Source organism: Miscanthus floridulus, chromosome 3 (genome assembly GCF_019320115.1).
Source record: "Miscanthus floridulus cultivar M001 chromosome 3, ASM1932011v1, whole genome shotgun sequence".
Lineage (NCBI taxonomy): Eukaryota > Viridiplantae > Streptophyta > Magnoliopsida > Poales > Poaceae > Miscanthus > Miscanthus floridulus.
Genome location: NC_089582.1, coordinates 58,119,602 through 58,191,690, shown reverse-complemented (window position 1 = coordinate 58,191,690; position 72,089 = coordinate 58,119,602). Strand labels below are relative to the sequence as shown.

The 72,089-nt window shown below is 42.6% G+C and overlaps 1 protein-coding gene and 1 pseudogene across 1 annotated transcript; one reads left to right on the top strand and one right to left on the bottom strand.

The window, feature by feature from the left end:
- Positions 1-13,449: 13,449 nt before the first annotated feature.
- Positions 13,450-28,026, top strand: LOC136543776 (mitogen-activated protein kinase kinase 9-like; annotated as a pseudogene).
- Positions 28,027-28,936: 910 nt separating this feature from the next.
- On the bottom strand, positions 28,937-34,124 carry LOC136541698 (serine carboxypeptidase-like 7). The gene is made up of 14 exons (XM_066533718.1): positions 33,813-34,124; positions 33,507-33,655; positions 33,328-33,404; positions 31,446-31,568; positions 31,018-31,120; positions 30,844-30,881; positions 30,583-30,684; positions 30,367-30,450; positions 30,023-30,196; positions 29,825-29,896; positions 29,602-29,723; positions 29,398-29,511; positions 29,216-29,261; positions 28,937-29,117 (listed from the first exon to the last, which is right to left on the bottom strand). The coding sequence occupies exons 1-14, from the start codon at positions 34,028-34,030 to the stop codon at positions 29,034-29,036; spliced, it is 1,506 nt and encodes a 501-aa protein (XP_066389815.1). The 5' UTR covers positions 34,031-34,124; the 3' UTR covers positions 28,937-29,033.
- Positions 34,125-72,089: the final 37,965 nt, after the last annotated feature.

Here is a 72,089-nt window from a genome sequence, read left to right as displayed (position 1 = left end):
TTTGTTGCTTCATCATTGTTATGAATGGCCAGCCTCAACTGCAAAAATGTGAATGCAAATGAAATCCATTACTAAGTCGCTCAAGGCAGAGTTGAATGTCAACAGAGGATATACATACTTATAGATAGCTTGACCATAAATCCATTGAGATATTCGATCCATTGCTTGTAATGTTTCCAGTGTAGGAAAATTAGTACTTGAGACCTAACTACTACACCTGCCTCTGAGGCAAACTTGGTAGCTTGCAATGGATCATGTGGCCTTCTATCCTCCTTGACAATCGAGATGGGCATCCTTGTTCCCATTGATTGGGTGGTTTTGTGAAGCCCACCCCCTTAGTTGCTTGCCTCGACTTCCTCACTCTTCTCTGCAATGGTAGTACACAGTTTTCATACATTCAAATTGTTAGAAAAGTAACATGGATATCAAATAGTGTGAATTGATTTATAGACATGTCTAAGGTAGTACCAACCTTCACAAGTTTGGTCATTCTACTGGTGGGGAGGTGGAGTCTCCTCTTTGGCATGGCTAAGGTCATCTTCATGTGATCAGTCCCTCATAGGGCTTTGCTCACCTTGTGCATGCTGACTTTTGGACCTAGTTGGAACTACAAGATGCCTGCAACTCTTCTAGACTAGTTGGCTTCACTCTCTTGGATTGCCATCCCCCAGGACCCATATCGGTGCTGCCTTTTGCCCTGCTGGTAGGGACTTCTCTATGGCTTGTTCAACCCATAGCCTGAAATTGGAGAAACAAACTTAAGCGACAAGCATGTAAAAATTATATTGCTATCCACACAACAAAGAATTGAATTGCACTACTACCTAAACCAACCCCCTCCCATCCTAACATCACAAGATAGAACAAGCACCTCAATTGCAAGGGGTACTCACTCTTCTAAATCTATATCTGTATCACCATATCCCTAAACACGCTCCCCTGCTTCAAGGAGATATTCTGGATGTCAACATGTAGATCACAAAGGCATTTATTGAGTTAACCTTGTACCAAATGTCAACAAAACAGAGCAGGAGCATGCAAATTAGGCGCCTAAACTACAACATATACGAAAGCTATTATACTTGAATAAGCACATGTGAACTACAATCAACTATGAAACATGTAACCCCGTCACTATATATCTATATGTCCTAGGTTCAACCACTAGAGTACAGCATGCATCATAAAAGGAATTTGGGTACCTCTTCCTATTCCTGGCTACGCTGCTTCATCGGCACCGCCCTCTTGTCATCCTAGTCATGGAAGTGGTGCAGCTGGCATTGACAAAGGGGGAGCAGATCTAGTGTCACGGTCATCAATGATGACGCTGGGGCTGGATCGTGACTAGTGCCAATGTAGGGGGTCTAGATCCTACGTGTATCGCTTCTAACGGTGGTCCTTCCGCCGTCAATGGTCCTACTGTCAATGAACGGGATCAGATCCGAATCAGGCTCCGGGTCTAGCTAGGGTTCGGAAAGGTATGAGAGAGGGTGATGCTAGAGAGTGGAGAGGGAGTCAAGATGCTATGCTGATGCGCCTAGCTAGGGTTCGGATCAGGGTGGCAGAGGGGGCTAGGCTTTGGAGCGAGAGGAGAGACGATGCGGCTGGTTCGGCTAGAGAATGGAGATAGAGGCGGAGATGATGACTCCTTGCGCTTTTATGTGGCCATCACAATACCGTAAATACCCTTGTCTGAAATCGATGGCGTGGTAAACCAACTTTCTACGAGGAGGGAAAAAGACAGAGATCTAATTTTTGGTTCATGTTGGCAGCACTGCTGGGTACACAGATTTCATTTTCGGCCAAAATCAAATTTTCCCGTGGGTAGATTGCTGCCCCATTTGGCGTCTTGTGAGCAGAGACCGAATTTTATATGATGAATGGTGATGATATATATGGAGTAATACGCTAATGTGTATTAACCATCGGATCACCAATGTTAATCCCCCAAGTTTCGGTGGACCCCCAAGTTTTGGTGGACGGCGACCCTTGATAGCGTTTATGTGTCGGTGATGCAATTACGCGGCACATGGGACAGTCCGCTATTAAAGGTATTTTCTGATTGGTACCCAACTTTTCCTCTTTTGCGCGCTGCTTCTGTCGTCGTTCGCCCCCTCCGGCGTCACCCACCCTGCGCCGCCTCCCCCCTCCCCCGTCCACCCACCCCGCTCCCCCCCGCACACCGAAACCTCTTGCCCAGATCATTCTATGCCGCGGGGATCTACTGCGTCATGGTGATCTACCATGCCGCCGTCTGTCAGTGCGCCACTCCTCCAGTGAGCAAGGCAGTCGAGATCGCCTTCTGTAACACCCAAAAATTTCAACTACAAACTAGCAATTAATTTTGAGCATTTATTTAATTTCTATGTATTTTTAACCTAGGCTAAATAATAAATTTTTGGATAAATAAAATAAACTATAAGGTTTAGAAACATGTTTGTTGCATTCATGCCGAAGCATATTATTTTGATTGAGTGTAAGGCTAGATGGTTTGAAGTTGAATTCAAATTCCATTTGAATTTGGCTTAGGTTAAAAAAATAGAAATGGAAAAGGATTTATTTTTGAAAAAAAATTACCTTTCTTCATTTTCAGCCCAACCCTAGGATCTGGCCCAAACCCTTTTCTCTTCCTTTCTTCCTGGCTTGGCCTGCCCGGTGGCCCAGCCGTGCCTTCTCCTCCTTTCTCTTTCTCCCGCACAGCCTGCTCGGTTCGGCCCGCTTGGCGGCCCAGCCGCTCCTTTCCTTCCCTTCCCGCTTTCACTGCCCGCGCCATCCGCTCTTTCTCCCTTCTCCCTTCCCTCGTTGCGCTTCTAGACCCGCCTGTCAGTGCCTTTCTTCTCCCTTTCCTTTCTTCTCCCCAGCGCTTTCCTTTCTTCACCACCCGCCATTGGCACTGCCCGACATGGGAAGCCACCACCATCCTGCATGCAAGGCAGGTGGCCAATCCCGCCCGGTCGCCCCACTTCCCTTCCTTCTACCGCGCATTGCCCCACCTATAAAGCTCCGCGCCGCACCCTATTCTTCTCCCATCCTCCACTCACACTCTAGATTCTGCCGCCGCTACAATCCTCCCTCACCCACACCTCGGACCTCGACACCGACGACTCTCCGAGCTTCGCCATGATCTCCCACAAGCGTAGGTGTCTCCAATTCGCCGTTTTGTCCTTGTTTTGCCTAGATTTTTCCCTCACCATGCCACTGATTCTTCTCCAGCTACCACCGCCATCGACGACCTGCCTCTAGAGCCCATCCTGGACACCACGCTTGCTTCCTACCAACTCGCGGTGAGATCCCCATTCTTCCCATGCCATTTGTTCATCTTTTTGTGCTCAGGAATGCTGTACTGGCAACCTCCCGACACCGCTGGCCATGGTGCCACCGTGAAACCGACACTTCGGCACCTTCCTCGCCTCGGTAGTGCTTACATTGGGTTCGCAAGGTTCTGTAGAGCACTTGCGTGCTTTTGTTTTGTCTCAGGATGGCTGGAACCACCGTACCGGGGTTCATCGCCGTTCTCGCCTCGTTGCCGACCATGGCATGCTCGCCGGTGTCACTGCATAGTGGCGGCACAGAACCTCCCGTGCAACTAGAGCCGTCAGATCTGGATGGACGACCATGATCCGCACGTACCGGTTCGGTACAAAATGGGTCCATAGTGGACCCATGGACCGGCGCCCGGTGCCGCATCAGCGTGTCCACCACGCACACGTGGTGCACCGCACCAATCCCCATGCACCATGTGTTATCCAGTCAGCGCTGAGGTCAACATCCAGTCAAGCCACATCCTTTTTGCATAAAAGCCCTTCTGTTTTCGTAGAATAAACCTGTAGTCCAGATTAATTCAAAACAAATGCATATCAGTCCTATTTTTATTTGTTTAGGTCCCTATATTTTCTAGAATTAGTACCCACGGTCCTATAACCGTGTATATTCATATTTTTAATTGCTTTAAATAAAAATAAGTTTAGTTTATTATAGGAATGCCATTACACCTTATTTCGTGCATAACTTTCGCATTTTAAGTCCGATTTGAGTGATTCTTTCGCTCACATGTTCGTAGCAATACATAGAATAGATTTATAAGATTTTCAACTTATGTTTCTACTATTTGGTGTACTGTTCTAATAGAAGTCTATCTTGTATGCATGTAATGATTGGAATGATGCTTGATTGATGATTTGGAACACGATTAGAGGGTGAGCCATTTGAGGTGATCGAGGACCCACAGCAGGATCAGCAGTACTTCCAGGACAACTTTGAAGAAGGCTAGTGTATCAAAGGCCCCTTGTACCAATGAATTATTACACTTCATATTCATGCATGTGTCTAATTTTATATACCCTTAAGGACTTTACCTTAGATGAATACTTGTACCACATATCCTTGTTTCCTAGGGTTTGGGTAGATGTTGCAGCGCTGAACATAGAATAATAGTTAAACATGACTAAAGACATTATGCAATATGATAACATGAATCTTTTTAGCAATAGATAGGGGGCTAGAGTATCGGATTGAGGACTCTAGTGCCTCTCCATAAGGACTTAATCCTAAAGCAGCAACCCAGGAGGTTCCGTACAACCCTGAGTGTCATATGGCTCTGACTTTAACCTATTAACTAGATTGTACTAGCTTGTCTGTAGCTTCCAGTAAGGGCAAGAGGGTATCTTTCCTTTTTCTGCTAGGATGTGTGTACCATACTACGTGCCCACGCGTGCCACTCCTTAGTAGCTACAACTTGTTAGTGAGACTAGCTAAGGGTTACATAGTGAAACCCTACCACACTTCCTAGGTAGAGGTGTAGTGGGCTTTGCAAACCCCGGCATTGGGAATCATGGCTCGGTGGGTAAAGTTGTACAATTTTTGCAAAAATATTTGACCTATTATAACAACCATGCTCACGGATACGAGCGGTCTAGATCCTTCAAGATTAGTGGTTACTGTGGGTGGTTGGGAATTGAGATAAACTTGACTATACTTTAATATCACTTGGGAATTGGGACTGTTCATTAAAGTAGTGATTTCAGATGCTAAAATTTGAGCAACTAAAATTGCAAATCGCAGTCAAACAGTGTCAAGCCTTTTGAGCCTCATAGATCCCTTTAATATACTTGCTAAGCACGGTGAGCTTACACTTGCTTTACATCAAATGAAAATCCTAGATGGGTAACAGATAATGGATATGGAGAGTTCCTGGAGGATGTTCAGGATTACTAGGGAGACGTTCATCAGTTGGCGTCCCTGTGGTAGATTAGGCTAGTTATTCTGCGGTGATTATAATAATGTTGCCAATGAGCAAACTATGTAATGACATTATGATGAGATATATGATGTAATAAGTACTTTACTTTGATGCTATTACAATTTGTTATATATGTGTGTGTTTGGACATCCTAGGCGCACATATATGAGTACTTGGTTTTGCTATGTAAAATTGGGTACGACACCTTCTCGCCTCGGCATGGCCGTCTGCGATCTCCTTTTTTTCTTCATGAATTTATGGTGTTTGATGAAATGCATGTGTAAATTTTTTGTAATTGTTGCAGATGGCACGAGTTAAATCAAAGTGGGTAGAACTACCACATCGTAGAAAGAGCGAGAGGCAAGCAACCATTCTCTAAGAAGCAGAGGAATAGGCACCACCACAGCTCAGGAAGAGCTAGAGGAAGGCTCATAGTGTCCTAGAAGCATAGGAATAAGCACCACCATAGCCCAGGAAGAGGCAGAGGAAGGCAGACAGTATCCAAGAAGCAGAGGAAGAAGCAACCAAAGCTATGCTAGCCCTGGAGTTCAGGAATTCTCGTAGGTGGACTCAAATGGCCTGCTGACAGCAGTAGCATGAGGAGAGTGCTGAAATGGAACTCAGGGAGGAGGAGCTCACTGAGGAACAACTATAGCAAATGGCCGAGTTCCACTCCAAAAACCAGACCAGTCGCTTTGCACCTTCTTGGATCAAATCTATAGCTACTCATGGGGAGGCACGCACTTGTACTCATGGAGGTTCGATATGTGCCACAATTGGTGGTACGAGGAGCAGTCGAGGAGGTAATTTGATGTGTGCCACAATTGGTGGTACAAGGAGCAGTCGAGGAGGTAATTTGATATGTGCTAATGGTGGTACGAGGAGCAGTCATGGAGATTTGATGTCTGGCAATGGTGCTATGTGGAGAAGTAATATTGAGAGAAATAAAGAGGTGGTTCAGTTCTATGACTTTTAGTATTATAGCTCAAAGAAGATACGGAGCCTCAGGTTCTGTGATATTGAGTTCTAGTTTTCACTACTAAAAGAGCCTGGCACAAAACCATAATTCTGGACTGTGACTCAGGAGAGTTTCTTCAGGAGCTACCATGCTAGAGGGACGGCGCTAGCAGACCAAAGGATACATAGTTGGGATGAGCTTGAGAGAGCAGCTGGTATACCCATTCGGCCCTTTTTTAGTGGTTCCCGGGCTTCGTTCACCTTTTCAATGAGGTTGATCAAATTGCCATAAGCTAGGTGTGTCAGTTCTATGCAATAGTGTGGATTCATCCAAAGCATGACTACATTGATTTTATGCTCCATGGTCAGCCAGAGTGAATGTTCTATGACTGCCTACAAGAACTCCTCGGGGTTGACACTTTAGACAGGAAGCTCCATGGGATAGTCTACAGAGATGCTTTGCCTCCATGTCGTAGCAGGGCTGGAGGTACTTTTCCTACAAACCAGGAGATTCGGTCGCTCTTCATGGAGCCCTTCACTGATAGCTCCTTGCGTACACCGAACAGACAACATCTAGAGGCTTACGTGCTACACATGGCTCTAAGGAACATAGTCCTTCCTTGTGGCAGCCACAATGAGTCATTGACCAGCTTGCAGTAGTGGCTACTACTATCAATATGGAGAGGCAAGCAATTTGACTTATTACACTTTTTCCTGTCTAAGATCGATGATGTGATAGCTGATGCTATTAGTACTAGACGACAACATGTGTACCCTCACATCATTAGCTATCTGCTACACACGATTGACTCTGAAAAGAATGGGCCGTCATACAATGAGTCGACTTGCGAGGTTATGACCTACATGCCAGTAAGTCTGGACAATCGTCATCGTGGACAGTGTGCCCTTATGTTCGTTCAAGAACTATTACCCATACATGATAGAGAAAGACACGAAATGGTGGATGCAGAGCATGAGTCTAGGATTGGAGGAATCTTGAATGTACGAATGCAAGATTCAGACTCCGATGACAATGACTACCGTGACCCTACATCAGATGACCACGACGAGGGACGGTCATCCTCTGGTGGTGTGGCTGACAAAGAGATGGATGATGTTCCACCTACTATAGAGATGTTAGCCATGTAGGCACCACCTCTAGTGTCTATTCAGCAACCATCGGAGCTTGGACAGATACTTGCTAGGCTAGTTGTCGGCTAGAAAAAAAACTAGAAGCGTATGGAACGACAAGACAAGCGTATGGAATACCAAGAGAGGGGTTTGAAAGCAAGTATTGATAAGCAAGTGGAGAGTGTGGTCCTTCTCAAAGAGCAGATGAGCCAGCAATTATCTGCTTTTTGTGAGGCCATCAACTAATAAGGCCAAAAAAATCGACCTAATGTGCAATGTGTTCACCGGTTGCTTTAATCAACTATATAGTGCCACAGGGGTTAAGGCCCCTGACTTTCAGACATTTTAGTTGCAATGTGGTAGTTAGAACAACCCCATTGCTGGTTATCTAACTGGCAACCCCATTGCTGGTTATCTAACTGGTCCTAATAATACAATAGTCCACACAGAGTTACCCATTGTGATGACACTATATAAGCAGAGTTTAGCTTCAGATCCTGATCAAGTCGATGATCCACCTTCTTCACCCCCTCAGGTCAAGGTGGAAGTCGCCACGAAGGCACATACAGAGCCTATCAGGGCTTCTCCAATGCCCAAGATACCTGAGCCAGCTTCAGGTTCTGATGAGGCAGGTGCTCCACCTTCTTTGCCCCCTCAGGTCGAGGTGCAAGCTGCCACGGGGACACATATAGAGCCTCTTAGGGCTTCTTCAATGATCGAGATGCCTAAACCTGCTAATGCTAGTATTACTACAGTCGAACATAAGCAGAGTTTAACTTTAGCTCAAGGGGCAGTTGATCGACCTTCTCCACCCAATCAGGTCAAGGGGCCAGATACTGTGTGCGATGCTATAGGGGCACATACAGAGCCTCCCAAGGCTTCCCCAACAATCACAGAGCCTGATGCGACCATTGAGCCTACTAATCCTACCATTAATAGAGCTGAGTCGACCCTAGGGTCTGACACTACTACTTTAGTTCAGCAGACCGGAGAGTCCATCATTTATCTAGGTAATCACATCACTAGGCATGATGAGACATCGGATTTGGACAATGAGATTTTAGCGTACTCACCAGGCGAGATGCACTCACCAGGCGAGTTCGACCTCAATAGCACCATCATGACTTCAATGCCTGCTTCGTCGTCATCACCACATCCTTTGGATGCATAGTCACCTTGATTCCCTACTAAGGAAGGGACATAGAAGAGATTGGTGATAGTTCGACAGTCAAAGGGAGGGATGCGGTAGAAGGTGAGGGAATAGAGTCATCAAAATTTGGATTTAGAACGATTCTTGATGTAATAATTGAAGTCTTGCTTACGACACAATGTCTATTTTATGGCTCTGTAATAAGTTGTACATGTAGAACCCTTTTTAATCACTATGTTGCCACGTAGGCATCAAAATTTGGATTTAAAATGATTCTTAATGTAATAATTGAAGTCTTGCTTACTACATAATGTCTATTTTACGGTTCTATAATAAGTTGTACATGTTGAACCATTTTTATCACTATGTTGCCACTATAAATTAAACCTAACATCTAAGTGTAATATGAGTGACATCTATCTAGTCTGACTACCTCGTTACAACTCAAGTCGTTCCTCTTAAGAGAGAGCTACAGGGTCGAACAACCCCATTGCAAGTTGAGGAGTCATCCGCACACAAAATCTATTGTCCAACGCATTACAATCATAGAGTAGCGGACTTTCTTTCGTGTGCAATCAAATCTTGCATGTGCATTTAGAAAAGAGTAATAGATATTGTCCGGCGCATTACAATCGCATAGCATCGGACTTTCTCGTGTGTGCATTCCAAAAAGAGTAATACACATTGTGCTGATGATTAACATTTACAATGCCTGATGCAGGTGGAAGCATTCAGAATAGAAATATGCAAAGTTACTAAGTTACCCATGGTGTTTCATAAGAGGGAAGGAAGCTTCCCTAAAACCTAACCCCCCTATCGAGATGGGAGGCAGGATCTGGCCCATGACCTCCTAATCATCTCATCCGAGCATGTCAGCCGCACAAGCTGATCGCATCGAAGCACAAGAAGCAAACACCATGAAAGACAAAGCGACGCACCTAAGTTGCTCTTTGAATTAAAGTAACAAACTAGCCTTTCATTAAGATTGGAACGACCCTAGATACAATCTATGGCTCAAAGAAGGCAGCGAGGATGATGTCTCCCGCATGCGTGGCCGCCACAATGGCCTCCGTGATAGCGGTAAAGTCACCAATGAGCTCCTCCTTCTCCTCCTCATCGATGCCAACTGGAAAGCCAGGTTCAAGCAGGTGGAGATCGTGGCTGAAATGAAGCTGCGCCATGGCCAGGGCTAAGGCAGCCCCATGGCACACCCCGCTAAGGGCCACGATCCTAACCCGAGCTAGCATGGCCCACAGACAGTCCTCAAGCAGGACACCCCCTGTGTTCACATTGTGGATAGCGATAAGGCCGCATCTCGAAGAGCGGCCAACTCCTCCTCTAGGGCAGACACCACTAAAAACCATCAAAACAAGGCTATGGACATTTGGACAGAGCTTCTTGATGAAGGAAACCTTACCGATCGTCTTAGCCTAAGCATCGACAGCTGTCGCCCGAGCATCAGTAGTCTCCCACTTCGAGGTGGCAAGGGTAGTCTGGATGGCATTGAGGCAGAGCACAAGCCGACTAACCTTGCCCCTAGGGTCGAAGTGTGGGTCATGAGCTGCATCCCGATTATGGAGGGGCTTGTGGCCTTCTCGGTGGCCGGTGGGAGAAGACCCCTCCGGTTCAGTAGGATGCGTGTCCGGAGAGCGGGCGGCACCAGATAACCGCCCGACCTCTAGCATCGTGGCATGAGCAAATGGCCCTAAAAAGATTAAGGAGATCAGAATAGAACAACTCCGACAACTAAGAACAAGACCACCTTACCCAAGGCGCCGTAAATGGGACCAGAGATGTGACGGAGGCCCATTCCCCTCCGAAGGGTTCTCCGCCGGGTGCTTCCCATGGTCCATCACTCCAACCAAAGACGCAACTCGCTCAAGGCTAGAGAGAAGGCGAAGGAGTACTGCAGGAAGACAGAGAAGAGCGGTTGCCTCACTCTTACCTCTCTAGTAGATTTATGGCTAAACCAGGCACACTGGGCTTTTTAGGTTTCGTGCAAATTTAATACAGATTTAATTGCTTTGGATTTCCAAGCAACAAGTTGCAGCGGGTGTAGTCAGAAAAAGAGTAATAGATATTGTCCGGCATGTTACAATCACATAGTATCAGACTTTCTTGCATGTGCAATCGGAAAAGAGTAATACATTATGCCAACGATTAACATTTATACAATGCCTGACGCAGGTGAAAGCATTCAGTCATTGTCTGGCATGTTACAATCACATAGTATCGGACTTTCTCGCATGTGCATTTAGAAAAGAGTAGTACACATTGTGCCAACGATTAACATTTATACAATGCCTGACATAGGTGAAAGCATTAAGTCATTGTCCAGCGCATTACAATCACATAGTTTTGGACTTTCTCATGTGTGCATTCAGAAAAGAGTAATACACATTGTGCCAACAATTAACATTTACAATGCCTGACACAGGTGCAATCATTTAGAACAGAAATACACTAATAAGTTACTAAGTTACCTGTGGTATTTCATATGTTTCGTGGATTAGTTGGAGGCCATTGTGCATTTCACTGTCAATGGCAAGTAGATCCGACGTCAGGAGCCGCATCCACTCCTAGCACTAGGACATGGCCTCCTCCTTTGTGGGTTGCACATCGAACAACCAGCGGCATAGCCCATTGGTCCATTTCTCCAAGAAGCGCTTTAGGACCTTCTTCATCATCGACTCCGGCGACACGACCGGCTTCCACCTGGTGATGAGCATGTGGAACATGTTGTACCCTTCATTTGGTGGGACAACACTAATGACAATGAACTGGGATGCCAAGTGTGGTACAATAAGCTTGTCGATGAATGGCGTCCACCAATCGGTCCCACCAAAAGCTAGCTCATACTGCAGCACCATCTTATCGTCGCAATCTACCATGAACAACCACCTGCATAGAGCACCCTGCCAATCTTTTTTAGGGAACTCACCCTGTAGGAGGTCAAGCACTTTTTGGGGTGAAATCTTGGATGCCCACATCATCAGGTGGTCAACCCGTGCGTCTGTAGCTGCCATTCCTCTTGATGGTGGCTTGTTGTGGACATTTACAAGCTCACGCTTCAGGTAGGGATGATGACACCATTGACAAACCCGTTACAAACGTTAGGTCAAGCTGCTTGCTTCCATGGCAGCACAATGTCATAATTTTTGTATGTGTTTTCACTAGTACACTTCAACAAGAACTTCTAGACCACGGTAAGCACTTTGGTGAGCATCGACCGTAGCAAGTCCCGGTCAATGGTCAACATCCACGGCTATAGAAATACGTTAACTAGAACAATCTCCCAGGAATCATCGTACATGTCGACAACGCTGGACAGTCTGTGCAACACTACATCATGCAAGAATTCCCTAGCGTGAGGGAACTCTGGCGGTAGGTTGTGCAAGAACTATACCAGTTGTTCCTATTGTAGTGACCCGGTCAAGGCGTCGGCGCGGTTGGTGCCGAGACCCGAGTACCTGTGGCACAGTCACACTTGGATGAGGTTGGTGTCCCCTTGGTGGTGTAGTCCAAGGCCGTGGCCAGCACTATAGCCCATGCATTCTATTATCTGGTGAACCGCTAAGTTGTTCACAGTGGTCATCATCGGCGCCATCATATAGGGCGACGCTCGATGCACGTCCAGCGGAGCGAAATGGCTGGACCATGACATTGTAGCCCTCTTGTTTTCCCATCAAGCTTCGCCTTGCTTTGTGCCTCACTTTGGTGAACCAAACACATATCAGTAGTAGTAGTAGTCACGAGTTAGTCTGATCATGCTCAAAATGAGTGTCTCTGGTCCATCATGAACCCAACTCATCTTAATTGCATGTGTCTAATAAAAATTGTTGAACTTGCAATGGCCATGTAGTGAGGAGTTCATCTAAATAAGTCTCAGCTTGATCTAATGCACAATAGAGGAGGCATAAATGTTGCATTGTTACTGCACACGCTAGAAAGTCCACCGCTATCCATTTGATCTTTCATCAGATAGTAAGTGTACCCATCTCTAGCTAGCCGTTGCATGTCTCTGCAAAACCAACTAAGAGAAATTGCTTATGAAAGCAACTTGTCTTCACTCTTTAGTCTGCCCCTTGACTATTATTACTACTTGGATAGGAGTGAAAAGACCTATCACAATCACACCAAGCTTTCAAGTCTCAATCATGTCATGGTGGTCAAAATCTCTTAAATTTTCACTCCTGTCCAGCTTTCATCCTGCATTCACTTCGCTCTTGGCAACCGCGCAAGGTTTCTTTGATAGGAGCAAGCCTGACCTAATGCAGAATAGATGAGCCATAGGCGTCAAAAACTCTACTACACATGCAAGAAAGTCCTGCCGCTGTATATTTGATCACGTCGGACAGTATACGTGTCCATATCATACGTTATGAAAAACGAGTGAGTGTAGTCGATCACAAACTATGAAATTTGTGCAAATGTACTCCTGGCCCCATGTCATACATTATGAAAAATGTTACTTCTTTTAGGAATTAAATTAAAAGTCAAGCAGAACACGGTACATGTGACCACGCCCCTACTACTAGTAATAATAATATTGGATGAAATGATGAGTGAGTGTAGTCGATTAGAAAATATGAAATTTTATTGCGCATGCCACAAAGTCCGCCGGCCACACAATTGATGTCGTCGGGCCAAGACTCATGCTGTCTCATCGACGTAAATGGAGGATATGTGCTCTGTTTTTGCAGCAGCTGGTGTACTACGGTTGCAATTCCCGAGGGAGCATGATGGCACCCACCTCTAGGAAAGATAAATCTTCATGGAGTATCTTGCCTTAGAAGCCTTAGAAGCCCTATGTATAAATAAATCTTTATGGAGTATCTTGCCTTAGAAGCCTGAGCGTCCCTATGTATACATAAAGCCTGTCCTCGTTCCAATTCATATTGTTTACCATTCCACCTTCCATTGAGCAAAAGCCCTCTCCCCGCCACCCACCTCTGCCACCCCATCGGTTGCCATGAAGGCCATCGGTGGCCTGACTGCAGTCCCTGCTTCCTCCAGTGGTTCGGCAAAAGCGGGGCCAATGGCTCACCCCGGGTTGGTGTCGACGGAGGCGGCGACGACTTCAGTCCCCATAGATCGGTGTTCCCATCATTGAGACTCGCGCCATCTCCTAGGCTGCTGCCCTCCCCATCGCCCTCAGCGATGCCGCTGATGCCACTGGCACCGGTGGTTTTCTCACCACCGTCGGCCCCGGTGCGGTCCCGCTCACTGTCGCCGGGTTTGCTTGTCGTCGCCGGATCCACTCCCCGCATGGGTGGGTCACTTGCCCATCATGGTCCCCCTCACCATCCGTCGACGCTGAGGCCGAGGCCGATGATGAGGTCGACATCTTGGCCGAGGCCAATGTCGTGGCCAACATCTTGGCTAAGGCCGAGTCTGATGGCTCTTCAGGCTACATCACGATGGACTTGGAGGATGATTGTCTGCTTAGCTATGCAATGCCTGTTTTCTTGGGCCTGAATCTGTTCTTGCATGTCAGCCCATATGGTGGTCTGGTGTGCCCCGTTTGCCCCAACCATAAGGCCCATGGTTGGAGCAAGGCCGGCGCTAGGGCACATGTGCTGGGGAGGGCACATGCGCCCCTAGACAGCACCTACACCAACGACAAGAACGTTGCCCGCCATCATGCCCTAGCAAGGAACTAGGGCTGGATGGCCTAAAGGGATCGTCCGGCCATGCCGGTTCACTGTGGCAGAGAGGTTTGCTAGCTTCAACCAAGGCCGATTTACCTTGTAGGCATTGGATTTTGTTCACACCTGTTGGTGCCCTTATTGCATGACTTGCTTAGAGGTATGGGATGGCACACCTCATTAGTAGTATCATGTCATATCAACATATGTAGTTAGGACTAGTTTGTTGCGAGGTGCCGTTAGAATTAGTATGAAGTCATGTTAATCATTTGTAGTTAGAAATAGTATGTCTACTCATGGGATGGCACTGCTCTCCTCTTATTATTATGGCAGATGAAGGCATGGTTATGTAGGCTAAACTCGTATCATTGCTATAATCCATATATATATATATATGAAGTCTGGTTTGTCGTTATCTTTCTATCTAGTAGCACTGATATCCTCTTATTATGCACATAATGTGAGCATTTGTGCAAGCATTTTGGCTCACAAAGTACCAATTACCATTATCTTTGTGCGCACGTGATGGTCCAAGCATTGTAAACCTGAACAGGCCAGACATATCTCAATCCAACCGTGCAAGGGTTGCTTTATGCCTTGGTTTGGTGAACCAAACATGTATCAGTAGTGGTAGTAGTAGTCATGAGTGGCTTTGGTCTATGGTAAGCCCAACTCATCTTGTTTGCATGTATCTAATAAAATTTATTGAACTTGCAACAACCATGTCACGAGGAGTTCATCTGAACAAGTCTCGCCTAGATAGAAAGTTCGATGGCCATACATCTGTTGGGTATGCCATTGCTCCTGCATCTTCGGTCACACACGCCTTCCCTAGTGTAATACAGTTGTTATTCCTAAGGTAGTGCGATGGCACCTGAGGTGACGCATAGCGGTTTGGAAAATATAAATCTTTATCTTGCTACAATTCCAATTGTTTCATTCCACCTTGCATTGTGCAAAAGCCCTCGCCTCTCCTCACAAAGTCCCCACCTTTGCCTCCCCATTGGTTGCCATGAAGGCCATCCGCTATAGGACCGCATCAAGGAAGGGTAGACCGACTCCAGTCCTGGCTTCCTCTAGTGGTTCAGTAGAGTTGGGGCCGATGGCGCACCTCGGGTTGTTGTCGGCGGAGGCAGCGTCGATGTCTAGTCGTGGGAGATCGGTGTTCCCGTCGTGCTACTATAGGCTATCTCCTAGGCTACCATTGCTCTCCCCATCACCCTCGATGATGACATTGATGCCACCAGCACCGGTGATTCACCCACCAGCCTCGGTGCGGTCCTACTCGCCATCGCTAGGTCCGCTCACCGCTGCCGGATCTGCTCCCGGCGGGAGCGAGTCTCCTCCACCGTCGTGGTCCCCCTCATCGTCCACCGAGGTCATGGGCAAGTCTAAGGGCTCTATAGGAAACATCACAATGGACTTTGACGATGATTGTCTACATAGATACCCAACGCCTGTCCCCACGGGCCTAAATCTATTCATCCACGCTAGCCCGTTTGGTGGCCTGGTGTGCCCTGTCTGCCCCAATCATATGCCCCGTGGTTGAAACAAGGCCGACGCTAGGGCGCATGTCCTGGAAAAAGGCACATGGCCTCCAAGACGGCTACTACACCAAGGACAAGAACATTGCCTGCCATCGCGCCCTAGCAAGGAACCAGCACTGGATGGACTAAAGGGATTGTCCGGCCATGCCGGTTTGCCATAGCGGAGAGGTCTAGTATGCTGCCTCATGTGGAGTCATGTTAATCATCTATAGTTAGAACTAGTATGTCTAGGTAATAGCTGGATGCCTTTGAGTAGTGGGATGGCACTGCTGTCCTCTTATGGTCAGATGGCACTATGCATTTGTGCAAACATTTTGGTTCACAAAGTAACATTTACCATTATCTTCGTGCGCACTTGATGGTCTGAGCATCATCCATCTAACTGGGCTGGACACTTCTAACTCTTGCTAACCGTGCAAGGATACCTTTGTGCCTTGATTTGGTGAACAAGAAACATATTAGTAGTAGTAGTAGTCATGAGTGGCTTTGATCTGTGGTGGACCCAACTCATGTCTTCGATAAAATTTGTTGAATTTGCAAGAACCATGCAGCGAGGAGTTCATTTGAACAAGTGTTGCCTCGATATAATGCACAATGGAGGAGGCATAGCTATTGTATTTTTTTACTACACATGCCAGAAAGTCCGCCGTTGTCCATTTGATCTCTCATCGAATAATAAAAATTGTAGACATCTCTAGCTAGCTGCTTACATGCCTCTGCAAAACCAACCAAGAGAAATTGCTTATAAAAGCAACTCCTCTTCACTCTTTAGTCTACCCCTCGACTGTTGTGACTGCATTTTTGGAGTGAAATAATTGTAGAGGCTTTCCTCCTGCATTCAATTCACTATTGGCAACCGCACAAGGGTTGCTTTGTGTCTCGGTTTAGTAAACCAGACACGTATTAGTATACGTACTTAGCATGCTGGTCGAACTGATTAATGATCTCATCGTAGTGGTTGAAGCATGCTATGTGAAAGGAATGTTTTATATCAATGGCTTATATAGTGTATATGAACCTATAACAAGTACTAGTTGCCATTGAATGGAATAGTCATGTACACAATAGACAGTCCGCATAGTGTAGTACTAGCCTCGGCGGACAAATCCTATGTGTTCATTGAAGCACAAGTTTATAATAACTGAACATACTGAACATGTTCAAAATATAAAGCTAGAAATCCAAAGCAAAGTGCATCTTTAGAATACATGTTTTTCCAAAGATTATACATGAAATCTCCTACAAGTCATCGTCACCTCCAGACATGTGATCTCTGCCGCCACAGTTACTGTCATCACTACAATACTGGTTTCTAGTATCATCTTCATCCTCATCTTCATCCTCGCTGCCTTCAAGTATGCCAACTGCTTCCCTCTTATCTCTTAGAAGGTCTTCTAAATTGGCTTCAATGATAGTGCCTTCTCCATCATTACTAGCTTCGTGCATAACCTGATCACCATCACCCAGTAGGACTTCATGCTCATTGTTAGAACAATGATCATCTTGGTGCACTATAGGCTCTATTTCATTCACGTCATACATATACCTATGTTCAAACTTCTGCAGGACCCGCCAATCTTTGCCCAAGGAGGTGTCCTACAGATAAAAAATCTTCCTTGCCTATGTTGCGAGAATTAAAGGGTCATCCTTATACCAGAATGATTTAATGTTGATGGATCTGAAATGTCCGTCATCGTCAATGCTTGCAGACTTCATAGTGCCATCTATATTGTACCAGTCATAGTGCAGAAGAACCACCATCCTATGGCTTTGTACGCTGGAGTTATACACTAACTGAATAACTTCTCTAAGGACACCATAAAATTCCACTAATTGGCCTTCATGTGTGATGGCGGTCATGACACCACTGTTCTGTGTACGTAGGGATTAATACTGCAAGCTACATAGACCCAGACTCAGGTATCAGGACCACATGATAGTGCATACAAACCTTCACTGACCTATGTTGGTTTCTCTCTATGTAGCTCCTCGATCTGCACACAAACATGAAACCCCCGTCACCGCTAAGTTGTCGTATAATTCTATCAATGATTGGCCTAACAGAACTAAAATATGCTAATCACGTACATGAGACTTAAACCACGCTGGAAACTCTACTGCTAGCCTACTATCAACATCATCACTTGCCCCTTGTTCCTCTAAAATTTGTTTATATATTCTGTAGCACATAAGCATTATTATTGGTAATATTTCAAACATAATATAGGAAATAGTAAATCAACATATAAAAAATCATACTTACTGCACATATGGTCCATCCTCGTCATAGTTATTAAGCACATACCAAGCTAGCTTATTGATTTCGGCTTTATACTTGATGTCATTTACCCTAATCTGGCCAATGGGCTTGACACCATGCATGAAAATAGAGGTCTCACCAGGTGCTGGCCCATCATGTGACATATTGTCATCCTAGTTATATCTTGTTTTAAGATCATCCATGAACCTCTCCCAAAATACCAACATATCACTTTTTAAGTAAGCCTCCGCAATTGATCCTTCAAGCCTAGCCCTGTTCCTTAATAAATTCTTCAATGTGCCCAGTCGTTGTTCTATTGGGTACATCCATCCGTACTATATGGGGACCCTAAGAAGTACCTCGTTAGGTAGATGGATAGCCAATTGCACCATAACATCAAAAAAGGCCGGTAGAAATTTTTTCTCAAGCTTGCATAAGATGAGTGGGATGTCCCATTTTAGCTTTTCCATGACTTCTTTCCTTAGAGTTCTACTACACAGTTGCCTAAAGAAGTTCCCAAGTTCTAAAATAGCTTTGTATACATCTTTAGGAACAAAACCTCTTAAGCCTGCAGGCAAATATGCGTTTTTAGCTTGCCAACTACCTTGGTACCATCTGCACTTATGGATTTTGATAGGTTGGCTACATAACCATCTGGAAACTTGACACCTTTAAGGAACTTGCAAAATTCTGCTCTATGTTTTTCCGTCATGACATAGTGAGCTTCTGGGAATTTAAGCGAGGTGCCTTGCTGCACGCCTTGATATTGAGGCCTTATGTTCATATCATGCAAATCTAGCCTAGTGTTCATTGTGTCCTTTGTGTTGCCCTTCCACTTTTAGCAATGTCCAAAGAATGTTTTCACATATGTTCTTCTCAATGTGCATGGCATCAAGATTGTGTGGCAGCAATAGGTCCTTCCAATACGACAGCCCCCACCAAGCAGATTTTCGATTATAAATCACTAGTCTTCTCCATGCTTTTGTTTCCTTTTTCCACCGTGCTTACCTGGACAGACATCTTTCACCTTCTTGAGCTCCTCAAGGACCTCCTATAAGGTGACCTTTTCCGACGCATCTCAGTCCTTAGTTTCTCCATCAAAATCCAAGTTCTTCCTCCAAGTGTGATCCCTAGGAAGGTAACGACGGTGTCCAAGGTAACCTAGCTTCTTTCTTAGGATCCTTGACAATGGATTTTTGTCACAATAAATACATGCACAATAACCTTTTGTAGTTCGGCCTAACAAGGTGCTCAATGCTAGAAAATCATGTATGCACCAAAGCATGAGAGCACGCAGAGTGAAGCCTTTCTTATTATCACAATGTAGTACATGAAAAGTGTCAACACCCTTCCATAGTTCTTTTAGTTCTTCTATAAGAGGCTCCAAGAATACATCAAAATCCTTTCCTGGAGAGGTTGGGCCTAGGATCAGTAGAGACATAAAGCAATTCAATGGGTTCACACATTCCCATGGTGGTAGGTTTAGAGGCATTACAAGAACAAGCCACATACTATATGTCAAGCTAAAGTTGCCAAATGGATTGAAACCATCAGTGGCGATGGCAAGTCTCAAGTTCCTTGTATCATCTTCAAAAGTTGGGTGCTTTCTACCAAAGTCCTGCCATGCCTCCCTGTCTGCTGGATGGCTCATTTTACCGGTATTCTTCTCTCACTTAGTCTCGTGCCATTCGGCGTACGCTGTTGTTCCTCAAGCAGCAAAGATCCTTTGCAACCTCGGTATTAGAGGAAAATGCCTCAAAACCTTATGAGGAACCTTCCTACTACCATCTACATCCTCCCATCTAGACTCTCTGCATTTTGGGTACGCTTGCAATTCCTCACGATCAACCTAAAACAACACATAGTTATTCTTGCACACATGAATACTTTCATAACCTTGTCCCAATTCTTGAATATATTTGTGTGCCTCCTCACATGATTTTGGTATGTTGCTACTAGGGAATGCATCTGACAGCAACGCTAATAGTGCATCAAAATAGTTGTTGCTAACTCGATAGTGGGACTTGGTATAGAGCAACCTGACAAGGAAGGAGTATCTTGAGAAGGTAGATCCAAAAGAAATTGATTGCTTCAACTCATCCAACACTCTTTCAAACTTTGGGACTCTTCTAGCCTGCTCTTAAGATGTCAACTGGTTTTGAACTAAATCATCAAAATCTGGTAATATGTTATCATCATAGTCCTCCTGCTCCTCCTCCTCTGTAATCCAACTATCATGATGATATCCATGCACATATGATGGCTCTATATGTCAGTACCTCCTCCCTCTTCCCCATGATGAATCCATGTGGTGTATGTGGGTGACATTATGTGTATAAGTAAGTCATCCTTCACCTCCTGCCAAGTTTTAACCACCTAGTTAAGACAATGTGTACATGGGCAAGGGATCATTTGCTCTAGGTATTTTTGTTCAAACCATATCCATGAACTCTTCAACTCCTATGATGAATGTTAGTGAGAATGGTCTCCCATTAGGAATCCAGGATCTGCCCATTTGTTGTAGCAAAATTATGCAAAGTCTGTTAGAGTTTCGACCATTGGGTGGACAATGGCAAAACTAGCATTAGACCAAAGCATATAGTGTTCAAGAGCACTAATCTGTGCATCTGTTCATATCATACTATGGAACAGTCTGGTTTTCTAATTTTGTGTGACAAAAGCATTGATTTCAATTGAAATTTATACATAATAGTCTTTCTTTATGTGTTCTTTACTTTATCATGTACAGAAAATGTTCTATAATCATAGAAGAAGGTACCCATACCTTTGTTCTTTGAACTGGCATGACTCGGCTGTAAGCCGCCTCTACCATGGCACACACCTAATCATATGGACGCTAATGCCACCGTGCTCCACTAGGAGAGCCCCGCCCCACCACCAAAAGGACGCCTGAGCCACCACAGTAGACTGGGGATCCTCGACCTCTGCCTCCTCCGCCGCCGCCATAAGTCTAGTGAGCACAGATTTGTTTCCACTTGTAGGAGATATATCAAAATTAGGTCAACCTATAGGGCATCCACACAGCCGTCGGGTCCCATAGGTCGGATGGAGATGGGTCGTCGGGTCCCACATGTCGAATGCTGAAGGGTCCCGCAGGTACACGTTGGATGGAGAAAGGACCGAGCAGAGACTTCTACGAAGAATTGCAAGCATCATGGATGAGTAACTGCAGGTCCCATAGGTACACGTCAGATGGAGAAAGATCCCATAGGTACACATCAGATGAAGAAAGGTCCCATAGGTACACGTCGCATGGAAAAAAGATCGAGCGAAGACTTTTATGATGAATAGCAAGCATCACGGATGAGTAACTATAGGTCCCACAAGTACACGTCGGATGGAGAAAGTATTGTGTGGAGATCTATGACGAAGCCGTTCGTTATAGATCGAATATTGTTCATCACAGATGTGTAATTAGTTCAATGACAAAGCCCTATTCGTCGTAGTTTTAAAGGAGATTGTCACAGATGAGTCGCACGGGAGATCTATGATGAAACCTCGCGTTCTTCTATGATGTTTCTTGTGATGATGCCTGATTTTGTCATAGAAATGGAGGGTTGTAGGATCATCACCATTGATCTATGATGAAACAGAAATATTCATCATAAAAAGCGCTCTTTTATGACGGTTTCATATTCGTCATTAAGATTTTTGTCGTAGAAGTGGATATTTCTAGTAGTATCAGTGGCAGCGGCTATGTTAGAGAAATAGGAAGCTGTTATAAAAGATGTAGACAAATATGCTCAGTGTGTTTTTCCTTTCAATTGTCTTTAGAAGTTTAGAAGCTTGTGAAGATTGTAGACTCGAAAGGCATCTTTATAGTCTTTTAAGGCACTATGGAATGAATAGTCTTCATCTAGATAATTTTCCACTAATACCAATGAGGTTAGGAACCAAGGACACCAGGCGCTAGTTACATGGTCCCTCCAGACATACAAAGAAACGAAAGCGAGAAGAACATGAACACCAACAATATACATGAGAAGAAGAAGAAATAACGACAAACAACATACATGAGGAGGAACAACAATGCTATAAGGTCAAGGCATAAACTCTCACACCGAGGTAGGTCGTTAATCGCCCAAAAATGCACCACCAAGTGACGAAGTCCTAATGACCTCCATTCCACATATGATTGTTAGGCACTAATCGATCGAGTCGAGATTGACAAACGACAACTATGATGCACGTCATCTATTGAGCACATTTGAGATCCAATTGTCGCCCTCCAACGCCACTAGAGGGGAGGAAACCTCAAGGGAGGGAGAACCGATGGCCAAAGGATTAGGAGATACATGAGAGGGGATCATGGTCTTGATAACCAAACATATGTTGAGATAATGCAATCAAGGATCATAGGATGTGAGGGCAAAGAAAAACTGGTAGCTAGGCACCATCCAATGAGCAGCTTGTGCACTGTTGATGGTAGTTATCAACCATCATAAACCATCAATATAATGTAAGAAAATAATGATCAACATAGGTTGAGGGGTTTAAACTAATAAATTCCACGAGTTTTGGTAAATCTGTGTTTTCAATAGGGTTTATTTAGAAATCCATCAAGGTGGACTCAATTGGTAGAATTAATCATAATTATCTGTGATGAAAACAACTCCAGAAGGTTTTAGAAGACACCAGAGGGCAACCCACCGAAGAAGACCTCGAGGGGATGGTCGGCCCCACCTACAAGCCGGCTAGCCTAGGGGGCCCATAGGGCAGCCTCTCCTCGCTACGTCGGTTCTCCACCACCTTAGGGTTTGCATCTCTACCATTCTTTTAAGTCAGATTGATTCGAGGGTCCAGAATTGGCGCTACCCCCTATATATACCAGCCTCTGCCACCCTGAAAGCTCTAGTTTGGTTTTGGTTAATTGATGAAACCCCAAGTGCTAACCTAGTTTATCAAAGTGATTGTGAGATAGGTAGCACTACTCCAAGTAATGAAGCAATGGTGAAGATCATGATGATGGTGATGGCATGGTGATGATCAAATGCTTGAACTTGAAAAAGAAGAAAGAAAAATAAAAGGCTCAAGGCAAAGGTATAAATAGTAGGAGCCATTTTGTTTTAGTGATCGAGACACTTAGTGAGTGTGAGCACATTTAGGATTGATAGCCGTACTATTAAGAGGGGTGAAACTCGTATTGAAATGTGGTTATCAAAGTGCCACTAGATACTCTAACTCATTACATATGCATTTAGGATCTAGTGGAGTGCTAACACCCTTGAAAATGTTTGTGAAAATATGGTAACACATGTGCACAAGGTGATACACTTGGTGGTTGACACATTTGAGCAAGGGTTAGAAACTTCACCGATGGAGTGTCCGCCTGTAGAGTGCGGATAATTCGACGGTGCCACCGGCGCTCTATACATAAAAGACGGAGGTCACTGTAAGTGACCAGACGCTGGTCTCGGTAGGACCGGCACGTCTGGTCAGTGGAAGCATGAAAGACGCTGGCGTCGGTCTTCGACCGGACGTTGGGTCACTTAGTGACCAGACGCTGACGGGGTGCATCTGGTCCTATTGACGTGGCAGCGCACAGAGGAGACGCCAAGTGACCGGACACTAGTTGAGTCCAGTCGGGCATGACCGGATGCGTCCGGTCGTGATTCTTCGCTTCTGGATGCTTACTGGAAAACTGGAAACGACCGGACGCTGAGGTCCTGCGTCCGATCACTTCAAAGCAGCGCGTCCGGTCACAACTTAAACATACTGATGACCGTTGAGATCGGGTGATCAGTGTTTGAAGCAGGGGACAAGTGGCCCACATCGCGCGACCGGACGCTGGGGTCCAGCGAACGGTCGATCTAACCTGCGCATCCAGTCGCCCTATTTTTTTAGTGGACTAAGGAGCCAACGACTCTATTTCATGGGGGTTTCTATTTAAGCCCCATGGCTGGCTCAAGCTCACTCTCTTGGCCATTTGCATTGACATAGCAACCTTGTGAGCTTAGCCAAAGTCCTCTCACTCATCTCCATCATTGATTCATCATCTTTGTGAGATTAGGAGAGAATCCAAGTGCATTGCTTGAGTGATTGCATTTATAGGCACTTGGTATTCGTGTTTCGCTGCGGGATTCACTTGTTTCTCTTGGTGGTTGCCGCCACCTAGATGGCTTGAAGCAGCGAGGATCGTTGAGCGGAGGTTGGTGATTATCTCTGGCTCTGATCGTGGTGATTGTGAGGGGTCTTGTGCCTTCCCCAGCGGAGCGCCGAAAGGTAACTCTAGTGGATTGCTCATGTCATTGAGTTACCTCACTTGTGGGTAGGTTCTTGCGGTGTCCAATTGTGTGGATGAGGTTTGTGCAACACCTCTTAGCCGCCAAACCACCAAGTGTTGGTCGACACAACGGGGACTAGCGTGTCGGCAAGCACGTGAACCTCGAGAGAAAAATTGGTTGTCTCTTGCCCTTTGGTATTCTTCTGGTGATTGATTTAGTATTCATCTTGTGATTGGTTCACTCCCCTACATGGCGGTATAATCACTCTACTCACTCATTTATATTCTTGCAAACTAGTTGTAGCAAGCTCTTTAGTGTAGCTAGAATTGAGAGCTTACTTTGTAATTTAAGTTCATCTAGTGGAACTCTTTAGTGTAGCAAGTGTGAGAGCTCTTAGTGAGTAGTGACATAGCAAATTGTGTGTTTAGTGATCATAGCAACTAGAATTGTTGGATAGGTGGCTTGCAACCCTTGTAGAGCTAGAGCAAGTTTGCATTTCGCTATTTGTTATACTAATCAAATTGCTCTAGTTGGTTTGTAGATTTTTAAATAGGCTATTCACCCCCCTCTAGCTATATTAGGACCTTTCACCCCCCCCCCCAGGGCATAACCCTGATCTGCAATCAGAAGAATCGTCAGATCAGAAGTTAGTGTTTCCAGAAAAAGAATAGAATATATCTCCAATTCCTCAAAGTTCTAGTATAGGCTAGCTAGCAAGATTCAAGTAGAGTTGGGCTATTGCTTAGGATTCTGGATTCATCATCTGGAGGCTGGTATAGCCATTGTATCTCTCTATATTTTTCATGACTTTGTGCTATTTCAATACTATGTTTTTATTTATTATGTTCCTAGTTTGCTCTAGTAGTATGCTTGATATAGTCATGATTGATGATGAATTTATGCATAAGTTCGCAAAGCGCTTAGCTCAGTACTCGAGTGAGTTAAGTGATCGACATTATGTAAGCGTGGTGCTTAAATATTATTTATCTGCGGATGCACTCTACATTCCGGGCCATGTGGTAGATCACGAGTGTGACATTCTCGTTGAGTCCTTTGTAGTCTACTCCCCGTTTGTAGAACAAGTAGAACCCGGTTGCGAAGGGAATTAAGCTCTGTTCTTGATCTTCCTTAGTAATGTTCTTTATGCGTATATACAGAGTTAGTTATGCTATAGATGAAAGTATATATACTGGAGTGTACAAAAGACTTAGTAATTAAGAAATAATTTAGGAATCTTTTCTCTTAATTAATCTCATGCCTAGCCATACTACATTTATTTATGAGTATCTATTTTTATCTCTGGATTATTATCAATGCCTTACATTTATCATTTATTTATCATTTGGCTTACCCCTGTTATAGCATGAGAGTTGAGTTAATGATTTCATCCTAAGTATACATATTTGTCAATATCTCTAGCCACCCCACCGCTCCTCCCTGTGAAAAAATATAAATAACGATACCTAGTATACTTCCGGGTGAAATGTTACAATGATAGATTATCTATGCGCTTGTGGATTACTTCAGCATATATAATCTTTTCTAAATATACAAGTGTCATTAATAATTACCAACAAATATTTCTGACATCATTACTAGGGATGACAACCTAGTAAAAGGCGATGCTAAGAAATGTCAACAAGCACCCATATAGAAAGCGTAAACAGAGGACCCTGTAGAAAGGTTGTTGAGTTAAGCCTGAGAGGAACCTCCACAACAACGCCTACAAGTAGGCTGCAACAGTGATGATGCTACCACTAGATCAAAAGAACCAGAGGTACTCTACAGTTACAGTGTGGAGAAGGCTGCAACGACGCCTCCAAGAAGATTAGCGGCACCCGACGATGTCGTCGTGGACAACAACCGACATGTCGGGCACGACTTTCGCCTAAAGCTCCCTGCAACCGCTAAACTAGAGGGTAATGAGTTCAAGGCACAACATTACCCACGAATACGCATTGCGACGAGCGTGGGGGTGTTACCACGCCCACCATTGCATGAGCACCCACTGCTTGAAGCTTGAGCCCTTGACAACTCACAAAGAGTAGTGGGCACAGGTCACCAATGGTTGTGGACGAGTGCCCCGAGTAAAGAACAAAGGCAGACAGACACATGAGCCACTACCACTACCACTACGGTGCCGTCAAGCACCTACCCATAAAGCTTATGTTCTCCGGCACCCCGGAGCCAGCAAAGGGAGAGATTTAACTTTGTACCATTATAACAAATGGCACCTCCTCACATACCATGTTAACGGTTGCCCCTATATTTTTATCAGCGATGAGAGAAAACAGCTATAAATTTACCACTTTTCCTTATGCGGCACACCAGCTTTTCATGCCAGCGTGGATTCAAGCCAGCAGGACGTGTGAAATGTCCCTCCTGCCCTTTTCCTATCCACCCACGCAGCTGGCATTTTCGCCCCGGCGGTGCGCACGCTCGACGGCGACGACGCCGCCCGCACCTGGCTCTCCCGCACTCCTGTAGCTGAACGTCCCCTCCCGTCCCGCCGTCCAGGAGTCGTCCTTCCGGCACGCCAACCCTCCTCCGGTGGTTGCCGCGCCGCAGTCCGCCTCGACACCGCTCGCCCGGTCGAGCCAGTTCCGCCTCGCCGACTTCGACAGGCTCGCCGTCCTGGGACGCGGGAACGGTGGCACCGTGTACAAGGTGCGCCACCGCGAGACGTGCGCGCTCCTTGAGCTGGCGGACGGCGGGTCGCTCGACGCGGTTAGGACCCGGCGCGGAGGTGGCGGCGCAGTCGCTCTCCGTGCTGGCCTACCTCCACGCCCGCCGCATCGTGCACCTCGACATCAAGCCCGCGAACCTCCTCGCCACCACGGCCGGGGAGATCAAGGTCGCCGACTTCGGCATCGCCAGGGTGCTCCCCCGCGCCGGCGACCACTGCACGTCGTACGTGGGCACCGCCGCGTACATGAGCCTGGAGCGCTTTGACCCGGAGGCACACGGCGGGCACTACGACCCCTGCGCCGCCGACGTGTGGAGCCTCGGGGTCACTGTCCTGGAGCTGCTCATGGCCCGCTACCCCCTGCTCCCCGCTGGGCAGCAACCGAACATGTGCGCCATCTGCTTCGGCGAGCCGCCTGTGCTTCCCGACGGCGTGGCGTCACCGGAGCTCCGAAGCTTCATCGCTGCGTGCCTGTAGAAAGACTACTGCAGGAGGGCGTCCGTGGCGGAGCTTCTTGCCCACCCGTTCGTCGCCGGGAGGGACGTGCTGGCGTCGAGGTGCGCGCTCCAAGGGCTGGTAACCGAGGCCTAGCTGGTCCCCGGCGGCGAGGCCGTCGTCGTGCGCGAGGCATCGTCCCCGGCGGCGAGGCCGTTGTCGTGGCGTCGGCTTCCCCGACCAACGCGTGGTTCCGGCCCAGCGGGCACGCGTGCAGCCGCTCCAGCATCGCCACGCCGATCGCCTCCGTTGCGGAATGCAGCAACCGGCGTCTACGTGCGCGCGGCGCGGGAGCTCCTCGTTGTTCGTCAGCTTCGTCGTCCACGGCTTCATCGTTAGCGTCTAGCTCGCTGCAGACCTCGACGGCCTTGTCGCGGCAGCTGCTATCCGAGGCCGCCGACGGCAACCACGTCGAGCACCGCGGCCGGCGGCACCATCCAGGGCATGGACCTGCTCGGGTACGGTGCTCGTACAAAGGTGTGTTGGGTCAGCGGGTGCTTCAGCTCCGACATCCTCAAGGCCACGGAGGTCGCTCGGTGTGGACGTGCTCTCCCTCTCCCTCGGCGGCGGCAGGACGGAGTATTCGTCCAGCGGGCTGCGGGAGTGGATGAAGGGAGGGGTAGGAGTGACATTTCACGCGCGTTGCTGACTCATATCCACGCTGGAGTGAGGGGGCTGGCGTGCCACGCGAACGAATATAGTATTTTCGTATGACTTTTCTCTTTTTGCTGGTAAAATTATATTGACATTTATTAAAGTGCTATATGAGAAGGTGTCGATTTCTATAATGATAAAAAGTCAAATCTCCCTAGCAAAGGACGCGACGAGAGCGCCTATCACTTTCATGTCCCGGAGAACAGCAACAATAGCCACCGCATGATGGCTTCATGGCGCCGACAGGCCACCCCACTGCTAGAGCCGCTGGAGGGCATGGTGCACCAGATAAAGGGCATGATGGCCTTGGAAGACGAGGATCTGACTCGTCACCGAGCATCCAGAGAAGCGGAGCAAAGCTTGGAGAAGAGAGGAAGGGGGAATGAAGGGTGAAGTATGTTGTGGATGGCTGTCTTGTTGAACGCAATCGCTCACCGGCGAGCGGCGGCGGCGACCGGCTGGGTTGCGTGAAGGGACGGCTTTTGGTGGCGGTGGTCGGTCACCCCCCGAGTTGCCCCGAGAAGACGATGCAGGTCTCGCGGAGCTGACCGTGAGGTTTGATCAAGGGCATCTTTCTATTGAAAACGGGTATAGAAAAATACAAGTTTAATTTGTAAAAATGGATCATACTGTCGTCTCACAACCTTTTTCTTTACATGTAAAAATGACTCATTGGACTTTAAAATTTTGAAATACAAAAAGTTGTCTTAGTTTGTTTAATAACCAATTATCTCATTGAGATAATCAGATTTCACTGTATAATGTGCTTTGTCCTTCAATTTAGTACTTTTTTTTGGCAAAGTTGTGAAAATTTTCATCATGATTTATCCCCGTATGATCGTCTTATTACGTTGAAAAAAATTTTGGTTCCCGTGGCAGCGCACTGACACAGACCTAGTTTACACATAGGCATCTGACAATCCATTCACAGCAAACATCCATTTTATTCCGCCTATGAACAGCAATCCACAGTCCATGTCTCCATGATAGTGCGAGAATCCGGAAAATGTATGAGTGGATATTAGAGTGGATGGTTAAGTATCCAGCGGCTGAACATGGCAAAACACCTCTCCGGCTCATACTCCGGCGCCGTGTGCCCACCACCCTGCAATTCCAATGCAGATCCATTCCAGTTGGAGACAAGATACCTGATTAACATAAAGATGACATCAACAGACCAAATGTGAATGCTCGAGAAAGTACTTTGATTGTCGCGAACGTCATGTTGTTGGAGTAACTTATCGTGAACCTGCACAAAGTAAGAACAGAGATGCATGAATAATGAATCATCCGCGACGAACAGAGAGGAAAATAGAAGGTTCGGCAACAATCAGATAACACTATCTAAGAGGCTGAAGAGGGCAGGAGGAAGATTAAATACCCACCCGGCGGCTTGGCCACCGAGATGCCACGCCCTCCACTCGTCGACGATGGGGAAGTTGAGCGACCTGACCCAGGCCTGGGTGCCCAGGTGTGGCACCAGCAGGTCATGGTCGCCGCTACAACCAACCATAAAGCCATATGCCATTCAATTCAAGATGCATGTCATCAGGAGACAGATTTATCAGAAAATTGCAGGAGTGCCTTACCTGTATACCAGGGCACGGTAGCCTCTGGACGTCAGGTTCCGGTGGTACTTGATGGCACTCTTGAGGTCGATCGTGTAAGGCAGATCTCCGTCGTGGCACCTCACCCACTCGTCCACTGTTCCCTGATAGTGATCGGTTTTGAATTAGAATTGATTCTTCTCATTACTGCTGACAATAACAATGTTACTAACATTGAAATGACAAAACTAACAATGTTACTCACCTTCTTGATCCCAAGAGCTTCTCGAGTGCGTTTATCGTTTGCCCAGAAATACGACAGGTAGTAGCCATAAGTCTGCAGCACACAGAGAGAATGAACGAAAGATATATAAAGTTACAGATAAAATGAAAAGAAAAGTCCTTTTTATGTAGTATTGTATAGCACTGAGCAGAGGTGCTTTATTTATGGATGTGGACTCACGATGCAACCAAATGGAGGACGAGCTGGCGGATGATTTAGCATCCCTCTTCCCATCTCTGCCCTCAGGATCCTTCTACCATCTGAGCCATCCATTCTGCTGACAACATTTGGTGCAGGAGATGCGTAGACGCACGTGTCCAGTAAAATTTGGGCATTCTGAACTTCGTTGATGAGCTGCATCAAGGCAGTGTAACCATTAGTAAGTCAGGCAGTGTAACGCACGTGTCCAGTAAAATAGGTTGTGTGGAACGATAATCAACAACCGACAAGCGACAACCATATATAGCCAAATTGAAGCATACATATTGCAGATACTAGCTAGCATACATTTTGAAGAAGCTTACATTGTTGAAAGTATCCAGAGCCTGAGCACACAGCATATTTGCCGGATTAGTGTAGTCCTCTCCTTGGCAATGCCCCAATATCGTCTAAATGCAAATAGTAGCAGAACATAGCGTTAGAGAAAGAATATGCACTGCACAGTACAGTGGCGTGCACTTAGACTGCGATAAAATTGCATCCAGATGGGAGTGGCAGAACTAGATGATCTGATATAATACCTCATACAATTGATCTGATATAATACCAACTCCATGAGCATAGGGCACTTTAGAAGTAGAATCAATACTTTCACCCGTGGCTGCGTTACCAACCAGATAGCCCTAAGAGGATATAGAAAAACGAAAGAACATGTATATCATTAGGCTAAGTCACTGACTAGAAGAATTAATTGTATGGTGTTTTCTTTGGCTATAGACAAACTAATATCCCCTATCGATATAACATATTCCATTTTGGAGAAAATTGTATGATGGGCATACCTTCAGATTAGGAAAGGGCCGACTTCCAACCTCAATACCTGAAGAGGATCAAGTGCAACTAGCTGATCAGTACATGATTCATCTCAATGAGCCGCCACAATAGCCCGTATATGAGGGAGAATTGCCAAACTGAACTGGTTGTTACTTTTCAGTAGCAAACAGATCAATCAATACCTTCTGAAATCATCTGCCCAAGGAATGGTACAATTTTTCCAGCATAGGAGTCTCCACCAATGTAGAAAGGATTCGCAAGGTACTTGGGATGATCACCGAACCACTGGGAACCAATGAAATATACATTAACAAAAAGCATAAATAAACATTAAAAGATTCCCAACTAACTTTATGCGAGTGACTAGATTAAGGCCCTTTTTGGTTAATTTCATACTAACGGGGTTGGAGTGGATCGAAGGGGATTTAATCCCTTTTAACCTCTTCAATCCTTTGTGATCCCTACCAAACTGAACAAAGCCTAAAGACTTGTGCAGTTAATCCACAATGCAAGGGAATTGGAGATCCCCAATCCCCTTGGATTGGGTCCTTCGATTCCCTTGAATTCGAAATTAACCGAACAAATGGGAAGCGATTTATTCAGCATGCACCTTGATTAGGAAGTCACGTAGCTGCAGTGTGGACGTGATGTCTCCGACATCGTAGCCTTTAGGATCTCTGGAAAACGAAAATCCAGCTCCAACCGGTGAATCGACAAAGAGGATATGTGACACCTGCATGCAGAGTGAGTGATTTAACAATCAACTGCTGTTACTCAGTTAGACTGAAACATGAGCAAGTACCTAGCATCTGGAAGACATGTACTTGATCCACCACCAGCTACCCTGCTTAACCAGTTAAATACTTCTCAAGTTTTTGCTAACAGTTTTCATCAGTATGACCATTTGAAGAGTGCCTAGTCCTATTTCACCACTAACACAGACATGTAATCATGTATCCGATGACCGATCCCATATTTTGATTTCACTGAGTCAGAATGCAACACGTATAGTATCAAATGATACAAATGTACTCGCAAAAAAAAGATGATAGAAATGTAGATAGTCAGATGAGACCTGATCCATATAATATTGGTTGTGAATATTTCTTAGATATTGAGTCGAAATAACAAGAAAACGCGACAATTGGAATTAGCTATTTAGTCTAACAATTTGTCATTAAAATGAAGTCAGACTTTTAAAACCACATTGAAATAATCTTTTCAAGAACTATTTGGATTTGAAATTGGCTTAAATTTCAGTCAACACCTTTTAGTATTTTCCTTGAATCCAAAACTTTTAGATAAAAGTTGTGTTCATATCAAATTATATATCGTTAAGAATTTTTTTTGTAATGTTCTAGTCAATTTAAATTTTATTGTTTATATATATTTTAATTCATTAAAATATTTTTTGAAGTTATAATTGTAAATTTGATTTTTTCTTTATTTTTTTGTAATTAATAAGGGATGACATAGACTTAGTGGGAAATGATGTGGACACCTTGCATGAAAAGATAGAACATCTAGTGGAGTCACTTAGTGGGGAATGATGTGGACACCTTGCATGAAAAGAAAAATCATCTACCGGGATTTAGCTTTTAAAAGTATATAGATTAAAAACTTGTTAAGAACTACAACTTTTATGTAGACCGTGTCAATAGAAGTTTCAAAATCTAAGAGCTTAAAACAATTTTTTGGTGCTCTAAATAACTTCAAATAAAAAATTATCACTTACAAAGTTGTATACCGCTTTGATCTCTACAATACTAGTATAAAGTTTGCCTTCATTTGAATTCATATGAAAAAAGTCATAAATTTTTTAGACAACTATTCCTAGAGACAGACCCTTATTACTAGAGGCAGGCCCTAAGAACACCCTCCTCGGTTAATCGATTTAGAATGTCCTCATTCGTTAATCGATTAACAGAGACATCCGTCCTAGGATGTCCGTTTTTGTTAATAGGAGCATTATCTAAGAATGCCCACCCTTGGAAATGATTAACAGAGGTGGGCGTTTGCTTGGAGTTACCTAACCATTTACAGAGGCAGCTCCACTAAATCCCCGCCTCTGTTAATCAGGTGCCTATCTCCTAGTCACATTTTGCGATGATAACCTAGTCACAATTTTTTACCCAATCATTTAGTTGGGCATGAAAAGTTAAAAAGGTTGGACAGCGATGGATCACAAGAAAAAAACAAAAGGATAAGGTGGCATATCATCATTGCAACTTATATTGAGGTTCAGGATATGTACGTCAACTTCATCACACGTAAAGAAAACTGTCCTTTAACAAGCGTTATTTAGTATAATACTATAAATAACTGTACGGTGTGTCAAATGAAACAAAAGAAAAAACAAGTTGCGTATCGTATTGATACTTTTTTTTGGAAGGATCAGGGGCATAAGCCCCTACAGTAATAATTTATTAAAAAAACAAAACGGTATCGTATTTGGTACTCGGTAGAAGAAGTGAAGAAGCAGAGAGATTTACCTTTGACCACGAGTTTTGGTTGTATCGCAGGCGCGGCAGAGTGCCGTTGTAGGGCTCTAGGACGAATCTGATGGGACCTGCGCATCCAGCATCTCTTCTCACACAGTGCAAATCAAAATCGGTCACTGCAACTGCATGCATCGATCATCCATATACTCGCCGCGGCGGGCGTATCTTACCAATCTCGTAGGCGAGGCCGCTGAAGACGGAGCAGCGGTCGCCGCCGGTGAGCCAGAAGAGGAAAGGGGCGTCGCTGGCGGCGCCGGACTCGGACTGGACGAAGTAGTAGAAGAGCTCCACGCCGGCGTCCTTGTCCACCTCCACGTACCTTTGAGTTACCACACACCAAATTCAGTTTCCAGTTTCAGAGCAACAGCAGCCAAATTAAATCCTAAATGTGCCGTGACCTAGTAGTACACCAGGACGATGAGGAAGAAGAAGAATACTACTAGTAGTCCACAGAAGGTAGCCACGCAGGCACGCACCCTGTTTCGAGGTGGAAAGGGAGGTCCCCGTCGAAGCCAGGCAAGCTGGTGACCACGCGCCCGGCGGAGGAGCTGGAGGCGAAGGCGACCACCAGGAAGCAGAGGAGGAAGAGACAGCGGGAGCAGAGGCCGTGCCCGAGCGAGCGGAGGAATCCAGGCTGCAGGAGGCGGCGTGGCCGTGGCCGTGGCCGTGGCCGCGCCCGTGCCGCCGTCGTCATCTGGGTGCCGTCGCAGGGTCGCAGCTGTAGGTGGCTGGAACAACGATGGATGGACGGAGAAAGATATCTACGCCCTGTTCACTTGCCGGCTGCCCCACGGCTAAAAGTAGGGTTGGTTGAGTTTATGCGGAAAAATAATATTATTTATTAGTTAAAAAAAATATGGTTTAGGGTGCGTTTAGATCCAAAAAAATTTGGATTTTGGCTTACTGTAGCATTTCGTTTGTATTTGGTAATTAGTGTCTAATTATGAACTAATTAGGTTTAAAAGTTTTCTCAAGCGATTTCTCGACCAACTGTGTAATTAGTTTTTTTTTCGTCTACATTTAGTACTTCATACATGTGCCGCAAGATTCGATGTGACAGTTACTGTACAAAATTTTTTGGCAACTAAACGGGGCCTTATAACCAACATGAACTAGCAGTTAGCGGTAGTATTTGTTTCCGCGACGCCAACGGACCAGAGCAAGGGCCAGTTTAGTTCCACCCCATTTTGTAAAAAATTTTAAGATTTTTCGTCGCATCGAATTTTTAGATACATGTATGAAATATTAAATATAAATAAAAAATTAAACTAATTACACAGTTTAGACGAAATCCACGAGACAAATCTTTTAAGTCTAATTAGACTATAATTGAACACTATTTATCAAATAACAACGAAAATACTACCGTAACACTTTGCCAAAAATTTTAACATCCAAACAAGCCTCAAGAAAGAAAGAAATGGGCACGGTACGTTCGTGTGGATGGTTGATGTGAGTGACAAGGACGGGCGGTGGACCGGTACGACGCAGCAGGCCGCCAGCCTTATCGTATACTCTACATTTTTTTTCGTGAGGTTAGGCTTTGTTTAGCGCGTGTTTAGTTCTCATCTTAAATTCCTAAAAAGTGCTATAGTAGTCATCGCATCAAATTTTACGATACATACATAGAGCATTAAATGTAGACGAAAAAAAAACTAAGTGCATAGTTTAGTTGGAAATTACGAGATGAATGTTTTGAGCCTAATTAGTCCATAATTGAACACTATTTGTCAAATAAAAACGAAAGTGCTACAGTAGTCAAATTTCCAACTTACACCCAACTAAACACGCGCTTAGCTCAAAAAGTTTTCCAAAAAAAGTGCTACAGTAGCTATCATATCGAATCTTATGATACGTGCATGGAGCATTAGATGTAGACGAAAAAACTAATTGCACAGTTTGGTTAGAAATCGCCAGACGAGCGTTTTGAGCCTAATTAGTCCATGATTGAATAATAATTGCCAAATAAAAACGAAAGTGTTACAGTAGCCAAATTTCTAAATTTCTCTCAACTAAACACAGCCTTACTCTATATTTAGGCTATCTCCGACAACACCGCCTAAAATATAAGACCCTTTCGTACTTTGGATAACGTTATAGACAAAAGGTTCAATACTTATTTGACATCTTCTTCAACAAAAAAGACTCAAAAGAGAATCCTTTCTGCAAATGGGTTTTCAGGAGAGAGAATACCCATATTTCGGTTGTGTCTTTCAGGTAACTCAAAATAGATCTTCCGTATAAGTACTCTGTTGAAGACTGATTTTAGATCTTTCACTGCCCATTTTAGGTTTGGATCTCCTTATTGGAGACAGTCTTATAGGCTTTATTATGGGGCGTCGGTGGCACTGTAATGGGAGAAAAAATATTAACAAACACCCATAGAAAATGAGAATGAAGAATTCTACTCACTCGTTTCTAAGTTATGAGATAGCTTGGCTTTTCTAGGTACATTAGAGCATCTCTAGAAGTTTAGTACAATTTACGTGTTAAACTAATCTATTTAGGGGGTGTTTGGATCCGGCTACTAAAATTTAGAAGATGTGTTGGGAGGATGTTGTATAGGGTGTTCGGATACTAATAAAAAAAATAAATTACATAATCCATGAGACAAATTTTTTAAGCCTAATTAATCTATCATTAGCACATGTTTACTTTAGTGAAACATTATCAAATCATGGACTAATTAGGCTCAAAAGATTCGTCTCGTAAATTAGTCGCAAACTATGTAATTAGTTTCGTAATTAGTCTATATTTAATACTCCATACATATGTCCAAATATCCGATGGGACAGCGACTAAAATTTAGGAGGAGCAACCAAACATCCCCTTAGCAAGTTAACACAAAAAATAGCAACTTTAGATTTTTGTCCTTCTCCAACGCCTCTTTATAATAACTTTCTAAAAGCTAAAGTAGGGCCAACATTTAATTATTTTTTGATTTAATGTATTGTTCAATAAAAAGAAAACTGAAAAGATAGTTGGATCTACTCCCTCGGCACCGCACTGACGCGTGCACCCATCGGATCCCAACCAGTTCGGCTCGGCCAACTGCGTACAGCCGGCGAAGCTCTCCCAGCTCCATGCCTTCCGGCCAGGCGGTGGTGAGCACACGTGCAGGCAGCAGGCCATGCACACGTGAAGGCAGAGATCAATAAACAACGGCAAGAGGGCAGGCACTGAAGGGCGGCGGCGATAGAACTGAAGGGCAGCAGGAGGGAGATCGCTAAAAAGATTGCTCACGCCAACAACAAAAAAATGCTCGCCAAAAGCCGTAGAAATAGGTCGACGCCAGGGATCCGTCCACAACTGCGCAAACTTACGAGTGAACCAGGTCGACGGGACGGATGCTTCATCTCATGTTTGGTACGGCTTCCATGCGAGTTTTGTCTTTGACTCCAACTATGACAGCCAAGCCAGTAGAGCTGCATCATATATTACTAGAGGCCATCTAGGAGAGTTGCAGCTTCGGCTTCTTCTAAGAGAATCACTTCTAACCGGTCAAACACTCCAAATGTCAATGATCAGTGAGGAACAGCCAAAAATCATTTCGCTATTTACACTAGGAACTGTAAGCTAAAAAAACTGCTTCACCCTACTCTATGTTATATTTTGGTGAGCAAAGAATGAATCATCATAAGCTTCTCACCCTACTCCCTTCTAGAAATCCAGTATAATCATTGCATCAAAAATTAAGGATAAGAGCCGAAGAACTAAGTAGTAGAGCTCTCCAAATGAACCTAAACGGTCAGAGCGTTTGTACATCCAAAACGGAGGAGCCTAAGCCCCTTTTAGCATATGGATACGGAGCTGCTGGTCAGGTGCTCTGGCTTCGCCCGCGGAGCTGACGACGGAGAAGTCCTGCCAGACTCGCTCTAAAATCTAGGGAATCTAGATGCATCGATGCTCGCCACTCCAATCCAATAAAACAAATTTATTTTGCTTTCCAATGTCGTGCGAAAGAATACAGAGGAAATGGTTAAGGATCAGATTGGATTCTTGGAATTGAATCTATTCTAATAATTATAGTTTAGATAAAGATTAATTAAGCTAATATTGTTATATATAGAATATATTTGTATATTTATTATTAGGCATATAATGGACATACATATAAGTTGCATTTCTATTGTATGGAAATGAGTTGAAGAGTGTGTTATAAGTTGAAGAGTAGAATTATAGCATAGTGATTTATAGAATCAATTTCTATCTTTCACCCTATGAATTTAAGATAGGCTTACCTGTGAGTTTGAAAAAATTATAAAATGTTAAATTCCAAGCCAAATAGCCTAATCTATTAAGTATATTTTAATTCCTCCAAAATAAAGAAATTCAAACAGCCTAAATGATTATTGGCTTAGATTGGATTTTTTAATTTTTATGGGCATCACCTTGATACGATGCCACCCAGAACAATTTGCTACACTGCGGATGGCCATAGTATATATATAATAATATACTGTATAAAGTAAAGGCTCTGTTCGACTTAACCCATATTTAATTTATTTAGCTTCTTTTTTCAGTCGAAATAGTATTTTTCAGCTAATTTTAGCCAAGTTTTAGACCAGCAAACTGGAGCAAAGAATCTAAAGCGGTCGTCCATCAAATCCGCCTGCACGTTCCCCGTAGCGTTGCCTGTCGTGGTTTGCAGCCGGCCAGCAGCTGGATTTTTTAGTACAGTTTTGTATATAGATACTATGATAAGAAAAGTAAAATTAATCGTCAGTCCCTGAACTTGGCTGACGGTGTCATCCAGATCTTTGAACTTTTAAAGTGATATATGCGAGTCTCTAAATTTGGCAGACTGTAATCACAGCAGGTCTCTAAACTTGACTGACAGTGTCATGCCGGTCCCTGAACTTTTAAGGTGATCATCATAGGTCCCTAAAATTAACAAGTAGTGTCATCCCTGTCCAAATATAATAATATTAAAAGTTACCAATAGTATTACAAGTTTTCTCTATTAAAAGTACTTCTAATTTTAGTATTATTTTAAAAGTTTTAATAGTAGTATTATATAAGAAACTTTTCTATGTTATTTATACTATAACATTATTATTAAAACTTTTAATACTATAATATTATTATTATAAGTTCTAATACTATAATACTACTATTAAAAATAGTATAGTATTAATAATAAAGAAAAGTTACTTCACTACAACTAAAACTTTTAAAATAATACTAATTTTAGAAGTAACTTTTAATAAAAAAACTTTTTAAACTATAGGAATTTTTAATATTATTTTAATACTATTAATGATACATAAATATTAAATTAATTTTAGTATTTTTCTATTTTAGTTTAAACCTAATATTTGTTGTTGTAATTTATTTTAATACTTTAATTTATTTTTTGCTCATGTAAATTATTTAGTTAGCAAATAATTTTAATACTTTACTTTATTTTAATACTTTTAATTTATTTTTTGCTAACTGTATACAAACCAAACAAAAGTGTAAAACATCCCAACAGTGGCAGAGATAGAAATAATTTTCAGGTGTGATGAAGTCTATAAAGATCAACGATAGTGCTAGTGCCTGGATGTCTGGACGGACGATGTCTGAACGCCCGCGCCTGCACACCGTTTTGCGCGCCAACGCGGAGCCTGCACCTCCCGAGCGTCGCTTGTACCGCCCAACCCCCCGCTCGAGCCCCCTCCACTTCCACCACCCGAACGTCTATGCCCGCTCGGTGGCGCCCCAGCAGCTACGTCAAGTGGGTCCTCAGCAGCAACACCTGATCTACTTTTAAAATATCTAGATAAAATATTTGCAACATACTTCTGAAGACAGATGAAACACTTAAAACATACATATAAAACACTTGTAAAAGCCATTGCAAAACATACAAACATCCAGATAAAACTTGCAACATATGCGTGAAACATATGCAACATCAAAATAATCACACTTGTAACATCTCTCTGAAAAAGAAGATGAAACATTTGGAATGGACGTTTGCAACATCCGTGTATAATCGTTGCAATATGTGCAACACCTTGATCTATTTTTGCAATAGCCAAATAAAATACTTGCAACATACATTTGAAACATCTGAAACAATTAAAACATACTCTTGCAACATGCACTTTCAAAGCAACATCTCCTTGCTGCTCGGCACGATGGAGACTCGTCGGTGTGTGATGTCCACCGGAGGCAGCGGTCCGGTGGCGCTTGTAGGTGGCGGGTCGGCGGCAGTGGCTGCACATCGTGTGTAACACCCTAAAATTTGCATAATTTTAAACTAGGAGAAAATAATTAATTATGCATTTTTATGACGTTTGAATTTAGGAAAATAATAATTTTTATCAAATTAAAATCAAATATAAGGTTTACCTACATGTTTTATGCATTCATGCTGTTGCATATTATTTTTACATTGAGTGGTTTGAAATCGGATTTCAAATTGATTTGAATTTGCATTCAAAATTGGTATAGAAAATGAAAAAGGAATTTTCTTCTCCCTCCTATGCTTTCGGCCTGCTGGCCTGCTCCTCTGTGCCCATGGCCTGTTCCGTTTCTCCGTGCTGGCCCAGCTTGGCCTCCCTCCCACGCCCCGCTCTCCTTTGCTTTGCCGCGTGGCTTGCTTTCCATTTTCCATGTGGCCCATTTCAGTTCTTCGCAGTCGGCCCAGCCGAGGGCCTAGGTCCGCGTCGCGCCGTGCCCGCGCTCCCCCTCCCTCTCTAAGTGGCTGATGGCTTAGCCCCACCTGCCAGCATCACCTTCCTCCTCTCGCGCGTGACCGGGACGGACTCTGCCGCGTCGTTGTGTCCGCCACCGCTACGCCCTCGCGGTGGCGTGCTCTCCACGTCGCCCTGCCTCATAAATACCGATGCCCGTGCCTACGCCGCCTCCCTATCCCGCCTTAGAGCAAGCTTTCGCCCTCGCCTAGAGCTCGCAGTCGCCGTAGCCCTAGCGCCACCGCCGCCATCGGGTTCAAGTTGCTGCTGCGCGCCGTCGTCAGTTCCCCTCTTGTTTTTTTGTCTCGGTGAGTCCGCCTTGAGCTCCTCTCTCTCCCAGTTCTCTTGTTTCTCTCAATAGTGGACCGTAGGCTTTAATCCAAGAGCGCCGCTCGCTCTGGCCATGGCGCCGCTGTAGATAAGCTCGTCACCAGCCACCTTCATCGCTCGATTCAATCTTGGCCGCCCAAATCTAATCCAATGGCCCAGATGCCATGATATCCCTTCGTTGGTCTATTTTGCAAAAGAGCCCTTACAATTAATTAGATCTCAACCCGTCGTCCTTGTATTCTTTCAAAAGAGCCCCTGCCTTTTCTGATAATAGCACCCGCAGTCCTCGACTAGATTTAAAACTCAGGTTTTATTTATTTTAATTCAAAAATCAAGTTTCATCTATTTACAGAACTGCCACTATCTTCTATAGGCCATAAAATCGTCGTTTTAACTCCAATTTGATCTGTTCAACTTGCGTTAGGTTCGTAATTCCATAATCTACATGTTCATACTACTGTTAAGTAGGTTTTCAACTTTTAAAATTCGAGGTTAGATTTAATCTATTATTTTACTAAAGAAATCTTGTTTAATTCATAACTTCTTCGTTTTAGCTCTGATTTTTGTGATCTTCGCGTCTGTGTGATCGTAGCGAGATGTAGATTCGTTTTACAAACTTTTCATCTTGATTTTATTTTGATTGGTGTACTATTATAATCTATAGCTTTTGTTAGCTATGCATGATTGCTTCTAGATGCTTGTATGTTGTTGTGATTATCGAGTATAGACAGTGGGCAATTCGTGGGAGACCAAGAGTATTACTTTGACGAGCCAGATCAGCAGGAGTACTTTATTCAAGGCAAGTATAGCATGCGATCATCCTTGTTTCCTATTGACCTTAATACATTTAATTCATGTTGCATGTGTCACCATGATTAGGATTTCCCTAGAATTGAATTATACCTTGTCTCCTATGGGATATGCATTGGGTAGCTTTGCTAGTGCTCAATTAAACCATGATCTTATAACTTGACTAATGGTATATGCAATAAACTTTAAAATATGACTTTTTAGCAACTTAGAAACAGGGGGTTGAAGTATTTAGCTTCTTTCTAAATGCTTTAGATTTCTCTCCCTAAGAACTTATCTGTAAGTGATCATTCGGGACTTACAATACAGCTGTGAGGGCTACATGGATCTGGCTTTAGCTCAGTATGAGGATCTTTTCTAGCTTGTTAGTGGTTACCTTTATTAGCGTAAGAATGGCTTGCTGAATCAGGTATAGGATAGCCTCTACTCTTATGTGTATAGCCACGATGGAATTGTGCTATTCGATAGGGGGGTTCCTATATCTGTTTGTCGAGTGAATCTAATGGCCCAAACTTGTTAGACGAACCTTTGAAAAGCTTCATAGTGACCCCTGCTTGCTCATCTTAGAAGTGTTTTAGGAGTAATTAACCTAGGCATATGGGTATCATAACTCAAAGTGAAAGTGTACAATCTCTACAGAGTGTAAAACTAGTATATCAGTCATGCTCACGGTCATGAGTGGCCTTGGAATATTTATGGAATAGATGATTACTAAGAATTATCTGTTTATGCTATTCATTATTCATGTTTACATTGATCATGTGTTTTGCTTTGGGAATTGAAATAATTTATTGCTACTCTTATGCTAAAATTTTGACAACTAAAAGCTGAGTGCTATAAAACCTATGTCAAGCCTTGAGCCTCATGAACCCCATGTTATACTTGTTGAGTACGACATATACTTACGCTTGTTTATTTTCACTATTTAAATAAAAATCCTAGATGGGTAATAGATGGCTATGGTAATGATGACTTTCCTAAGGATTACTAGACTTGTGGTCAACCAGTTAACGTCCCTATGATATGGAGCTTCCGTGAGAGATCTTTTCTTTATACTTTCGCTATATTTATGTGAAGACTCTGTCTTATTATTCGTGATGTAATAAACACTTGTGACGATACTATTCACAATTTGTTGGCTTATGTGTGTGACTAATCTCTAGGCGCACATAAGATTATGCATCCTATTTTATCCTTAAAATCGGGTGTGACAGATTGGTATCAGAGCTGTGTTGACGGTAGGACGCAAGCCTAGTGAGCAATGGTCGTTTTAGCTTCTTTTACTTCACTTATTTCATGCTTCCCATCTCATCCTTGTTATTTGCTAAAGTTTTATGATTCTTTTGCCTTACTTTGCTATTAAAATTATTGCTTCTAATTTAACTAAATCTAATTTTGTACATGTCTCATGCCAATAAGACTGCTTGCATCAGCACCAGAGGCTACTACTCGCCTCGTGGCTTGTCTATGGACCCCCATGAGGAGGAGGAACCTCAAGAACAAGAAGTTAATTTGCCAACACCTATACCTTCGCCTGAGCCAGTCTAGGAAGAACCCAAAGAAGTAGAGGTCGTCTTATTGTCCGATGATGAGGAGGAAGACGCCGTTGAAGAGGATGAGTTGATCCCTCCCCTAGGATGGACTACAAAGGTCTAGTACAAACCAGGGTGTGAAACCTCCATCTGACACCACTGATTTATGGGGATTCTTTAGACCTACTATGGTGATTAGGACGTAGCTGTGGAGTACGTCTACACCGAGCGTACGCACCCTTTGGAGGACACCTATTGGAAGACCAGGGTGTGCATCTCCATCAAGGACAAATAGAAGGGCGCATATCAGCTGGACTCAAACTATGTGCATCACGCTCACTATGCCACTATGGAGGATAGCATAGAAGATGTAGCCACTACAGCCTGCATGGGTCTCTATGGTCGTCGGTTTGAGGATATGAAGGATGACCAATATCGATTTATCCCTCACCAACACCCTGAATTGGAATCGGCAATGATGGACCCACAGGGCATGGATACAACTCCTAGGTGATGGTATACTTTAGCTATGAGTCAGTAGCAAAGATTCGACGACTAGAAGATCAGTTGAAGGCATAGCAGGAAACCCTTAAAAGATACTGACAAGTGATAGATGAGCAAAGGGTGTGCCTCAACCTAGCAAGGATGTACGAGGAGCTTCCCCATAAATTTCACCCATAAGTGTTGGAGTCCCTTTAATGTAATAAGACGTTAGTAGAACGAGTCAAGTTGAGTCGAGTCTATTAGTGCGGTGTGAACATTGGTGTGCCTAGTTGATTTGTTATTATGTTTATGTGTGAGTTGGATTTTTGTAATGAGTGCTGGAACTTTATGGGTATGTCTGCAAGTTTCATAGTTAAGGATATTAAAGTTTGGGTCAATAAATAAATAGATGGGTTTGATATATCTTGTTCTCTCGGTTCTATTTTTTAGAGCAGTATGTCCTTATCTCAATGCCAATAAAAATTTACTTGACCCAAAATTAAGAAATTTTTATGAGAACAACTATACTTTAGTATCTTTCCAAGGCCTCTGGAATTGCCCCTATATCTGATCTGGTTTGTGAGATATGGCTGTTTCAAGTTAAAGTTTCTGCACAGTCTAGAATTTAGAATAGTTTTGGTTGTGTCCTATTTTTGAGTAACCTAACGATAGAATCTGGGAATGTGGTCTTAATAAAAGTTGTAGATAACTTCTTAAGCTTTCCAACCATTTAAAGTACATATCTTTTGGATATCTATAACTTGAGATATGACTATTTTACTGAGCTACTAATGATGGAACTCGTCCAGAAAATTTTCAGAATGTATTGTGTCGCTATAAGTGCCTATAACTTGGAAATCACTAAATTTTGAATATTTCTGTTGGATGTCAGATGTCTAGAAGAGAAAGAGGCTGAGCTCATGGAGGTGTTCCCCCACATCCACCACCTCCATCGCCACCAACAATTGAGCAACTTTTGGTAGTGCAGACACAGCTTATGCAAGCCTTGGTGCAGAATCAGCAGAACCATCCAATGGATGGAGCACCGCGTGACAAATATGGTGAATATTTGAAGGGTCGTCCCCCTAGTGTTTTCTCATGCCACTGATCCACTAGAAGCAAATTATTGGCTTTGTGCAGTGGAGAAGTAACTAAACATAGCGCAGTGCGATAACCAGCATAAGGTGTTGTACGTGTCAGGACAACTTCAGGGAGAAGCCCAAGACTGGTGGGAGGCATTCGAGTATGGATATCCTGCCAATGCTCCTCCTATCACCTGGCAGGAATTTAGAGAGAATTTTAGATCCTACCACATACCTGGAGGATTGATAGTGCTCAAGCAGTTGGAATTCAAAGCTCTAAAGTAGGGGTCTATGTCCATTACTGAGTATCATGACAAGTTTGCTTAGTTGTCATGTTACACTCCAAATGATGTGGCTGATGATGCTGATAAGCAACGCCACTTTCTTAAGGGTCTATATGATGGTCTGCAACTCCAGCTCATGTCCAATACATACCCTAATTTTCAGACGCTGATGAATCATGCTATTGTTATTGACAATAAGCGTAAAGAGATGGAGTCTAAGAAGAGGAGGCTTTAGGGACAGGCCTCTGGAAGTAATACTCATCTATGCACCAACCCTCAGTAAGGCTTCCAGCAGAGGTTCTAGGGACTAGCTAATAAGTGGAATCGTGGTCAGTACCCTCAACGCAATCCAAACCAGCAGCAGCATGGCAATCAATGTCCCCAGCAGCAGAGTGGTCTGCAGACGCCATGACAAGGAACACCCAACAACACTCCCATGAAGACCAGTGCACCTAGTACCCCCAACGTATGTTATTGTTGTGGAGAAGTTAAGAATTATGCTAACCATTGCCCTAGGAAGCAGAATCCGCAAACACCCTAGGATCAGCATAGTAACCAGAAGGGAACATCGTAGAAGTCAACACCCAACACAGGAAAGGTAAACCATGTGTCTACCAAGATGGCGCTTGCGCAACCAGAAGTCATGCTCGGTACGTTCAATGTCAATTCCACTCCTATCACTGTTCTTTTTTATTCTGGAGCTTCGCATTCATTCATATCATAAGCATTTGTTAGAAATTATAGCATACCTTTATGTGCCATGCAAAATCCCATATTACTAAACTCACTAGGAGGTAGTATGCAAGCTTCTTACCGTTGTCTTTCGACTAGTCTATCCTTAAGGGGGGTAGAGTTCAAAGTGAGCCCCATTGTGTTGAGAACATCTGGTATCGATGTGATTCTGGGTATGCACTGGATGAAGCAAAACCGGGTAGTCATTTAGTGTCAAGAGAAGGTAGTTGTTGTGACCACACCGAATGGGGATAGAATTAGTGTTGATGTTGTAGTACAAGCATAGCCGACAGCCATAGTGAACCAACTTGATGATAGCGTCCACAAGGAGGACCCAGTGGTGGATGAGTTTCCAAATGTGTTCCCTGATGACTTGCTAGGTATGCCACCTGACCATGACATTGAGTTTATTATTGAATTATTACCTAGAATTGCACCTATAGCTAAGCGTCAATATAGAATGGGGGTTAACAAACTAGAAGAACTTAAGAAACAAATAAAGGAGTTACAGGAGAAAGGTTTCATTTGTCCTAGTTTATCACCTTGGGGAGCACCAGTTATATTTGTGGACAAGAAGGATGGTACTCAGAGAATGTGTGTTGATTATCGATCACTCAATGAGGTTACTATAAAAAACAAGTATCCGTTGCCTAGAATTGATGACTTATTTGATCAGTTGGGAGGTGCTTGTGTTTTTTCTAAGATTGATCTTCGTTCTAGTTATCATTAGTTGAAGATTCATGCAACTAACATACCCAAGACAACTTTTACTACAAGGTATGGTTTGTATGAGTACATCGTTATGTCCTTTGGTTTGACCGATGCACCTGCATACTTTATGTACTTGATGAATAAGGTGTTCATGGAGTTTCTGGATAAGTTTGTAGTGGTATTTATCGATAATATATTGATATTCTCCAAAATGGAAGAAGAGCATGCTGAACATCTAAGGTTGGTCTTGCAAAAGCTCAAAGAACACAAGTTGTATGCTAAGCAATGCAAGTGTGAGTTCTGGTTGAAGGAAGTTTCTTTCCTAGGCCATGTTGTCTCCTATGGTGGAATAGTAGTAGATCCAAGCAAGGTGAGAGATGTGTTGAATTGGAAACCACCAAATGACGTGGGAGAGATTCAAAGTTTCTTGGGATTGGCTAGATACTATAGAAGGTTCATAGAAGGTTTCTCTAAACTTGATAAGCCTATGACAGCTCTGTTGGAGAAAAATGCTAAGTTTGTGTGGTCCGAGGAGTACCAGGCTAACTTTGAAGAATTGAAGAAGAGGTTGACTACCGCCCTAGTATTGGTTTTGCTAGATTTGAACAAGAGTTTTTCTATCTATTGTGATTCATATCACCAAGGTCTTGGATGTGTTCTTATACAAGAAGGAAGAGTAGTGGCCTATGCATCCCAACAGATGAGAAAGCATGAGCTAAATTATCCTACTCATGATTTGGAGTTGGCAGCAGTGGTCCATGCTTTGAAAATATAGAGACACTATCTTATTGGACATAAGAGTGATATCTATACTGATCATAAGAGTTTGAAGTACATATTCACTCAGATAGATCTAAATATGAGACAACATCGATGGTTGGAGTTGATTAAAGATTATGATCTGGAGGTACACTATCATCCTAGAAAAGCGAATGTTGTTGCCAATGCTCTTAGCAGGAAGAGTTATGCCAATGAGGTGCAAGTGACACCTCTGTCAAGTGAGTTGTGTGCTGAATTTGAGCAACTGAACTTGGGCTTTGTCACTAATGTAGTGGAGTTGGTGTTGGAGCCTAAACTAGAGCAAGAAATACGTAAGGGCCAGTTACAGGATACGAAGTTGAAAGATATAGCGGAAAATATAGTGATTGGTAAGGCACCAGATTTCTGTATGGATGATAATGTAACTCTTTGGTTTGGGAAAAGACTATGTGTGCCTGAGAATAAGGCTATACAAGACACGATTCTTCATAAGGCACATGAGTCTACTTACTCTATTCATCCTGAGAGTACTAAGATATATTTGGATTTGAAAGAGAAGTATTGGTGGTATAGACTGAAGAGAGATGTTGCTGAATATGTTGCTTTATGTGATACGTGTTAGAGACTCAAAGCTAAACATCAAAGACCTGTAGGATTATTACAACCAATGAAGATACCTAAGTGGAAGTGGGAAGAAGTTGGTATGGATTTTATTATTGGGTTACCATGCACTCAGAGAGGTTATGATTTGATTTGGGTGATAGTGGATCGGTTGACTAAAGTTGCTCACTTCTTACCGGTCAAGACTACCTATACTGGACCCCAATTGGCTACATTATATATGGAAATGATAGTGTGTCTACATGGAGTTCCCAAGAAAATTGTGTCTGATCAGGGTACTCAATTTACATCTCATTTTTTGCAGCAAGTACATAGTTCATTGGAAACAAAGTTGAATTTTAGCACAACATATCATCCTTGGACAGATGGACAAACTAAGAGGATTAATCAGATATTAGTGGACATGTTGAGAGCTTGTGCATTGTAGTATGGTACAAGTTTGGATAAGAGTTTGCCTTATGCAGAGTTCTCGTATAACAATAGTTATTAGAAGAGTCTCAATATGGTACCTTTCGAAGCTTTGTATGGACGAAAGTGTAGAACCCCGTTATTTTGGAATCAAATAGAAGAAGGTCAAGTGTTCGAACCACATGTTTTAAGAGACACAGAAGAGTAGGTAAGGATGATTAGAGATAACTTGAGAGTGGCACAGCCTCGACAAAAGAGTTATGCTGACACTCAGAGAAGAGAATTGGTTTTTGAAAAGAGGACTATGTTTACCTGAAGGTGTCGCCTATGAGAAGTGTGAGAAGGTTTAACATGAAAGGAAAGTTAGCACCAAGGTATATTGGGCCTTTTAAGATTTTAGAGAGACGTGGAGAAGTAGCTTATCAGTTATAATTGCTTGAGAGTTTGTCATGTGTACACGATGTGTTCCATGTGTCTCAATTAAAGAAGTGTTTGCATATACCCAAGGAGCATATACCGTTAGAAGAACTTATAGTTAAGGAAGATCTCACTTATGAGGAGTTTTCGGTAAGGATTTTGGAGATGACAGAAAGAGTTAGAAGGAGCCAAGTTATAAAGATGTGTAAGGTTCAGTGGAATTGGTATACAGAAGATGTGGCTACTTGGGAAAGAGAAGAGGATTTGAGAAAAACATACCCAGAGTTATTTGAGTAAGCATCGTCCGAATCTTGAGGACGAGATTCATTTTAAGGGGGTAGAATTGTAACACCCTAAAATTTATATAATTTTAAAATAGGAGAAAATGATTAATTATGCATTTTTGTGAGCATTTGAATTTAGGGAAATAATATTTTTTATCAAATTAAAATCAAATATAAGGTTTACCTACATGTTTATGCATTCATGTTGTTGCATATTATTTTTGTATTGAGTGGTTTGAAATCAGATTTCAAATTCATTTGAATTAGCATTCAAAATTGGTTTGGAAATTGGTTTAGAAAATGGAAAAGGAATTTTCTTCTCCCTCCTATGCTTTCGGCCTGCTAGCATGCTCCTTCATGCCCGTGGCCCATTTTGCTTCTCTGCGCTGGCCTAGCTTGGCCTCCCCCTCGCGCCCCACTCTCCTTTGCTCTGCCACGCGGCATGCTTTCCATTTTCCCCACAGCCCGTTTCAGTTCTTCGCAGTGGCCCAACCGAAGGCCTAGGTCCGCGCCACGCCACACCGCGCCACGCCCGCGCTCCCCCTCCCTATCTGAGTGCCTAACGGATCAGGCTCACCTGTCAGCATCACCTTCCACCTCTCGCGCATGATCGGGACGGACTCTGCCATGTCACCGTGTCCGCCTCCGCTACGCCTTCACGGTGGCATGCTCTGCACGTCGCCTTGCCTCATAAATACCGATGCTCATGCCTACGCTACCTCCCTATCCCACCTTAGAGCAAGCTTTTGATCTCGCCTAAAGCTCACAGCCACCGTAGCCCTAGCGTCGTAGCTGCCGTCGGGTTCAAGCCGCTGCTACGCGCCGTCGTCAGTTCCCCTATCGTTTTTTGGTCTCGGTGAGTCCGCCTTGAGCTCCTCTCTCTCTCGTTCTCTTGTTTCTCTCAGTAGTGGACCATAGGCTTTAAACCGAGAGCGTAGCCCACTCTAACCATGGCACCGCCATAGATAAGCTCATCGCTGGCCACCTTCACCGCCCGATTCAATCTTGGCCGCCCGAATCTAATCCAACGGCCCAGATGCCATGATATCCCTTCGCCGATCTATTTTGCAAAAGAGCCCTTACAATTAATTAGATCTCAACCCGCCATCCTTGTATTCTTTCAAAAGAGCCCCTGCCTTTTTTGATAATAGCACCCGTAGTCCTCGGTCAGATTTAAAACTCAGGTTTTATTTATTTTAATTCAAAAATCAAGTTTCATCTATTTACATAACTGCCACTATCTTCTATAGGCCATAAAATCTCTGTTTTAACTGCGATTTGATCCGTTCAACTTGCGTTAGGTTCATAATTCCATAATCTACATGTTCATACTACTATTAATTAGGTTTTCAACTTTTAAAATTTGAGGTTAGATTTAATCTATTATTTTACTAAAGGAAATCTTGTTTAATTCATAACTTCTTTGTTTTAGTTCTGATTTTTGTGATCTTCATGTCTGTGTGATCGTAGCGAGACATAGATTCATTTTACAAACTTTTCATCTTGATTTTATGTTGATTGGTATACTGTTCTAATCTATAGCTTTTGTTTGCTATTCATGATTGCTTCTGGATGCTTGTATGTTGCTTTGATTATCGAGTATAGACGGTGAGCAATTCGAGGGAAACCAAGAGTATTACTTTGATGAGCTGGATCAGCAGGAGTACTTTATTCAAGGCAAGTATAGCATGGGATCATCCTTGTTTCCTATTCACCTTAATACATTTAATTCATATTGCATGTGTCATCTTGATAGGGATTTCCCTATAATTGAACTTATACCTTGTCTCCTATGGGATATGCATTGGGTAACTTTGCTAGTGCTCAATTAAACCATAATCTTGTAACTTGAGTAATGGTATATGCAATAAACTTTAAAATATGACTTTTTAGCAACTTGGAAATAGAGGGCTGGAGTATTTAACTACTTTCTAAATGCTTCAGATTCCTCTCCTTAGGAACTTATCTATAAGTGATTATCCGAGACTTATAGTATAGCTGTGAGGGCTACATGGCTCTGGCTTTAGCTTAGTATGAGGACCTTTTCTAGCTTGTTAGTGGTTACCTTTATTGGCATAAGAATGGCTTGCCGAATCGGGTATAGGACATCCTCTACTCTTATATGTATAGCCGCAATGGAATTATGCCATTCGACAGGGGGGTTCCTATATCTGTTTGCTGAATGAATCTAATAGCCCTAACTTGTTAGATGAACCTTTGAAAGGCTTCATAGTGACCCCTACTTGCTCACCTTGGAAGTGTTTTGGGAGTAATTAATCTAGGCATATGGGTATCATGACTCATAGTGAAAGTGTACACCCTCTATAGAATGTAAAACTAGTATATTAGCCGTGCTCATGGTCATGAGCAGCCTTGGAACATTTACGGAATAGATGATCACTAAGAATTATCTATTTATGCTATTCATTATTCATGTTTACATTGATCATATGTTTTGCTTTGGGAATTGAAACAATTTGTTGCTTCTCTTATGCTAAAATTTTGACAACTAAAAGCTGAGTACTGTAAAATCTATGTCAAGCCTTTTGAGCCTCATGAACCCTATGTTACACTTGTTGAGTACGCTATGTACTTACGTTTGTTTTTTTCATTATTTGGATAAAAATCCCAGATGGGTAACAGATAGCTATGGTAATGACGACTTTACTAAGAATTACTAGACTTGTGGTCAACCAATTGATGTCCCTGTGATTTGGAGCTTCCGTGAGAGATCTTGTCTTTATACTTCCACTATATTTATGTGAAGACTCAGTCTTATTATTCGTGATGTAATAAACACTTATGATGATACTATTCACAATTTGTCGACTTATGATCTTTGGGCGCACATAAGTATGATTGAAAGTATCTAGGCCCCTAGTTGGGTTTTGGTGATTAATGACAATACAAGATTACTATGACTAACATATGTTTTGCAAAGGTAATTAAGTTAGGTCATGGTAATGGAGATCAATTGGGCAATCAAGGTGGTCATGCTCCTACGATGGAAATCGTTTTGGTTTTCAAAGGAAGGACGACAAGGTTAAGGATGGACTAGTTCTAAGTGTCAATTGGAGTTAAAGAGACACTTAGAGTAGTTTAGGACTTTGTTTTTTCCTTTGGCCGTACTATTAAGGGGGGTATGGATGGGTAGCTTGACCTAGATGAGTCTAGTGAGTTAGGTGTGATGCACACTTATTAAAACTAGCACTAGGTAGCTCCACAATAGCCCTTTGATCCAATGGAGCAAACTTTATTCACATATGATCGAGAGTTAGAAGTGAATGGAGGGTCAAATACTGACCGGACGCTGGCTCCGGTGTGACCAGATGTTGGCTCAGGGTCTGGTCAGTTCATTTGACCAAGATGATTACATTTAGTTTGATCGGACGCTGAGAGGTCAAGTGATCGGACGCTGAGAGGCAGTGTCCGGTCGACTCCAGTAAGGTTCTAGAGAGGGAAAATCATGACCGGACGCATCCGGTCACACTATAAACACTGGAGTTCAGGGTATACTGATCGGAGCGTCCGGTCAACATGACCAAAGCATCCGGTCACTCCGCAGAGACACATAATGGTTCGTTTTTCAGCTGGTGTTATAAATACCACCTCCACTCGTGTGTGGGGGTACTTTTGCTTATTCCAACAGCTGAGAAATACCTTAGAGAGTGCCAAGAAGAGCAAGGTCCTAGTGAGGTGATTGAGATTTGAGAATCCAAAGAGAGACCTCATTAGTGAAGATTAAGAGTAGCAAAGTGTGCATCCACCTTCTCATTAGGCTTGTCATGGTCAAGTGAGAGTTCGTGTTTGTTACTCTTGGTGATCGCCATCACCTAGATAGCTTGGTGGTGATTGGGAATTCGGTGATCACCCGACGGAGCTTGTGGGTGACCCAACTCAAGTTGTGAGCGGTTGTGGGTGATTCACCATGATGGAGTGTCGAAGAATCAACCCATAGAGAGCACTTGATCCTTGCACGGATCAAGGGGGACCTACACCCTTGTGCAGGTGCTCCAATGAGGAATAGTGGGGAGTGACGACTCTTCGATACCTCGGCAAAACATCGCTGCATTATTTCCTCTCTATTTACTTTGAGCATTTACTTTGTGCAATTCAATTCATGTCTTTACTTTCTTAGAATTGCCATGCTAGAATAAGATTGGAACTTAGGTTGCAAGTCTTTTGTGCAGTAGAACAATTAGAAACACTTTTTAGGCACAAGGGGTTAATTAGGCTAACCATAGGACTTAATTATTGTGAAGAAATTTAGAATTAGTCCAATTCACCCCCCTTTTGGGCATCTTGATCCTTTCAATTGGTATTAGAGCCTCGTGCTCACGTTTTTAGGCTTAACCACCTAGAGCAAGATGTCTCATGGGGACGGACCTCGTCCTATCTTTGAGGGAGATGACTTTCCTTATTGGAAAATTCGCATGGAGGCATATCTAGAGGCTCTAGATGTTGGTATACTTAGAGCCGCCTCATAAGGCTTCCCAAAACCTCGGGATGCTACTAACCTACAAGGCGATGAGATGAATTATGAGAAGTGGAATGCAAAGGCTCAAAACACTATCTTTAGAGGTCTTTGCAAAGATGTGTTCAATCGTGTGAGGAACCACAAAGATGCCCATGCACTATGGTCAGACGTTTGTGCGCTCCATGAGGGAACTAAGAGTGAGCGTGAGGAACGCTATCATCTTGTCATAAAAAAGCTCAACTCTTTTGAAATGCTTCCTAAGGAAAGTGCTAATGAAATGTATTCACGTTTGAATGTTCTTGTAGAGGAAGTCAATGGGCTTAGACTCACTCAAATACAACCATCCAATGTTGTACGATCTTGAGTGTCCTCCCCATTGACAAATATGGGCATATTGTGACCATGCTACATCAAGGTGATCTTTCCACCGCTACACTGACACAAATCTTGGGGAAGATCAATGCTCATAAGATGTACATGCACATCACGCCACAAGATGGCTCATCCTCTACCAAGAAGAAAGATAAGGACTTAGCATTCAAAGCTAGCCAAGAGAAGGGCAAGGCAAGACTTGAGTATGAGAGCTCAAGTGAAGATGAAGTTGATGATGAAAGTCTTGCTCTCATGGTGAAGAAGACCGCCAAGATGCTTAAGAAGCTAAACAAGAGTGGCATCAAGTTTGATGGCAAGAAGAAGAAGTTCTTCACTAGCTCTAGAAGGAAGCCAATCTCTGAAATAGATTGCTACAATTGTGAAGAACTTGGTCATCTAGCTCACCAATGCACAAAGCCCAAGAAAGACAAGTTCAAAAACAAGAACAAAGACAAGAGAGGTGACTCAAGCAATGAAGATGAAGATGAGAAGAAAAAGAACAAGTCATATAAGAAGAGAGATGGCAAGAAGAAGAAGAGTGGAAAGGCTTACATCGTCGGTGATTGGCTCATGGACATTGATTTATCTAGTGGATCATCCGATGATGAAAGTGACAATGAGAAGGTGGCCGCCATTGCTATTGACTCACCATCTTCACTGCCACCACCGCCATCATCCTCTACACACCTATGCCTTATGGCCAAAGGTGAACAAAAGGTATCACATGATGATGATAGTAGTGGTGATGATGAAGCTCATAATGATGATAGTGATAGTGATAGCAATGATGAATATGAGTCACCTACCTATGATGATCTTGCTAAATTACTAAAGAAATACACTAAGATCATTATAAAGACTAGAGCTAAAAATGAAAAGCTTAATATTAAGAATAATTCTCTTTTAGCTAAATATGAGATAGTCGAAAAGGTTAGTGTTGAGCTTAGAGAAGCAAATGATGCTATGTCATCTAAACTCAAGGAGCTCAAATCTTCTAAGAAAGAGCTCAAAGATAAACATGATAAACTTGAGTGGGTGCACAAAGAGCTCATCACTAGCCATAACAAGCTAAAAGATGAATACACTACTCTTAAGGTTAATCATGATACCCTTGTTATTGCTTAAGAATTTTTACCCAATGAGCCATATGATGCTACTAATGATGTTGTTAAGATTGATATAGCTACATCATGTGATGATCTTATTGATGAGAACATTGAGCAAAGTTTTAGTAGCAAGGGCAAGCAAGTGGTTGAAGCCGATGACTATGATGAGTTTGTCAAGCTCAAGAATGATAATGCAAAGCTCAAGAAAGATCTTGAAGAACTCAAAACCACCAAGCCTATTGTGCTAGAAACTATTATTCATGATGATGGTTTGATCCTTGAGAATGAGAAGCTCAAAGATGAGAACAAGAAGGTCAAGGAAGAAAAGAACAATGATGCTCTCAAGGAAGAAAGCAAGAAGCTCAAGTTGGAGAAAGAACATCTTAAGATTGGATTGAGCAAATTCACTAGAGGCAAATATCTTCAAAGTGAGCTTCTAATGAACACCGTCATGAAGATAGATAGAAGTGGCATTGGGTACATGGCAAACAAAGAGAAGAAGGCTCAAGCTCAACAACAACAATCAAAGCCAAAGCCAAAGCCAAAGAGATGCTTTGAGTGTAGACAAGAAGGCCACTTTGCTCATGAGTACCAAACTCCACCACCACAACCCATGCCCAAGCATGCTAGACCATTTGCCTTCAATGCTCACTACATGCTTAGAAAGGATTCTAGTGGGAAAATGAAAGTGATGTTCTTAGGTGAAAGTGCATCTAGTCCTTTAGTGGGTTTTGGATGATTGAATGACAACGTGATTAAAGAACTAACCCATTTGCTAAGTGTGGACAGGTAATAGGTTATCTCACAGGTACTTAATGAAAGCCAAAATGAAGTGTTGTTGTATAAACAATCTAGTTCAAGCACAAGACAACAATGCAAATGGAATTCATGCAAATACTTGTTTATTGTGGGATTTCCATATACTATGTGAAAGCAAGCTCGTGAGTATTAGTTAATGAGACATGAGGGATTACATATAGAATGGTCTCATATTTGAAGCTTGCTAAATTGAAATGAAAAAGATAATAATACATATGAATGAATGATTCAACACAAGATGTGACTTAATGGCTTGAGATGGTGAAGATAGCAAGGAAAGGCTTCGAGGTACTAAGCAAGGGTGAAGGGCAAGCGACGGCTTGGCGGCCGAAGAACCTAGCTAGGGTGAAGAAGAAAGTACTTGCATTTAGTTGAGGTACTAATCAAGCTAAGATGGTCATATTAATGTGACGGATCAAATCTATATTGGACAAGTTGATTAAAGTGACTTGATGCATTTGGAGTTATTCATATTTGATGAATGGAATCAAGTCACATGCTCAAGATGGCTATGCTCAAGTGAAAAGTTCAATATTGACATGTTGGCACCCTCACTTGATGAAGATTGAAAGACACGGCATCAATTTAAAGAAGATCAACTCAAAAGGTTTAATTTTATTTTTCTTTTGATCTTGAGTTAATAGGTATGCCGTACTATTAAGAGGGATGCAAGTTTAGGTGGTCTGAGGAAGATAGAGTGCTCAAGCATAATAATTAAATCAAAAGAGAGACACTCTAGCACTTCACGAGCACATAGAATAATTTTCTGTGACTGTCGGTGTCGGAAGTCCCGACGTAAGCCGGAACTCCCGACAGTCGGAAGTCATGACTCTTGCCGGAAGTGCTGACTCCCAGTCACTGCCTGTGCGATGATTGTGGACGTCGGAAGTCCCGACGTGAGTCGGAACTCCCGACAGTCGGAAGTCCCGACCCAAGTCGGAAGTCCCGGCATCGATGGTTCTACTGACCTGCTGACTGTGCTCGTCGGAAGTCCGGACGTTTGTCGGAAGTTCCGACCGTCGGAAGTCCCGACGTTTGTCGGAAGTTCCGACGCTGGCTGTCTCGAGTGGACTTTGACCTCGCATGAACAGTGTTTTCTTCATACGTCGGAAGTCCCGAGATCTGCGTCGGAACTCCCGACGTAGATCTGAACGGTTAGATTTTGCCTTGGAGTATATATACCCATCTCCTCCATTCTAACCGTTGCCCACTCATTTCATTGCAACAAACACTCGGCCAAAACAGCCCCCAAGCATTATAGGCTCGCCACTCTTCTCTCCTTTGCCTCCAACTTCAATTCCTAAAGGGTTTGAGTGATTGGAGAGTGGATTGAGTGAGAAAAACACTTTGAGCAAGCTTGAGCACTTGATTTCTTCGTCAAGCCGGTTTGATTTGCATTTGTTACTCTTGGGGATTTTCCCCTAGCCGGCTAGACGTCGCCCAAGAGCTTCCATCTTGTGGAAGAGCCTTGGGAAGTTTGTATTACCCTTGATTTCTAGTGAAGAAACTCAAGTGACCTTTGTGGTATCCTTGAGTGAGGCAAGGAGGTGGAAGAGACTCCGACCTAAGTGGTCACCTCAACAACGACGATGTAGGAGCTCCTTTGTGGGGCTACCGAACCTCGGGATAAATTCTTGTCTCCCGCGTGCTTGTTGTTGTTGTGATTTGCTCGAATTTACATGTATTTGGTTATCTTCCTCTCTCTAGCTATTTCTTAGGGTTTGGGCCTCGATCTACGGAGTGGTGGCTTATCAACGTCAAGAGAGTGACCCAACACCTTATCTTACCACTAGGAAGTGGGTTTGTAAGTTATCGGCATCACAAAGTTCATTTTAGCACTTGTAGTTCATTTCCCGTAGGGGTCGGAAGTGCTGACAGTTTGCGTTGGAAGTTCTGACCCAAACTGTCAGGACTTCTGACACATCGGAAGTTCTGACCCAAACGTCGGGACTTCTGACACGTCGAAAGTTCTGACCCAATCTGTCGGGACTTCCGACATTAACTGACTAGTGCATTTTGATTCAACTCTTTGGTTGCCGTTGTTTGGCTCCCTAGGTTTATCTAGTATCTTTTATATACTTTGTGGCTAACTTGTGAGGGGTTGTATTACTTTGATTTGGAGTTTCCATTGTGGAAACTCCTATTACTAATCGTTTCCGCTTTTAAAGGTGTTGATTTTTCAGAAACGCCTATTCACCCCCCTCTAGGCGACATCCTAGATCCTTTTAATTGGTATCAGAGCGAGGTTCTCACCTAAAGCTTCACCGCCGTGAGAAAAGGATGTCGACGCCTATCGATCTGGAGCCGATGCTTCTCCAAAATGATGGTTCAAACTTTCTACCTTGGTCAATTCATGTACTCAATGCTTTTAGAGATATTAGTCCTCTTGTTGAGCATATTGTGTTTGCAAGCATACCTCTTCCTATAGTTGATTGGAGCAACTATAAGAATTTATCAAAAGAGGAAGAGATATGCGTGCAACTAAATGCTCAAGCTATTAATATCATTTTGAGTACATTGAGTGCAGAGGTTCAAGATGAGGCAATATTCAATGGACAACCACCTCCGGAGAGTGCTCATCTCATTTGGACCAAACTCATTGAGTTATATGGAAAATCCAAATGCGATGATGCACTTGAGGTTGAGTCAATGGAAAATATGTCCATTATGTCTTCATGCAGTGAAGAAGCCTCACAAGATCTCAAGAGCGCCGAGCCGGAGCAAGAGGTGCAAGCCGAGGTGACTGCGCTGTCTGCAAGCGCATGCCAGACGTGTCCGGTATCCCTACCAGACGCATTCGGTATGGCTGAGGCAGCCGGACAACAGGCAGTTTATGATGATGAGGCTCAAGCCCGGTGGCGGCCAAGTGATGAGTCAACCTCAGTATCTCATGATACTCATCACTTGTGTCTCATGGCCAAGAAAAGCAAGAAGAAGGCTAGCAAGAAAGATCAAGCCAAGGAGATAGCACGAGTAGATGATCAAGAAGAGAGTGATATTGAAATTGAAGATAGCTACACTCTTGATCATCTAAGCAACAAAGACAAGCTCATTCTCATGAAGCTAGTTGAGAAGAATGATGAGCTAGAGGAAGAGAATGAGAAACAAGAGCAATCACTTCAAAATCAAGAAAAGTTTCTCATCTCCAAATTGCAAGAGCTAAAGGCCATAAATGAGAGGTATGAAAAATTATCAATTGAGCATGCTTTAGTTACTAACTCCTCTTCTAGTGTTTCACAACTAGAGAAGGAAAACTTTGAGCTCAAGGCAAAATTAGATGAACTCTCAAGCAAATATAATGTGCTACAAGCAAACTATGTTCATCTCAAGTGCTCTCATGAAGAATTAGTAGAATCAAGCATCATGCTTGAGGTGGCTCATGAGGTTGTGATTACAACGGTAAAATCATCTCAACCTCCTACTCACACACTCACTTGTACACAATCTCAATTGAATATTTCTTATGCTAATGAGTGTGCTTCTTAAGCAAGCCAATCTTTGATTGAGCAAAAATTTATAGAAAACATAGAGCTCAAAGAAGAGGTGAAAAGATTAAAGAAAGATGTGATTCGATTGAAGGGTAAGGAGAAAGCACAACCTTCTCAAGATAACCGTGATAACATGGTGAAGAAGCTTGAGAAGGGTTCAAACCTTGCTTCCTTCAAAACCCAACAAAGGAATCACATTTCAAGCAAGGCCAACACAACCAAGAGCAAGAAACATGGAAAAAGTATGTGCTATGGTTGTGGATTGTATGGACATGAGTGGGCTACGTGTCCACATAAGAATTGGGCCGACAAGGTTGAAGCCGCCACTCAAAAGGCTTCAATCAAGGAGGCCAAGCAAGTGAAGAGTGATGGACAAAGCGCTTGTCTCATGAGCAAGAAATTGGGGCATCCTACCAAGAAATGCCCAATATATCAAGAGTCAAGAAAGGTAGCCCAAGTTGCAACAAGAAGATGCTATGGATGCAATGAGATGGGCCACAAGGTTGATAGATGTCCATACAAGCAAAACAAGCATAAAGCAAACAAAGGTCGCATATGCTATGCTTGTAAAAGAAAGGGGCATCTAAGCTATGATTGCCCAAATGGTAACATCCCTAAGCCGAACACATTTGTTTATGATAATATGCTTAGAAAGACCACAAAAGGAGTTAGCACTAGCAAGGTGATGTGTTCACCACAAACTAGTACTAAGACCATTTGGGTGCCTAAGCACTTGTTGACTAACCCAAAAGGACCCAACAAGAGTTGGGTACCAAAATGTGCTTAGGTTGATAATGTAGGTACTTGGTGGTGAGATGAAAGCTTCGGGATGGTTGAGCAAGTAAATTGAAAATATTCACTCAATCTATCAATCAATTCTTATCATAATCTCATATATGGTTGACCCGAAGATAAATCAATGACCATATCGTTTACTTCATCTCTACCATTGGTAACAAGTACCTAAAGACCTTATAGGATAGCCACTTTGTGTTTAGTGCTCAATGGCTCACAAATAAGCATATTTGTGAAATAATTAGAAGTGACTAATTAGTTTTATTTAATCATTATCATATTTACCATGTGATGCTTTTAATGGCTCTCTAGCAGATGCAGGCATACAAGAAGTACTAGAGCTAAAACGAAGAATCACAAGCAGCGCTTCAATTGTTTCTGTCCTGCGCCTACCAGACATGTCTGGTATGGCCAGGGTAGAAAGGAAAAGTGTTTATGTTCTTCACATGCCGGACGTGTCCGGTATGTCTACCGGACGTGTTTGGTATGGTAGGAACTAGAGCACTAATTGGGATGCAATTGAGGTTTGATCCATATGATTTCATATATCCTTAATTTGCTCAGAAGCTTGTGATCTATCAAACCTAAGTGGGTTGTGAGTATGTCTCAACGAAATTTAAATATGGCAAATTACTTTGTGTTGGTCAAAATAGAAAATTGACTCCCAAATTCTTAAAAGAATAAAGTGCTTGTTGAAAGTCAGTCAAATTACTTGTGGTACTTATTTAGGGGGAGCTCAGTTTCTATTTTGCACCATTGTGGACTAACAAATTTATCTAGTATTATTTGTAGTCCTTTGGATGAAAATTGATTTCATATATGGTATGATTATTTGACAAGTGAGGTCAACATGATGTTGTCATGCCATGTATTATCTCAGTGGTGATATTATGGACTAACAAATTTATCTAGTATTATCTGTAGTCCTTTGGATGAAAATTGATTTCATATATGGTATGATTATTTGACAAGTGAGGTCAACATGATGTTGTCATGCCATGTATTATCTTAGTGGTGATATTGTGGGCTTAAGACAAAGGTATGTATTTATATACATGCATTGTAAGTGCATCTAAGGCCCTTTATATGCTAGTGTGTGCATTTGTGTGATATAGGATAGATGTTTTTCAAAATCCCTAACTAGCATGTGTAGGTGGTGTGGTTTTTGAAAATCATGTGGTTTTTGGGTCTTTGTGACCTAGTCATGTCATATTGTGATTATTGCTACCCTTGGTTGATTATTTGCCTAATCACATGTGACATGGTTCTCTCAAGTCCATAAAAATCCCTATGTCCGTCTAAAATCTCTCTCAAGTTTTTGAAAATCATAATTTTGCCAAATATTCGAAAAAGAGAAAATCAATTCTTGGCTAATTCATGTCCCCTAAGTGAGAATCCTAAGCCTATTTCAATTGATGCAAATATTATGCCTAGGAAGGTTTGTTATTGTACCTTATTGGTTAGTATTGCAAAAATTCCTCTATTCATACTAAGGCTATGCCTAAGTATGTTGCGTCTAACATGAGAGGACCCAAACTAGTTTGGGTACCATCAAAAAGTGGTTGACCATTTGTAGGTACCATGGCATTGGAGACTTGATTCAATGAAATTATTATTGTTCATCTTATGTTGAGTCAAGTATTGAAACCTAGTGCAATTATATCCCAATGCCAAGTCAAAATTGAGTGAAGTCCATATGCTATCAACATACAAGTGTCATATTCAAGTTGTGGGGATTTATTGATATATTTGAGGGCCTGCAAATAAGTGGAGTTGAAGCTTGCAAAGATGATCATAAGCTATCAAGGTATATCTCTTGTTGATCAAAGTTTATTTGGGTGCATATGAGTTAATTGAATTGGATATATATGCATATGTTGCTTGCTATGAGATGTTTGAATGGATTAAATGCTTAAGTAATCAAGTTTGAAGTTGGTTTGATTGGATATGTTCATAAGATTTCTTCTAGAATGGACATATGTCTTGTGAGAGTATTCAAACAAGTTGATTTCAAGTTTGGTTCAATTTGGAGAAAAATAGCTCAATTATTGAAATCTGTCCAATATTGAAAATCTGAGGTAGCAGTGATCATAGACATGTTTGAGTAACCAAATCTATTTGTATTGACTTGAAATCTGGTCTGCATGCTCTACATTTATGGTATTAGTTGCTGTGCAAATTTCATGAGATTTGGATAAGTGATACTTCGGATTTGGAGTAGATCTTGTCAGCTATAGTGCAGCAGTTTTCAGCATGTAGCAGTGTGGAAAGATATGAAATCTGGTAGCAATATAGAAGTTAAAAGAAGCTAAAATTTTTACAGCTACTAGAAGGCTTAGTGTGTCACATCTTCACTAAATTTTGTGGTTTTTGGATATGTACTTTGGGAGATATAATTTATTCTTTAAAGAGTACAGAATCTGCCAGGAAAGTGACAATTATTGGATTGATCAAAAGTCACTTAGATTCAAAGGTCCTCAAATTAGAATCATATCTATAAGTGATTGAGGTACCTATGTTTTGGTTTTGGTTTGAGATAGAAGCATGACAAATGATGAGTACAAGACAATTTGTTTGAAGAGTGTATCTGGTACACATTTGGTACTCAAGCTAGAGATCAAGACCAAGTTCAAGATGAAGATGAAGTTTAAGTTCTAGTGATAATTAGAGATCTTTTGATAGAAACAAAAGGACTTAAATAAGTAGAAAGAAAAGGACTTAAAGAAGGATTCAAAGTTATTCATCAAATTAAGTCCAACAATATGGATCAATGAAACAAAATATTTCAAGTGGATCAAGTGATTTTCTTTTAAGTTATTTCAAGTAAGTATCAAGGATGGTTCTTTGGAGAGAGGTCACTTCGCCCTAGGCTTGGATGGCTAAAATCAAAGTGGTAATCTAAAGGGACATTTAAGGTACTTGGTTGAAGAAAATCAAGAGATTGGTCTAGAAAGCAAGCAACACCCAAAAGAGAACAAGTCATAAAATTTCAAGTGATATCATAAAATTTCAAGTGGTATTACAAGTGGTGCATCTTTTAGTACTCTCAAGCAAGCAATGATCAAAGAAGAAGCAAGCCAACCACAACAAGAAGAGTGCACTTGATCATTAGTGATTCTCAATTCATATGGGTAAAGAGTAGGAATTCAAAGAATTGGTATCTATTGGTCTTCACCAAGCTTATAATTGGACTTCATGGTGCTATTGGAGAAATGAATTGAAATCTGTATGACTATCTTCCTCTCCAATATAGCAAAGGTATCATTGTATTGTGCATGATCATTTTTCATCCCTTACTAATATGCGGTTAGTGCATATAGTACATGCTTATAGGATCATGCATTACAAATGAAAAATTTTAGACTCATAGAATACCACTATTGCTTGAATGATTATATAATCTAGTGGTTAGTGTATGAGTTTGTTCATGAGCTAGTAAACCCATGTATTTGATCTATTTTGAATTGCAAACAAGTGACAAGTACAACCTCTTTAAGTTGACAAAGGGGGAGAGTTTAATACAAAGGGAGAGATTAGTACAAAGTTTGAACCTTAAGCATTCTTTGTGCTTTGAATGACAGCTTGTAGCCCCTTTGTCCTAGTATGTCATTGTTGGACCTTTGTGGTGATAGATGACAAAGGGGGAGAGAGACTGATTAAAGCTTTAGGATAGTTTTATTTGCTTATCTTTGTACCTGAAGATATGTACTGCAGGCTGTCGTTTCTTGTTTTTGAGCTTCATTGATATATCTTGGATTTGAGATAGATTATATCATGTGAGAGATGAGACTCACTTATGCTTTATCTATGTATCTCTTGAGACATGATCTTTTTTATATATCGGTGGTTTCTGGACTTGAGAAAATGTGTAATGAGTGCTATGTGTGAATTACATGTGTTATATTTATTTTCATAAGGACTATGCCTGCTAGAATGAAAATATTTGATGTGATGCCTTTATATTTATTCTTGTGTGATATATCTTGTCATATGCATCACGGTTTAACTTTGTCACACACACATGCACCCCACGAATGCAATGATTTAGGGGGAGTCTCCTATATGTTTTAGTATGTGCAATTGACATTTGAGGTCATTTTGTGAATTCTAATCATAAGCACATATTAAGGGGGAGCCTCTCATAAATCATTGAACCCAAAAGTTTAAATGTTTATATCATTTTGTAAGCTTTAATCAAGTTGTCATCAATCACCAAAAAGGGGGAGATTGAAAGTGCATCTAGCCCTTTAGTGGGTTTTGGATGATTGAATGACAACGTGATTAAAGAACTAACCCGTTTGCTAAGTGTGGACAGGTAATAGGTTATCTCACAGGTACTTAATGAAAGCCAAAATGAAGTGTTGTTGTATAAACAATCTAGTTCAAGCACAAGACAACAATGCAAATGGAATTCATGCAAATACTTGTTTATTGTGGGATTTCCATATACTATGTGAAAGCAAGCTCGTGAGTATTAGTTAATGAGACATGAGGGATTACATATAGAATGGTCTCATATTTGAAGCTTGCTAAATTGAAATGAAAAAGATAATAATACATATGAATGAATGATTCAACACAAGATGTGACTTAATGGCTTGAGATGGTGAAGATAGCAAGGAAAGGCTTCGAGGTACTAAGCAAGGGTGAAGGGCAAGCGACGGCTTGGCGGCCGAAGAACCTAGCTAGGGTGAAGAAGAAAGTACTTGCATTTAGTTGAGGTACTAATCAAGCTAAGATGGTCATATTAATGTGAAGGATCAAATCTATATTGGACAAGTTGATTAAAGTGACTTGATGCATTTGGAGTTATTCATATTTGATGAATGGAATCAAGTCATATGCTCAAGATGGCTATGCTCAAGTGAAAAGTTCAATATTGACATGTTGGCACCCTCACTTGATGAAGATTGAAAGACACGGCATCAATTTAAAGAAGATCAACTCAAAAGGTTTAATTTTGTTTTTCTTTTGATCTTGAGTTAATAGGTATGCCGTACTATTAAGAGGGATGCAAGTTTAGGTGGTCTGAGGAAGATAGAGTGCTTAAGCATAATAATTAAATCAAAAGAGAGACACTCTAGCACTTCACGAGCACATAGAATAATTTTCTGTGACTGTCGGTGTCGGAAGTCCCGACGTAAGCCGGAACTCCCGACAGTCGGAAGTCATGACTCTTGCCGGAAGTGCTGACTCCCAGTCACTGCCTGTGCGATGACTGCGGATGTCGGAAGTCCCGACGTGAGTCGGAACTCCCGACAGTCGGAAGTCCCGACCCAAGTCGGAAGTCCCGGCATCGATGGTTCTACTGACCTGCTGACTGTGCTCGTCGGAAGTCCCGACGTTTATCGGAAGTTCCGACCGTCGGAAGTCCCGACGTTTGTCGGAAGTTCCGACGCTAGCTGTCTCGAGTGGACTTTGACCTCGCATGAACAGTGTTTTCTTCATACGTCGGAAGTCCCGAGATCTGCGTCGGAACTCCCGACGTAGATCTGAACGGTTAGATTTTGCCTTGGAGTATATATACCCATCTCCTCCATTCTAACCGTTGCCCACTCATTTCATTGCAATAAACACTTGGCCAAAACAGCCCCCAAGCATTATAGGCTCGCCACTCTTCTCTCCTTTGCCTCCAACTTCAATTCCTAAAGGGTTTGAGTGATTGGAGAGTGGATTGAGTGAGAAAAACACTTTGAGCAAGCTTGAGCACTTGATTTCTTCGTCAAGCTGGTTTGATTTGCATTTGTTACTCTTGGGGATTTTCCCCTAGCTGGCTAGACGTCGCCCAAGAGCTTCCATCTTGTGGAAGAGCCTTGGGAAGTTTGTATTACCCTTGATTTCTAGTGAAGAAACTCAAGTGACCTTTGTGGTATCCTTGAGTGAGTCAAGGAGGTGGAAGAGACTCCGACCTAAGTGGTCACCTCAACAACGAGGACGTAGGAGCTCCTTTGTGGGGCTGCCGAACCTCGGGATAAATTCTTGTCTCCCGCGTGCTTGTTGTTGTTGTGATTTGCTCGAATTTACATGTATTTGGTTATCTTCCTCTCTCTAGCTATTTCTTAGGGTTTGGGCCTCGATCTACGGAGTGGTGGCTTATCAACGTCAAGAGAGTGACCCAACACCTTATCTTACCACTAGGAAGTGGGTTTGTAAGTTATCGGCATCACAAAGTTCATTTTAGCACTTGTAGTTCATTTCCCATAGGGGTCGGAAGTGCTGACAGTTTGCGTTGGAAGTTCTGACCCAAACTATCAGGACTTCTGACACGTCGGAAGTTCTGACCCAAACGTCGGGACTTCTGACACGTCGGAAGTTCTGACCCAATCTGTCGGGACTTCCGACATTAACTGACTAGTGCATTTTGATTCAACTCTTTGGTTGCCGTTGTTTGGCTCCCTAGGTTTATCTAGTATCTTTTATATACTTTGTGGCTAACTTGTGAGGGGTTGTATTACTTTGATTTGGAGTTTCCATTGTGGAAACTCCTATTACTAATCGTTTCCGCTTTTAAAGGTGTTGATTTTTCAGAAACGCCTATTCACCCCCCTCTAGGCGACATCCTAGATCCTTTCATTAGGTCCTCCAAATAAGAATAGGCCTAAGAAAATTTGGGTTGCTAAGTCACTTGTTGAGAAGGTGAAGGGCCCTCAACAAGTTTGGGTTCCTAAAGCTTGATCTCTTGTGGGTAGGTGAACTATAAGACCGATGGAAGTCATTGAGTTATTGATAGTGGTTGCACACAACATATGACCGGTGATCCTCGTATGTTCACCTCACTAGATGAAGAAGTAGATGGGCAAGAAAGAATCACATTTGGAGATAACTCAAAGGGCAAGGTTAAAGGATTGGGCAAAGTGGCAATATCAAATGATCATTCCAACTCCAATGTGCTATATATTGCTTCATTGAGTTTTAACTTACTATCCGTTGGACAATTGTGTGATCTTGGCTTCCAATGCTTGTTTACTGAGAAGGAGGTTGTTGTATCCAAGAAGGATGATGATCATGTGATATTCAAAGGATTTAGATACAACAACCTATATCTAGTGGACTTCACCTCCGAAGATGCAAACTTGAAGATATGCCTATTCACTAAAACAACACTTGGGTGCTCATGTTGGGATGAGCTCACTCAAGAAGCTTATAAAGAATGATTTGGTGAGAGGGTTGAAGGATGTGAAGTTTGAGAAGGACAAGCTTTGTAGTGCATGTTAAGCCGGCAAGCAAGTTGCAAATACCAATCCAACAAAAGCTTTCATGTCAACCACAAGAGTGCTAGAACTCCTTCACATGGATTTATTTAGACCAACAATATACAAGAGTTTGGGAGAAAATCTATATTATCTTGTGATTGTTGATGATTATTCAAGGTATACATGAGTATTCTTCCTTCATGACAAATCCGAAGTTGCATCTTGTTTTAAGAAGTTTGCCAAGAGAGCACAAAATGAATTTGAGGTGAAGCTCAAGAAGATAAGAAGTGACAATAGGAAAGAGTTTGACAACACAAACATAGAAGCTTATTATGATGAAGTTGGAATCAAACATAAAGTCTCCACAATATATACTTCTCAACAAAATGGTGTAGTCGAGAGGAAGAACCGGACATTGATCACTCTTGCTAGAACAATGCTTGATGAGTACAACACCCCTGAAGCTCTATGGGCAGAAGCAATCAACACCGCATGCTATGCATCCAACCGCCTATTCCTTCAAAAGTTTCTTGGCAAGACACCTTATGAGTTGCTCAATGGAAAAAAGCCAGATGTCTCCTTTAGGGTGTTTGGTTGCAAATGCTACATCTACAAGAAGCGGCAACACCTAGGGAAGTTTTAAAGACGTTGTGATATTGGTTTTCTTGTTGGTTACTCATCAAAGTCCAAAGCATATAGAGTATTTAATCATGCCATTGGCTTGGTTGAAGAAACATATGATATGGAATTTGATGAATCTAATGGCTCCCAAGGAGCACATAAGAATCTTAACGATGTAGGTGATGAACCATTGAGGGAGTCTATGAAGAATGTTCCGGTTGGAGACATCAAGCCTAAAGATGATGAAAATGATGTACAAGTGATTGATCCACCTTCTTCATCAAGTGTGCCACAAGATGATGAAAAAGATAGGAGAGTAGAAAATGAAGATACTCATGTCTCCCATGAACAAATGGTGGTACAAGCACAAGATGTTGATGCTCCACAACCTCCCCCTCAAGTAGTCAATAGAAGAAATACACCCCTACTTCAAGATCATCCACAAGATCTCATCATAGAGAGTCCATCAAAGGGTGTAATGACTCAATCTCAAAAACTTACTTCATTTATTGCTCATCACTCTTTTGTCTCTTGCTTTGAGTCTACTAAGGTAGAAGAAGCACTTCAACATCCGGATTGGATAAATGCCATACATGAAGAGTTGAACAACTTCACTCACAATGAAGTTTGGACTCTTGAAGAGCGGCCAAAAGGTGCAAGAGTCATTGGAACAAAGTGGGTGCTCCGAAACAAGAAAGATGATCAAGGTGTTGTTGTGAGGAACAAGGCAAGACTAGTTGCAAAGGGGTTCTCTCAAGTTGAAGGTTTGGATTTTGGAGAGACCTTTGCCCCGGTTGCAAGATTAGAAGCCATCCGTATCCTCTTTGCATATGCATCACATCATAAAATAAAACTTTATCAAATAGATGTGAAAAGTGTATTCTTAAATGGCTTTATTAATGAACTAGTCTATGTTGATCAACCTCCCGGGTTTGAAGACCCTAGATATCCTAATCATGTTTATAGGTTGTCCAAGGCACTATATGGGCTTAAGCAAGCCCCAAAAACTTGGTATGAGCGCCTTCGAAACTTCCTCATTGAGAAGGGCTTTATCATTGGGAAGGTCGACACCACACTATTCACCAAGAAGCTTAATGGGCATATCTTCATTTGTCAAGTGTATGTTGATGATATTATCTTTGGATCATCAAATGAAGATTCATGCAAAAAATTTGGTGAATTGATGTTGAAGGAGTTCGAGATGTCAATGATTGGAGAGCTTACATTCTTTCTTGGTTTTCAAGTCAAGCAAATGAGAGAAGTGATTTTCATCTCTCAAGAGAAATATACCAATGATCTTCTTAAGAGATTTAAGATGGATGAATGTAAGCCAATCAAGACTCCAATGCCAACCAATGGACATCTCGACCTAGATGAGGGAGGTAACCCGGTTGATCAAACTCTCAACCGCTCTATGATTGGTAGCTTGTTATATTTGACCGTATTTAGGCCTGACATCATGTTTAGTGTGTGTATGTGTGCTAGGTTTCAAGCTAATCCTAAGGAAACTCATTTAATTGCCGTAAAAAGAATCCTTAGGTATCTTAAGCACACACCAAGCATTGGCCTTTGGTATCCCAAATGAGCTAGATTTGAGTTAATTGGCTATTCTGATTCGGATTATGCCGGATGCAAAGTTGATAGAAAAAGCACATTCGGAGGGTGCCATTTGCTTGGTAGATCACTTGTGTCTTGGTCTTCCAAGAAACAAAATAGTGTAGCATTATCCACCGTCGAAGCGGAATACATTGCCGTGGATGCTTGTTGTGCACAAATATTTTACATGAAACAAACTTTGCTAGACTATGATGTAGTTCTAGATAAAGTGCCTCTTTTGTGCGACAATAAAAGTGCGATAAATTTGAAGCCATCTATATTTGTAATTGGAGGCTCCTCCATTTCGTATAGCATCATCGAATATAAATTCTCTCATTGTCATCTCGATAAATTTCATTAGTTTTCTAATTACATGGTCATTATCACCAAAACTCACAACTAAGGCTTGATTGTACTTTCAAACGGCAGCGGACGGACGCACGGTTTAGAGCATTACCGAAAGATTAAACATATATAGTATAATACAACCATGCAAGGGATCACTAGTACATTACATAAATATATATTACTTGTGATTAGTGAATATATTAGACATCCAAAAATAAAGCACTGCCACTTAAAATACCTCACTAATGAAGATTATGTTGATGATTGATCACTCTGATGAGTCACCTATCACTCCGACGTGCAAAGATTCGCAACGGTCGTCCATCGTCCGCCGTCCACTATGCTGAGTCGCCGATCACCAATCACCGTGGCGCTACCTCTGCACTCGCTACAGCTGATCCTACGATGCTAGGGTCCGTATCGTTCTGGACTAGTAGAATACAGAAGAAGCCAACGAGACTATCATGTTTCTGTTTTGAGCAACAATGAGATGAGAATATCATGTGGGCTGCCAGATAGAGAGCTTCCTTTGTTCCTTCCGTTGTGTTTACTATCGGTTGTTCGCTGGTTGGTTTCTGTATTGATAAGCCTAGCTGGTGCTGGTTTGTTGTGAGAGAAAAATACTATTGACTGGCTAATAAGCCCTGGCTAAAATCAACCAGCTGTATATGTGTAGGCCCATCACCATAGGCCCACCAGCCCAGCCACTAGACCTAGCAGGCAACAGGGCAACTCGTATGCACGCGAGAGACTTCTTCCTTCTTATCGATCCTTCCACAGCTACAATTGAGCGGAGGCGACAAATGGGCGATCTGTGTCCGGCACCGATTTCCTTCGTTCCACTTCCACTCCGGTGGCTGGATCGACGCCGTTTGGATATAGACAACGTTCGTTGGGTGGAGGCGGCGCTGCGACTGTGGAATAAGGATCTCCAGCTCCTTCTCCGCCGCGCCGGTAAGTCTTCTGGTGCCAGTGATGAGCTGTTGAGATGGGAGTACCCCTGATATGGAGTTCTAGTGCTTGCTCCAGATCTCGTTGGGTTCCTTTATCCCTTCCTTGTCTTCGTCGTTGATGCACGCTTCTTCGGCAATGACCTTGGAAGGTATGTTTACCAACATGAAGTGAAATCAGGTTGGTCTTCAGTTCCCACCTACTTTGGTGATTCAGTTCCCCTTTAGGGTGACTCGTCGTCCGGCGAGTTGAGGTTTCTGTTGGTCTTTGAGGCGTCAGACTCCTCATTGCCGACGATGCGATGGTCAGTGGCCATCTTCTTTGTCCGGGTCGTTCAGCGCTCATAGTGCATGTCGGATACGATATGCTGCTCAAGACAGCAACAAAAAAACTATGTTTCTTCGCCAGGGAGGAGGTCGGCTTCAAGCTATGCGCACTGGCCGGCGGCGGCGAGGAAGACCAGGAGGAGTTTACAAGGACTAGAATGTATTTTTCTTTTCTTTCGAGGGTATCCTTGTAAGAAATGGGATGTAATCACCAAAACTTATAAATGAAATATAAACCCGGTTTCTGAAAAAAAAAAGCAGGCCAACTCGTACTTGACGTATATATACACTACATATATACTTAGTTTTTTTCTACAAAATTTAGATATAGCGGCTGCCAAACCTTGCCCTACACCTGGCTCGGCCCCCGGTATCCCAGCAAGCTGCTGCTAGCGTCTGAGTGAAATCCTTGTGATCAACGAGCCTGAGACGGACTAGGCTCGTATAGTATTTGAGCCTCGTTTAGATGCCATCCAAATTTCAAGTTTTTTACTATCTCTCTATTATATCAATTTTTAGCCGCTTGCATGGAGTATTAAATGTAGGTAAAAAAAAAAACTAATTACACAGTTTAGTTGGAAATCACGAGATAAATTTTTTGAGCCTAGTTGATCCACGATTGGACAATATTTATCAAATAAGACGAAAGTTGTATTATTCATCGAGTTCACTCTTTTTACAATCTAAATGAGGCCTTGGTGAAACTTAAAAGTGCTCGGTTTCTCGGGAACAAAAAAAAAAAAGGCACTTTAATTTTTTTATTAAGTACGGAGGGAGTACAACGATGCAAACGACGACGTCGCTGTCTCGCTGGCCTTGCTGGCGGCTCCGGGCAGCATGTCCACATCTAACACACGCTCATGGACAGTCACGCACGGTGTATCCGATCCGTCGCTCCGTCACATGGGGTCGTATACGGCATACGGACATATATATTATTTGTTTGTTTTCGTACTTTTCTTCAGAATTTGTTTCAGTTATACAAATTACAAATACCAATAAATATGTATAGAATACAAGACAAGTTAAATCCGGACAACATCCATCACGAATATTTCTTAGATATTAAGTAAAGGCAATAACAATATATGTATTATATTACATGTTTTCAATTCTTCAAGCCACTTTAGTCTGATACCAAAAATAAATAAGTTCTCTCATATAAAAAGAAAACGAGTTTAAATTTTAGTCAAATGGCTCAAATTATTCTAAAATTTGAAAAGATTGTAAAAGAATTTCATTCAGTGGCCATTTGTATTTTCTCAATTTATCTTTGAGTTCATTACAGTATATCTAGTGAAGTTAAAACCATTGAATTTACGGTAGCAGTTCGTGCTCTAACTATAGATTTAATTTTGCATTGGCTCACCGGAGTAAAATTAATGCAAATGATTGCATCCCTGGTGCGCATGTATATATATGTCATTACTACCCTGCACAATGAAGCCATTCTGGAGCCCTATTCCATTCCGTTGTAGTCCATACATGCTATGGGAACAAATATGAGCTTATTATTAGTGCCTAA

Bases quoted from the DNA above. Each gene is read 5' to 3' on its own strand.
- LOC136541698 (XM_066533718.1), bottom strand. From the start codon at position 34,030: ATGACGACGGCGGCACGGGCGCGGCCACGGCCACGGCCACGGCCACGC. The intron at 30,685-30,843 runs GTATGCCCATCA...ATATCCTCTTAG, and splicing joins GGCCCTTTCCTAATCTGAAG to GGCTATCTGGTTGGTAACGC. The intron at 30,197-30,366 runs GTAAGCTTCTTC...GCCTTGATGCAG, and splicing joins CTCTGGATACTTTCAACAAT to CTCATCAACGAAGTTCAGAA.